The sequence below is a fragment of the Argopecten irradians genome, chromosome 14, assembly GCF_041381155.1.
Source record: "Argopecten irradians isolate NY chromosome 14, Ai_NY, whole genome shotgun sequence".
NCBI lineage: Eukaryota > Metazoa > Mollusca > Bivalvia > Pectinida > Pectinidae > Argopecten > Argopecten irradians.
The window spans coordinates 33,568,946-33,629,893 of NC_091147.1; the positions used below are offsets into that span (position 1 = coordinate 33,568,946).

Below are 60,948 nucleotides of genomic sequence, written 5' to 3' on the forward strand. Positions count from 1 at the left end.
ACTAATAAAATCTTAATTATGCAATGCCAATATGACATTAATCAATGTTTCCGGATTTTCATTTATAACGACATGCCTTCTAAGTAATTACAATAAAGCTAAATGCAAGCCTCCATCACCTGTCTGCGCGCTAGTACATGCAGCACGTGGCTATCCCAGCGTGCATCAGCTGCGTTCGTCTGTCGTGACGTCAATCTCATGCTATGCTACCGGGATTGCCTCGGTTTTGCTTTGAAAGACAAACTAGAAACGTTTGTGGGCAATAAATAATTACAAAAGAAGTACAAATCTGCAGCATTTATCATTACCGCAATCTAATTTCATCTGGTTATTAGAAGATTAGCACAGCTTACGAGAGACCACAAAGGTTTCAGCAATTGCGCAAACCCTGCCTCTAATTACCCGCCTTTTTCCTTCGCTATTAAGCGGCCATCAGATCATTTGAGGGTAGCTGGGCACCACAAAGCCTTCACCATTAGTATGTAACACCATGGGTCTTTGAGTGGAATGGATCAATGGCCCACATGTTGTAATCACAGGTGGCGCGCCAGTCGTCCATCACATACTTAGATCTGCACTTGATAAATGTTTGAACCAAACGCCAACACCAAAAGCATCTGAGAAGCGTGTAGATGATGGAGATATTTTGTATGTTAAGCGTTTGTAACTTATAAAAGAATACCATTTTTTTACTTCTAGTATCCTCGTGTGACCTCAAAGAAATAGTAACATGATTAAGACTTCAAATTTGTCGATGTTGCATAAAAAGAGTATTCATGTGTTTTTTTACACACCAGCGAGTGTGTAGTTGACTTAAAGATAAGTAAGGGAAACTCGTAGTCTTTGCGAGTTCATATCAATTTCAATATTCTAAATTAAAAACTATAACGAAGTGGGCCAAATAATGTGTTTTATATTGATGGATAATGGATAGCGAAAAAAAAATACTGAAAATAAAATCTGGTTGTGAATACAAAGATAAACAAATTCCATTCATTCTTTATCAATGATGGAAATTGGCACTGTTACATTTCAGCACAAACTGCGTTTTGAATAACTTTATCATCCTCGATAGTCCAGGGATTACTATACCGTCAGTTATAGTAACCTCTGGAGTATCGAGGATGGAATGATGACACATTAATATGTTTCAGCGCATTACTAAAACGCTATGTTAAAAATGGGTACATTTACAGCACTAATATGAAATGAAAAAAAAATATTGTTATTTTACATGAAAGTCTGCAGTCTTAATTGTAAATGTAGAAGAGTACCGGTTTACAATCTCCTTAACAGTAAACTAAACAAAGAATAGCATGTCACGATTAGTTAATTCATGAATTTACCATATCTGTAGGTAGGGCGACGGCCCTGCAGGTAGGGATTGGAATTTTACCTGCTGCCCCTATTGCATGATCGTAAAAGGCGACTAAATTTCTGATCTTATCTTTTCCTTCTTCCTAAAATACTAACCTTCCTAACGTCACCCTTGACACCACCTGACCTTTTGCCTTTGGTTGAGCGCTCGCCGCTGTGAGGAATGCTCTGGGTTCTGTCCTCTGGCTGAGACGCACCAAAGTCTATAAAAGTGGTAGTTTCTGCTCCTGCTTAGCGCTCAGCATAATGGGAGTGGGATGTTGTGACCGATGGGTGATTTGCTTGCTGACTTCGGTGGCATGCTATAGTGATACAGCACAGTGAAAAGAGCAACAGTTCAACTATACAAGAAAACACAACACGAATATACCGCAGTCTCCCAAAACACGCACCTCGCACACATACACGCAAAACACCGCAAACATGGGAGGCCGTCCATACATGACCCTGGCTGTCAATAGGACGTTAATTAATCAAACAAACAAACGAACAAAATCGCCCATTAGAATTGCACAAGTTGTCCCTATTGCATGATAGTAAAAGGCAACTAAATTTAGGATGTTACCTTTTCTCTACCTTACTGGCTTTCTTCTTTCTATCGTCTCCCTTGACATCGCCACACTTTGGGCCTTCTGTTGAGCGTTTCTCCTCTTTGAGATAAAAGTAGGCTCTGGGTACTGTCCCCTGGTCATGACACTTAAGTTTGTTAAATTGGCGTTTCTGCTTCTGCTTAGAGCTCAGCATACAGGTAGTATAATTTGACCGGGTGGGGTGTGCTGCTTGGTGTCTTCGGTGGCATGCTGCAGTGATATAGCACTATAAAAAGGACAGGAGTTCCACTATACAAGAAGATACAACACAAATATATCGCAGCCTCCCCAAACACGCACCTCATACAAAATACACGCAACACACAGCATACATGGAAGGCCATCCTTACAAGACCATAGCTGTTAATTAATCAAACAAACAAACAAAACGTGTTGCTTCAGTGATATAGCACTATAAAAACACATGGATCTGAGAATAAATTACAGATTATATAATCATAGACCCACCAGAGTGCCCTAAGACCATTTTGAGACGTTTTAGAGCTCTAGATAAAAAACGATAAAAGATCATACTCTACATGGTACTATATACGAGAAGGATGACAAGCTTTTAGACTCAAATATCTAACCCGCCTGCCTTTAGCGGCTATAAAAACACATTTTTAGTACATCGTCATAAAAACGGTTACTACCGTTGGAAAGAGAGATAATTTTCCTTTCGAAATCATCCTACACATCTATACAAAGTGCCGTCATTAAGACGATATAAGCCCCATTATGACAAACACCTTGAACGGCAGCTAATTAATATTCACGGTGGCCGATCCGGATAAAATATGCATGAGCTAGGCCTATGCTGCAATCTCATTGGCTGGCTATATAAAGGCTCTCTTCTCGGGACGCATCGTAGTTTATCTGTGGCGTCAGCTACGCAGCAGAGACACATCGAAAAAGGGAAGATTGCGGCATGTGCCTAATTACTATTACATACATAGAGTACTGAGGAAATCTTGCATTTGTTTGGTGCTTTAACCTCATCTTAGTCCATCGATTTTTAGGTCATCTGACCCGAAGGGTCAGGATGACCTATAGTCATCATGTTTCGTCCGTCGTCGTGCGCCGTCCGCCGTGCGCCGTCCGCCGTGCGCCGTGCGCCGTCCGCCGTGCGTTAACTTTTCACATTTTGAACTTCTTCTCAAGTTTGACCAGTGGGATTGAGCTGAAACTTACCTGAAATGATCCTGAGATGGTCCCGACAAAGTGTTGTTATTTTTCGGGTCGATCCGAAATCCAAGATGGCCGCCACAGCCGCCATCTTGAAAACACATTTTGAACTTCTTCTCAAGTTCTACCGGTGCGATTTGGCTGAAACTTGCATGAAATGATCCTGACATGGTCCCGACAAAGTGTTGTTATTTTTCGGGTCGATCCGAAATCCAAGATGGCCGCCACAGGCGCCATCTTGAAAACACATTTTGAACTTCTTCTCAAGTTCTACCGGTGCGATTTGGCTGAAACTTGCATGAAATGATCCTGACATGGTCCCGACAAAGTGTTGTTATTTTTCGGGTCGATCCGAAATCCAAGATGGCCGCCACAGCCGCCATCTTGAAAACACATTTTAAACTTCTTCTCAAGTTCTACCGGTGCGATTTGGCTGAAACTTGCATGAAATGATCCTGACATGGTCCCGACAAAGTGTTGTTATTTTTCGGGTCGATCCGAAATCCAAGATGGCCGCCACAGGCGCCATCTTGAAAACACATTTTGAACTTCTTCTCAAGTTCTACCGGTGCGATTTGGCTGAAACTTGCATGAAATGATCCTGACATGGTCCCGACAAAGTGTTGTTATTTTTCGGGTCGATCCGAAATCCAAGATGGCCGCCACAGGCGCCATCTTGAAAACACATTTTAAACTTCTTCTCAAGTTCTACCGGTGCGATTTGGCTGAAACTTGCATGAAATGATCCTGACATGGTCCCGACAAAGTGTTGTTATTATTCGGGTCGATCCGAAATCCAAGATGGCCGCCACAGGCGCCATCTTGAAAAACACATTTTGAACTTTCTCAAGTTCTACTGGTACGATTTGGCTGAAACTTGCATGAAATGATCCTGACATGGTCCCGACAAAGTGTTGTTATTTTTCGGGTCGATCCGAAATCCAAGATGGCCGCCACAGCCGCCATCTTGAAAACACATTTTGAACTTCTTCTCAAGTTCTACCGGTGCGATTTGGCTGAAACTTGCATGAAATGATCCTGACATGGTCCCGACAAAGTGTTGTTATTTTTCGGGTCGATCCGAAATCCAAGATGGCCGCCACAGCCGCCATCTTGAAAACACATTTTGAAATTATTCTCAAGTTCAACTCGTGCGATTTGGCTGAAACTTGCATGAAATGATCCTGACATGGTCCCGACAAAGTGTTGTTATTTTTCGGGTCAATCCGAAATCCAAGATGACCGGCACATCTGCCATATTGAAAACACATTTTGAACTTCTTCTCAAGTTTTACTGGTTCGATTTGGCTGAAACTTGCATGAAATGATCCTGACATGGTCCCGACAAAGTGTTGTTATTTTTCGGGTCGATCCGAAATCCAAGATGGCCGCCACAGCCGCCATCTTGAAAACACATTTTGAACTTCTTCTCAAGTTCTGCCTATGTGATTTGGCTGAAACTTGCCTGAGATGATCCTGACATGGATCGACAAAGTATTGTTACATCTCTGGTTGATCCCAAATTGAAGAAGGCTACTATGACACTATATCTAATTAATTTCCTACATGTTAAGGCCCTTGGGCCTCTTGTTTGAAATAAAATTTGTTGAAGGAAATGGAAAATGATCCTGACATGGTCCTGACAAAGTGACACCATATGAAATTAATTTTACTATTGCCAAGGTAGTCAGATGACCGTTAAGGCCCTTTGGGCCTCGATTTTTTTCTTATATTGTTGTGTTTTTTAAGAAACTTAAGGATGCTCCACTGCTGACAAACGGTATTTTTTCTCTATCAAAAACAGGAGCAGACGATTTAGTATTTTTCTTCAGTTGCAAAAGTTACTTACTTTACACCATTACTACCATTGAAAAGTTTGAGTTTCTAATTCTACTTCAAGATAAAAATATTAAGAATAATTAATTGCATCCCAAAACAAGAGATCCCAGAGGGATCTTGGCGCCCACCAAAGAATGGTCTATGTCTGACAATGGAAAGAGGGATCTTTCCCTACTTTACAAACTTTTCCAAACATAAAGCATATGAAATTTAAGACAGATCCCTTCATCACTTTCTGAGAAATATCTGGCCATCTTGTTGACCGATCAGTCCTAAAAGTACTATGCACAACTAAATCCCAAGGGGAACCTACGCATGGAATATTAGAGATATCCGGGTCTTCAGCAATCTGATTAAAATACAGATCCTTATTAACACTGCGTTGGATAAGAGGATCTGACAACATCCAATTAAGGGTCATGTTCAGGTGACCTTTGTAAATGGCCAATCAAATTGCTGCTGCCTAAATCTTGAATGTGATTTTAAGGGGACGAAATTAATTGAACAAGAGATCCAAGAGGGATCTTGGCGCCCACCATAGAATGATCTGTCTGACAATGGAAAGAAGGATCTTTTCCCTGCTTTTCAAACTTTTTCAAATATACAACATATGACATTTAAAACAGATCGCTTTATTGCTTTCTGAGAATCAGCGGTGAAATCCAAGATGGCGACAAGGTCCTAGGGGAATCTACATATGAAATTTGAGAAAGATCCCTTCAGTACTTTCTGAGAAATAGTGGTAACAATCTTTAACTATCAAAATCCAATATGGCCGTCAGTCGGCCATATTGTTCACAGATCGGTCTCAAAATGCAATATGCACAACAAGGGTCCTAGGGGAACATACATATGAAATTTGAGAAACATCCCTTCAGTACTTTCTGAGATATAGTGGTAACAAACTTTAACTATCAAAATCCAAGATGGCCGCTGTTTGGCCATCTTACAACTAAGGTCCTAGGGGAATATACATAAGAAATTTGAGAAAGATCCTTTCAGTCCTTTCTGAGAAATAGTGTTAACAATCTTTTACTGTCAAAATCTCTTGTTCACCAATTGGTCCCAAAATTCAATATGCACAACTAGGGGCCTAGGGGAACTTACATATGAAATTTGAAAAAGATCCCTTCAGTACTATCTGAGAAATAGTTGTAACAAGAATTGTTTAAGGACGGATCATGGACGAAAGGCGATTTAAATAGCCCACCATCTGATGATGTTGGGCTAAAAATTCCCTGGCAGTATGTCCTATATCGAATGAAGTATTGAATGGGCATGCACCAAAACCAAAATTAATTATTTTATATTATTGTTTGTGTTAGTTAGACATAAATACACACAATTAAATACCAATTATTGTTAAAATTATGAGTATTGTTAATGCTTTGTCAGCATTGGAGCATCTTTTTGTTTCAGAAAGATAATGAGCAAATACAAACACACTTATGTTAACTTTTTTACTCTTTATTGACTGATTCATTTTACATAGATCACTCCATAATGTTTACAAATACTTACATTTATATACAGTGTGTACAATTTCATCCATACCCAGTATATAAGATTGTAACTATCAAATGACCTCTTTCTCAAGGTCATCATTTGACAAGGTCACATGGCACTGGAAGGTCGCTACTATTTATGATGACCTCCTCAAATAATATACAAGTTACATTTCGAGACTTTTGTGACATTTTAATCTATATTGACATGTATATAATGTGTATGTTCAGCTCAAATCCCGCAGAAACAAATATTTAATCCATTCAAATGAATAGTGCATGATCCAAAAATTCCAGACTTTCAGAATATTTCAACATTCTTTTCTTTCTTATAAGAAAAACAACTCACATCAAGGAATAAAACTAAGGCCATAATAATAAAGTAATCATGATAAAAACAACCTTAACATTAGGTTCTTATATCAACAATAATAATGTTAACTTCTTGCTCTGATCTATCAGAGTTACTTCCCTTTGTTTGAAACAAGGGGAAGTAACTCTGATAAAATTATCAGATCAACAACACCTACTGATTTTATAACTAATCAAGGTTGTATAGAGATAGTTTATAGTACGGCACTTTTGAGCTACTGGTTTCCAAATTCAAACATCCTGAAATTTCAAAATATACATCAAACACAGAAATGATTATTGAAATAAGAAAGAAATGATAAAACATGGATTGTCTTTTAAAGTATGTATAACATACAGGGTTCCAACATAACATAAAGACGCTCATAACTTTATTAATTAATAAAACTGGATAATATAACACATAAAAATCAAACTGGCCAAATCAGAGTTATTCAGTACATATGTAGTGCAAGTATTGCAGTTCAATGAACTATATGTGTTTTTTGTACGTATCATTTCCATCCCTAAAATCAATAGTTTAATTTCTTTATCCCATCGAGTTATCTTCTATTATAAACAGGTTTTATGAGAAATTTGCCATTTTCTCAAATTTTTTTTTGAGAAACTTTGACAAAAATCTACAGTGAAAAATATTTATAACCGACATGATTAGAAATTGATGGTTAAAATGTTAATATGTTCAGATAAGATTTTTATTATATGTGTATAACAAACTACATGTATGCTTATAACAAAGTGATTTTGCTGGCCCCAGAGGTTCGTTATATCCCATGTTTTACTGTAACTTACCATTACCAGTTCGTAAGGGCAGACAACTCTACAGGTTTCAGATGATTTTGAAATAAGCTTTTCTTAATAGGACAATGTTTGAGGTAGATTTTCACTTACATTTTTAAGGAAAATTTAGTATTTTGTGTGAAATTGATATTGCCTGGGAAAGTCTCTTTAAAACCAAAAATACATAACGAAATGAAATTTGTCATTTGCAAATAATATTGCATGAATATATTTTCTTATTTCTTAGTATTTTACAATACATATCTTGTAACCTTTTATAAGTTTACTTCTTGATTTAAATTGAAAGGATGTAATGGAAAGTATTACATCATGGAAATTGGCTTTAAAGATAAACCTCAATTTTATTTCAGTAATTTCATTTATTTAATATGTGATATTGTCTTCCTACAGTAGAAACTCTCACATCCCAGTAAGCGTTTTGTTACAGGGCAGTAAGAAATTACTGTACATACTTTGTAAATAAGTAGTTTTCATGATGAAACTAATTTATTTATTATTATCATGCAAGCACTTATTTGAAAATTTCTAATATTTTCTTTTAAAGATCTTAACGATATCTTGAAAAATTCAAGACTGAAATGTTTGGAACAACCAACCCTATTGTTCAGTTAACATAAAAGCAATCAGTTTTAGATTAATAATAATTACGCTTTTACCGACAATATTTTGTAATCTCTTTGTTACTTATTTGGAGAGAAATTAAATATTTCCACAGTTTTTAAATCAAAACAGTTATAAGCCGTAATTGTTCCCTTTTATTCGCTGGTATCAAATTTCGCAGAAATTTTGATAACAATCAAAGCAGAATTCAACACCGTAAGAAAACCAACTGCACAGTATACACTTTAAATACCAAGAGAAGTAAGGTGTTTAGTGGATTTGAAAACAGGTAAGACACAGAATGTTAGTATTGTTCTATTGACATTTCCTAGAGTCTGAATATGACATACACCATCCCATAACCTTCATGCTTAATATCCTTAGTTCACTTATGCCACTTTATTTTTTAATTCAATCAACGAATTCATATAAATATGACATTAGACAACATTTACATTATTGAAATGGCAAAGGGAATTATAATGAAAGGCAAAAAATGGCTGTGGTAATTTAATGAGATGCTGAAATGACATCAGGAATATTTAGTACGAAAAGCTGAAATGGACCTAGGAACTACAATAACAGAGCTAAAATCACATTGGGAACTACTGTGAAAAGCTTCAATGACCTTGAAAATTACAACAAAAAAAGTACAATGAAAGTACTATGAGATATTAATGAAATACATTGTAACTATGAGGATTGGAGTGAAAAGCTGAAATAATGGAAAATAACAGTGAAAATCTCAAATGACCTTGAAAAACTACTTACAGAAATACAGTGAAAAGCTGAAATGACCATGAAAATTACAATGAAAAGCTGAAATTTACAATGAAAAGATTAAAAAAACTAATGAAAAGCTGACAAATACAAAGAAAAGCTGAAATAACTGAGAGTTTTCAATGAAAAGTTGAAATGATCTTGAATTTACAATGAAAATTTAAAATGACCTTGAATTTACAATGAAAAGTTGAAATTATTCGAAGTTCAGTGAAAAGCTTATGAATGATAATACACAGAATGAGACACTCAGTACCAGTAAACCTTGCAATACATGATATAATACACAGTTTTTATACTGATACATATATACACCAGACACGTCATAGGAGAAGCAATCTGTTATAGGTGAATCAACCCGAGTAAAATACAAATCCGTATGCACACTCCGAATCTTAGAGGATCTGACAACATCCCAATAGGGGTCATATTCTGGTGACATTTATATTCTGTACTTCATTACAATTGCATTTTTTACGCCTGGCCACATCAACCTATTGGTAAATTGACATTTCACCACAGCATATACATATACATGTAGCTTGTTTGTTTGTTTGAGTTTTACGGCTCATTGACAACTAAGGTCATTTAGGGCCAATGCATGTAGCATATGGGTGAAATGACTAAAAACAACGAAAATGATTCTGACAGCTCGGCAAACTATTTTGTCTCGATCAAGAAACTTGGACATAGCGGTTAATTCAATAGGTCATTTTCAATGGACATCAGAACGTGATCCCATATAAGTTGTTGTCAGATCCACTAGAAAATGGAGAGATTATAAAGATCTGTATTATATCAGATTGTCAGGGAATATCTACAAGTAAACTGGGGTTTATATATATATACACTATATACAATGGTCTGTACATATCTAAACAATTTACGAAATAGACCAGCTAAGATGTATATTTACAATATGAATGAAAAATATATACAGTATTTACATTATATACATTTATATAATTCCACGATTTTTTTTCACTTTTAAAAAGCAATATTTGATATCTACTATTTACAATACAAACATATTAAACAATAATTGTATCACATAAACTGAATTGTCGTCCAGTCGATTTTGCCCATATAGAATTTTTTTTTGCGTATGCAACAAATCAAATGTCATACATATGGACAAAGTGCATGACATCGAATTGAAATTTGGTGAGACAAAATGTTTCGCGTTTTTCAATCCCATTTTTTAATACTCTAAAATATAAATTTTAGGGCAAAACTGGGATAAAATCACCCCAAACATTTTATATAGATTTGTTATGTCTAGCTGAAAAATCTTAAGTTAATAATTGTGTGCAATTTCTTAGCAAATCACATAATGTTTTTATATACGAAACTTATCTAAAGTTTTCATTTTCATCTTATAATCACCACAGCTGAAAACACAATCAGGTGAAGACAAATACAAATTAAGAAATGCTTCATTAAAAGTTTAATATGATATAAATATTGATAATGAAAACAAGTGCTGAATTAATATTCAAGAAAAAATTTTACAGGCACATATTCTGTGTTCTACTCCGATCTTCAAAATTATCAAAATATCTATGATTATTCCAACAGATTTACACAAACTTTGTATTAATTACACTTCCGTAAAAGAATTATAATTTTCCTTTTTTTTAATGAAATGAGAGTTTCCAATACTGAATGAAGTTTATGTCTGAGCATTTAATGTTTTTCATTCTCTTCAATCTTTTATATATTTTTACTGAAGTAATTAATTCTAGTATTAAATGTTTTCATTTCATTAAAGCAATGTGAACTTTTTACAGTTTGGAATACCGGGTCATTAATATATTTTACCATGATAATACATTTTCTTCTAAGTTTCACACATTTTGATACCATATTTTTATGTTGAAATTGAATTTCACAATTTTAACGTTCTGTGAAAAATCAATTTTAATATGAATATTAAAAAATATAAGTTAGAACAAACATATCAATGGATGATTTGGCAAAATAATTGTGAAAGAGAAAAGTTGACAAAAGCTGCAACAAGACAGATTTAAAATATACAATAGATGTCCAATATTAAAGAGCTTCAAGCTATCCACACTATATGAAACATTAACAAGTGCCTGTGTTCAATTTTGATAGCAAAATTTATGATATCAATTTCAAGGGAGAGAACTCCCAACAGAAAATTCACATAAAGCATTCCCAATCTGTAATGAACCACCGTTGCTCCGCAAAAAGCTAATAAAAAAATTCTACTTCTAGATATATACAGTACAACATAAAGATCATCTTTTCAATTACAATGAGCGTGTGCAGTCATATGCCACGCTTAGAACTTTGCCATCGTAAAACAAGGGACAGGTAACGAAAAACAAAGGACATTATCTAGTTATTTATTGCACATAGGTTATATATCTACATATATACACATTATCCCCACCTACCAATTCTTACATAGTATAGTCTTCCTGAGAAATCACTGCAGCACTTTAAAACACAGGTCAAATACCACGGTGAATGATTTCATTCTATAAGAACAAAAGTCTCAGAAGCCCTGTCGAAACCCTGTTATTAAATCAAGATTCTGTAATTAAGATTTATTTTCATGAATTTTGTGATTCAGGTAATTCCCAAAAGTTATCTCAACAAAGTAATATCTTCCTCAATTCCTGCACAATTAAATTTAATAGTATTTCCATTCTATTTTAAATCAATTAAATTTTTATTTCCACGAAAAGGTTTGAAACGAAAATCGCGAAGTTTAGTAACCATGACAAAAAGTTGGTTTACAATATATTTAGCATTAATCTCAATATTGTTTGGGTTGATGAAGTCATAGCCAAAATACGAAAGAACATTATTTTTCATGGACACTTGGGCCGTTTTCGTTTATTCGGAACAACCAGTTCGACCGTTGGTTAAAGTCATTATTTCAAGAATAAATCCTGACGGACCTGCATTTTTTTATACAGGCTTGTAAGGGCTTTGCCAAAGCTCGTCTGAAAACAATATAAAATCACCAGGTCTGACTTTAATTAATAAACAAACAACTAGGTCCAACCAGTCAAACCGCATAATCGAAAAAGGCCTAGGTATCAATGAACTAAATTCTGATTTAATTTCAATAAATTTGGGTGTTACTAATAACTCAATAAATTTGCCATTGATTTTCTTTTGTTTACATATTTATATTGTAAAACAAATCAGATGTGATGAATTGACACTTTAGCCAATAGTTTTACTTTAGTTTTGCCAATGACTGTGCCGCTTTTGAAGTTTCCTTCAGTTAAGAGTCCATGGAAGTTATCATTTCAAAATGCATTATCATTTTTGCAAGACATATTTTACATTTCCTTATCATCTTCATTGAACTGTGTAACACCCGTCACCAAATAAGCTTTTTCATTGGCTTTAAACACAAAGGCCAAAACATACAACAATATTATATTCCATTATATTCACCTCAGACATTTCGAAATGCACTCTTCAAGCTTTACAGTTATGGTGAAAGCGTTAAATATGAGTTCTGTTGTGTTTTAGAACCAAATATTTTCATATAGAAACAAACATGTAATTAACATAACAATCAGCACCACAAAATCAATAACAATAATATATACAAGACTGCCTCCTAATAAAACTTTGTGGAAGCATAACATAGTTGTCTCCCCTTGCACTTCTGCATGCACAGTTGTCTCCCTTCGTATCTTTAGTGTTTGTTATCACAGACATAAAACATTATAGACTATATGCTCAACAATCTTCCAACACGATACTGCTACTATATATCAGTATTTTGTTCGCTAACAATGATAAATTTGTTCTAATGATCGTTAACGAAAATTTGTCCTAATAACTGATGTACCTTTCCTATATTATACACATGTAGTGACCGCACATATAGCAGGAGGCCCAAAGTAGTCCTAAAAAGTTTCCGAAGCAAACAAGGGTCATAAAGGTGTATGTTGTTGTCGTATGGGCTGGAAGCCACGACTACTGCCTGGACTTCCTGATAATGATAGATTATGGTCCGACAAATCTGCTGACTCAGCAATATCGGATGTTTCAGAGTCCGTTGTCTGCATTTCGTGTGAGTCGTGCAGTGGCATGAAGCCGTACATATGTGTTGGTGGCAGTCTGTTTTGTGTCGGTACCTCATTCATCCCGCCACATCGTGGCACAGTCTGGTCAGGGCTTCCTTCTTCCAGACTGCTCGATGATATACTACTGTAAAACAAGAAATCATATGAACACCAATCTGATTTGTAGTAATTAAAATATCCCCTGTAGGATTAGCATTTATCTTATCCCTTTAAAAACTTTTTAAAGTATAACTAAAAACTTCTGTATGAACTAAATACTGCTTCAAAAAACTATTTTAAAAGAAGTGATCAGATAAGTCGGGAGAGGAAAAAAACCATGGGTAACCCTAAATGTCTTCCTATATGGCAAAGGAAAGTCGAAAAGACTTCTGAAAAATATTCAAATCCACAAATTTACTTCATTTTTCAGTAAGTGGTTGTCTCATTTATGAAACACCTAGAGTGAACCCTGCTCCACTTTACGTAAACTACTGCTGAATTTAGATTATAAAAATTTTCCTTGACAAACCTGTGGGCCAGAGGGTGGTGAAGAATTCTGTCGGGGGTACTCGGACCAGAGTGAAACCTCTTTGGTGGACTCAGGTAATTTTCTGGGTCAGTATCCACTGCAAAGATAAAGTGAAAATGTCAGATTTTGTTTTAAAGAAACAGTAGCATTTAAAGGTCCATTTACCTTTCCAAAACGGCTTTTAATTTTTAAAATGGGAATGTAAAACGAGATCGATAATTTTGTAGAGTCACAAAAGTTATTAACTCATCTTTAATACTACACTCGTCATCATCTTTAGAAAAATTTGATTAAAATAATAAAATGTTAATTTTCATAACGCGGGTTGTCTTATGTTTCCCGCCATCGTTCTAAATACCGCGCAGTAGTTGAATATTACTGCGCCAGATGACAAAACAGCGAAATAACTCCCCACTGTTATCATATATTTCGGAGAAAATATTCCATATGTTTGGTGTTGTTACCTCATCTTAGGCTATGGATAGGCATATTTTTTTTGTTATTAATGTATTTAGAAACCTTTAAATTTTGCTTCGGAAAGGTAGTGGGCCTTTAAACTGACTCATTTTTTGTTATGAAAATTTTTTTTACGAAAACAAAAAAAGAAAGCAAAATTATTCTCAGAAAAAGACAAAAATTTGAAAAACATTAGTGAAGCAAGACCTGAATCCAGGATCATGAAATATTATTAGACTGAAATTTTTGTTTAGCCCTTAAAAACTTTTGTGAGATAATAAATTTTGCGATTTTGAATGGATTTCGAATTTAGTGAAATTAAAACCCCTCTTTGGTGGACTCAGGTAATTTTCTGGGTCAGTATCCACTGCAAAGATAAAGTGAAAATGTCAGATTTTGTTTTAAAGAAACAGAAGCATTTAAACTGACTAATTTTTTGTTATGAAAAAAAATCTACGAAAACAAAAAAAGAAAGCAAAATTATTCTCAGAAAAAGACAAAAATTTGAAAAACATTAGTGAAGCAAAACCTGAATCCAGGATCATGAAATATTCTTAGACTGAAATTTTTGTTTAGCCCTTAAAAACTTTTTGCAATGTATGCTATAGTTGGCTAAGTGTAGACTAGACTGCATTGAATAAAGAATATATCATAATCTTAGGGCCTGGTCCCGATTTCGCGAAACAGACTTAGGTCAAAAACTGACTGAATTCAAATTTTTTCACATAAATTACATACAGAGAAAAACTAAAAATTTTGACTTAAGTCTGCACTTTTGTTTTGAGAAATCGGAGCCAGAATATATGTTAACCAAAGACAGAGTACAAAATCACAAATTATATCAAGACTTGATGATCTTGGTTAATAATTTTTTTAATATTTTGATCAATTTTTTCAATACACCTAAAATTTTGTAAAGCTGTTAAATTTAGTGGGTGTAAAATTTCGCGATTTACAGTTTGGACCTTGCAAGGGTTTATATTCACGAATTATCTTGCAGCTTTTAAAAGTGTTATTCATACAACAGGCTATCAAAATAATATATGTAAAACCATAATTTTGAATGGATCTTCGAATTTAGTGAAATTAAAACCCCAGCAAATATTAGCAATAATTCAGTAACATGACATCACTTACATTTTCTTTTCCCGACAGGACTAGGGCGATTCACAACAATTGGACTCATGCTCCTAAAAACAAAGGAAAGAATTTCTTTAATGAGACATACCTTCTTTTGGACATCAAGAAAGTTTTTAAATAGTTTCAAAAGGATTTAACCTCAAACAAACTTTAAAATGTTATTAAACATTTAACATTAAACCATCTAAAATAGTTAACATTAAACCATCTAAAATAGTATTTATAGCTGTAATCTTATATTTTTAAAGAAATAAAATAATTTACATATTGAATGAATTACATGTATAATTATGGTGATATTTTTTTCAGCATCACGATAAATACCAAAATGATGTGGCTTAAGTACAATTACGGTCAATTAGTTCCACATTCCAATGATTGTGACGTACAAAATACATCAGAATATGACATCACTATCACTGGAATGTGTGATTAATCAATGGTAACCCTCGCCTCACTTTATTTATATCTCAAATTATCAAACAAATGTATCAACTTGCCTCATAAACGTCTTGCGAGTTGGACTTGGACTAGGACTTGGTGTAAAGGAAATATTCTTAACAGGAATCTGCATTGATGGTGAGAAACATTGCTGAAAAAATCAAAAGGTACCTTTACTATACAACAATATCATAAATATTAGAATTTTCTTATTCTTGGTAAATGCCATGAAAATTAATTCAAATTTATTATTTTCATATTACAACAGTAGACAATGGGGAGTAATTAAAACCACCAAGTATTTTAAGTATTTTTTTGGTTGATCATAAAGAAAAATATATTCCTTACCCTACATTTACAAGCCTGTAAAATTTTGATTGCAAATATCTTCTTTCACAAACAAACACAAAAAAAATGCCAACATATTTGTTTTCTGTAATTTTCTGGGTTTTTTTTTTTTAACTTTTAATAAATTTTTGATAAATTTACCTGTTGAATCATTGTTTTTAAAGTTCCTGAGTTGGAAAAATACCAAATAATGAATATTAAGATTTTTTTTCTCTGCAAATTAAAGAGGTTTGTGTTTGTCTCTGAATACACCAAAAATTTCACACAGCATTGAAGAGTATTTAAACTTAAACAATACAGTCAATATCTTCATAAATATATAAAGCCTTCTTACTTTTCCAACCCTTGTAGGAGAGGGTGCCCCCGGCAGTAGTACACTGGGTGATGTGAAGATGTGAAGGGACTCGCTGAAGGATCGCGGACGCTTTAACTGTTCCATCGGTTCTTGGTCATCCTATTTTGCAAAGAGGACTTTATCATATAGTTATATAATTTACTGATTACTGTACATGTTCAAACATTCGTTTCAGCACTACTTGAGAAAATGTATTATAAACCATTACAATTACCCGCTCATCCTTTTGTCACGTTACCATATATATATTGTTCTCAATATACTGAATGACATTGGAAATTGATAAAAAAAAATTACAACTTTAAATATATCTCAGTAATGCACATTTCAATCTCAGATTCAGAGTCATTTTAGTGCAATAATTTGATAAGTAGTATTTAGTTAATTTAGTACTTTGCAACAGCACCGTCCATATAGTCTTAAAAGTATATATGACAATCGCCAGAAAGATCATAAAGCATATTTATTGTGATTATTAAAGGAAGAAAATTGAATTTTATGGAAGACCAATAATCATGCAATAATTATATACAAACCAAATGCAAAAGGTCTATCAAAAGATTTTCATACAAATACTTTGAATGATCTTACCAAAGTGAGTTCGTCCCATGAAGTTGATAATTTGATAGCAGAGCTAACTTCCCTTTGAAAAACATAACAGTACAAAAATTAATAAATTCAAAATCAAAACTGCATTTTTTTTAATATCCGTGTCTCAGATTACCAAAATATTTTCATATCAAAGTACAGAAATCAGAAGTTTGGCATAAAAGTTCTCTTAAGAATTTTTTTTTTAATTTTTAGCTAAATTAATACTCTGAATTGTGATTATAAATGGACTCTTCAACCATCGAAAAGCTACTTGCAATATTGTATACTGTAGCTGGTTATTATTGCTGATTAAATATTTCGTCCAATACAGAAATATCAGTTTTTTGTAAATCAAAATTTCATATATGGTTATAAGTTCATTTATCTATCACTTGTTATATGATATTTTCATAACCACGTGATGTTGTGAAAATTACCGACTTTTTCATATCTTATAACAAATCATTCCACTGCACAGTGTGTTAATAGTAATCTTAATTACTTCTCATGTTGTCTCTCCTTTTCCCCTATGTGACTCTCTTCCAGTTTAAGTCGATTCACACGATCAGGTATCTTCACTGGAGCCTAAAACAGGAAAATAAACTGATTCACTACTTTTGATGATTCAATATTGTACCAAACAGAAAATCTTTATTATCAGTCTCATCCGAGGGCAACTAAAATTGTCTTTCCCAAATAGAAATTGTAGCACTTGCAGGTACATGTACATGAAACTGCCATATGTCAATTTCAACTTCAATATGCCTCAGATGTAGGCTAATATCTTCTTCTTTGATGGAAATACTTTTATGGGTATGTATTATCCTCGACTATACATGTAGTGTGAGTGCAAATGATAACTAATGAATTCTCAGGTTTCTACATTTGCAGCTCCTTCTGGACGATAGTGATTTAATTTTAATTTATAGTGTTACCAGTGATTTTTCAGGGTATTTTTGAAAAAAAGTTTTTGTAACAAATTGGGAATTTTTAATCGCAAAAAGAGCAGTTTTAGGAAAAAGTTACCCATTACTGAACAATAAAGATTAGATATTGTAAAACAGTAATCTGATTCATTTTATTAAAAGGTGACGGCCATAACAACAGTGTCAGAGTAGTTTGTTTTAGAATTATTTGGTTTGGTTGTTTAGTTTTACGTCCTATTAACAGCCAGGGTCATGTAAGGACGTGCCAGGTTTGTTGGTGGAGGAAAGCCGGAGTACCCGGAGAAAAACCACCGGCCAGCGGTCAGTACCTGGCAACTGCCCCACATAGGATTCGAACCCGCATCCCAGAGGTGGAGGGCTTGTGGTAATATGTCGGGACATCTTAACCACTCGGCCACCGCGGCCCCATTTTTTAGAATTAACAACGTTAACGAGGGGAGAGATTTTCAGGTTTTGTTTGTTTTTTAGAAATTTGATTTCGGAATTTTTCATCGTAATTGGGGAAAAAATTGGGGGGTTTGGCATTGAGAATGGGGTCGTTTACCAACCCCAGTTATAGAAGGAGAAAAATCACTGGTTACTATTTGAGTATATATGATAGTATATGTATTCTAATACTACAAAATCACTATATCAATAAGGGGCTGCAAATCAAATTTAAAAACATTCACACCTCAGAGATTTCATAGTCACATTCGATTTCACACTATAGCTATAGTCAAGCAAGGGTTAACATTTCATTACATTACCTTTCAGGAGAGGTGATACAACTGCAATTTCAGGGGGTACTTTTCTATATACTTTATATATATATCTGTATGCTGTCTAATGTAATTTTGCCTAAATCAGGCAGTACCACAGCAAGGTTTAACCAACAAAAAATACCAGGCACTGCCTGATATTGAAATGCCTGGTCAAGTATCCTTTTACTTGTTTTGATATAATATTTTAGAGATATACACAGGCCAAGAAATTTCTTCATCCCTAAAACTCTCCACCTGATTTTGTAATGAATTCTTACAGAGACAGCACTGAGGCTGTTAAGGCACATGGAGCTGTAGCTGAATCTCCGTATACGTGTTGCATCTTCTGACCTGAAGGAGGGTGGACTGAAAAACAAAAGCAAATTATATGATATTATAGGAGTGGAGGAATAAGAACAATCAAATGAAGGCAAACTGAAAGTTAAAATTAAACATTCGAATTTGAAGACAAAATCCGAAAACCTTCAAAGCAAACTAATACCCTCTGATGAATGATAAAAAAAAAGTTTTGTACATGTGCTTATAAGGCAGAATAACTTTTGGCTATTCTTCGATATATAATAGTTTCTCAATTGAATGTCAATATACATATATGACTAAAAGACATCTAGGCTAAATGAAAGAATGTCAGACACATCAGCCACTTGACTTTTCTTTACAGATTCATATTGCACTTGATAAAACAACACCAGATTCTCTGATACACTTGATAAGTTAACTTTTTAATTGTTATTTAATTGTCACATGTCGATTATATACCTAAACTCTTGCTGAACGTGAGGCTCTAACGACGATACCAGTGCGTTGATCATTGGAGCGCTGTTGGAACGTTTCAACGTTCCTGGACCACCAGCCTGGCTAGCTGGGGGATCATGGTCAACTTCCATACTGCTCTCCCTCAAGAAAGACATTGTAGTCCGAAATACAATCCACAGCGACAAATTAACAGATAATTCAATAAAAGTGTATAATTGGGTGACTGAAAGGCGACACTCTGTTTGCTATTGTATGATAACAGTGATAATACTGATCGTTTCAATCGCTTATCCAAAAATCAAAATGAAGGTGTAGAAAAACAGAGGTTTGAAAAATAAATTTTCACCGATTCTCAGCCTAGATCTCTAGGTGCAAACCAACAGACACAATGGTAGGTCTGTTGGAATCCGTGCTTGGTTGAATATTCGATCCATGACACGCATACTCGTCGCATTTTGCTGCAGAATAGACCATTTTCATACCCATCATAAAGCAAAATCTTTCACTTTTTTTCCTGAAGCAGGCTGTCGTGCCGAAGGATATATGTGTTCTCTCAGCTGATTGGACGGCCGATCAGAGATCTCAGCGCTCAAAAAAAGAGATTCCTGTGATACATGACTTATTTTTAATCAACATACAGTATTTCTATCTACAGTGAAGAGGATTTCAAACATACGACATATACTTCAAGTACTGCAAACTTAACATTGTGCGGTTAAAACATAAAATTGAATAAATGTCAAAATAGATCTCGATTATGATACTGACCAATCGAACACGAGCTTACAAAACTGTGAAGACTACACCATAAAGCTATGTCGTAAAACTAGGCCTGTGACATTTGAGAAATAAAAAACTTCAACTTAAACTAAAATTTAATATGAACATATCCAATAGAATGTATGTTTTCTCTAATCCTTGAAAAAATACAATATCTTAAATATTTCTAAGATAATATATTGTCGCAATTATAATATACGAGTTGCCCCCCTTTACACGATGACCCTAGGATTTCCAAAACTCGCCAAAATGTTTTAATAATAAATGTCGCTATTTTCTAAAGTCACTCGTAGTATGAAAAAATTATTGCAAACAAAATTAATTTCATAACCCAATGAAGCTAAAAATAACAAAGATTTAAATCTATCTAAATCTCTGAAAATAGTGACATCATGATCAGTACATACTATTTAAATTAAATCTCTGATGCACTAAAGTTAATTTAAGGATGTATTCTTCTGAGGTTTCAGTCCCGTTGAAGTCTCGTTTCAACATAGATCAAAGAAGTTATGAGATTTTCAAATATAATTTATCAGTATCTGTAGCAAGTTGCCAGATGCAAATTTTGTCAAAAAATTACATTTCTATTTTTAGCAGATTTTTTTATACAGGGATTTTAAGAAATGGCCCATTTAGCGGCCATTTTGAAATTGTGTCTTTTTTCGCTTCAAGTAGAGCCACAGTTTTTCCATTTTTTACTGAAATTGTTTTTACTAAAATCATCACTGCGCCAGCATTTTTAGCTGTATTTAGCTAATTTTTGCTGGAAATCGTTACTAGGTTCCTAGTAATTAAAATATTGAGCATTAAATATGTGAAACGATATACTTTTGTGACTTTATTTTTACATTTAATGGTAATTTGGGCACTTTCATTTTTTACTCTAAAATACTGAAAAATAACAAAAATTCAAATGGGGCAAAAAAGTAAGCACACGGACCCCCAATTTTTCTTCCTGATTTAGAAAGAACTACCGTTTCCCTATTGATATGCAAAATAATAACAAAAGTTTAATACCAGAACTTTTTCTATAAAGGGTTAAATTTGGCAAAAATGGCTGAAAATGGTGCATTTTGTAGCTCAAAATTAAGGGGTAGGGGTAGCATATGTTGTTATTCTGAGAAAAAATATTAGTCTAATTGATCAAAACTGGTATATTTTTAAAGAAGACTACTAGAAAATGAATTCTACAAACATTCATTCATATCAAACACCTCATTAGGAAATTATGGCTTTAATCGCTATCTCATATGGTCAAAACGGCAAAATTCCCATAAAATCCAACATTTTGTCAACTAGGTGTCTTCGAGTGACAAAAGCTCAAAAACGAGCACACGGACATATGTTTTTTCTTCCATTTTCTTTTATGGTACGAACTCCTTTTTCCAAAAATCTATATGAGAAAAAAAGTTTAATACAAGAAAATTTTGACTTCTCAGAGGTGTACACCCTTAAGACTAGACTACTTGATAAATTAGATACTTTAAGCTATGATTCCATTGATCAAAATTTTTTCTTCAAAGACTGAGTTATGAAGAAAAAGAACCAGCCAATCAGAAAGTCAGATTTAAAGGATTAAATAGTAAATCAGAGAAAAAAGAATTATGCGTAAATTCTTACATATTATTGTTCCATTGACTCCAGTGCTTCTTGCTCTAAAAAATCTTCCATAATTTCTCTGTGTTTATTCTCCAACTACCTCTTCTTTTTCACTAGTATGACACAGTCTTCACCTAGATGTGGATAGATCTAGATGAGGTGGTCATAATACTCGTAGATGTATGTATGTCTAAAATATTTAGACGCGAAATTCGCACGAGTTAGTTATTAACTAGAAAATGAAACGAAAACAGCAAAAATGAAACAGATTTGGAGACAAATATAAATCTACATACATGTACAGTGTAGGCAAGTAAACTTGTGAATATGCCAATCCAAAAAGTAAAATAGTCAATAGAGCATTGGTTTTATTTTTACTGAAAATAGATTTACATTTATATGAAAATAAATTTACATTTATTATATTGTATTGATACCATGATGATTTTGTCTTTATAATGAGTCTTGTTTCATATGCCATCCATGGACTCCAATACCAAAGTAAGAGTAGATTCATGCTATTGAAAAATTACACTGGAGTACAGAAAACCACCAGGGGTTCGGGTCACATGTCTAGAATATTTTACCTACCCTAGATAGTTAAAAAGAAAAGACGTTGATTTGATAGACAAGGAAGGTCTTTTCTTTCACTCCGACAACACACTAAAATTTTGTTGTTTGGGGGTTCGGAGGTCTTAGAATGGCTGAGATGAGTGTTACAATGTATTTTGATGATTTAAAAGCGTTCTTAACACGGTAATTTTTCGATATAAAATTAAAGTTACCTGCATTTAGAAATGATAATTGTGAATGTCGTCATACCATTATGCATCCCTGCTCGATCTGAACATACCGGATTCACACCATCGGCACAATGTTGCGTAACTCAATTGCAAGCCGCCCCTCCCTCACCCCCGCTTCATACGCCCCTGGATTAGGACCAAAACAACACTAGATACTTAGTTCTGTCATATGTTTGATATATATGTATGATACATGTACCTCTAATTAACGTGTAAATATTAATGTACACAAATAAATTAATAATTTGGTTTGCAAAGTTTATTTTACACGCGCAAAAGAATCCAATCTACTACAACGAGTACTTTCAAGAGTTGTCTCCCTTGACTCTCAATACAACACACGTGTAACTCATTATAGTTACCAGCAGGTTATGCTTACTGCTCCTCTGCTGTTTACTACATGTGTAATGTACGTGCTGTTGATGAATTAACGTTCTTTGTAAGTTTACAGCAACATTCAAAATTTTGCCAAAATAACTGATAATATTTTAGATTTTTTGCAAATTACTGAAATGAAAATTTGGATAAAACGCCTATAAAATCATATTCGACAGATCAATGAGTATTGTGTGCTTGTTTTCCTGAATTAATTGCTGATACGTAGAATAGGTAAATTTCACATGAACGAGTGTGAAATTATAGGATGTATTGCAATGTATATAACCCAGATTGCTTCGTGTGAAGGATGGAGGTACGCGACCATTGGACTCTCTCACAGTTTCTAAGTTTAGTTCATTTGTTGACTTATCCTGCCAATGGTGTCTTGGACCTCTTTTTGTTAAGTAGATACAACCAAGTCGACCAAATTATTAATCCATCTACATCCGTCCTTCTACTTTTTTTTCAATTTGCCCCTACCACCTGACCGCTAGAATTCTGTCACTACCACAATTGTTTATGTTTTATAGAAGACAGACAAGGCCACGACCATCGAACGGACAACACGGCACTATTTCAGAATATTCAGGATGTGCCTACCGTTCACGCCAAAAGTACTTGTGAAATAAAATTCCGCCACAAGAAGTCATTACGGATCCTTGTTTATTTACGATATCAACATTTTTGTATAACAAGCGAAATCTTCATTGTTATATATACAACAGGCTTTGTGTCCACAACATATTCATTTCATTGCTAAGAAAATGTGAAACACAGAACTTCATTTTTCCGTTACCCCGACCATAACAGGGATATCCGCTATTTTACCGAAGTGTTTTTTTTTCTATCTCGCCCTACTGTGTAAAGACAAGCTACATGAGATCTTTGTATGTCTCAACAAATTGTATGACGTCCATTTTAGAAAGACACAAAAATGCAAAAATGCGAACAGGATAAGAGAAAAGAACCATTCACACTCTTTGGAATCCCAACATTTGGAATGAGCACTCATACAGGTAGAAACCAAAGCACGCAAAAGAGTAAAACAAAACCACACACACCTATGGCCTTATACGTTTTTATTTGACTATTGTTGGTGATGTCAACGAATATTTGAATTTTACGTTTGAATTAAGTTGATGTGCGACTATTGAGAAGTTGATTTTGAGAGACAAAGTGTTGTTTCTTTATATGAAATTTGTTTAAAACGTACATTGAACTGTGTCTTGAATGACACGAATGCACTAAGACAAGATATTTCACCCGGATGTCAGTATCCGAAACCACCTTATTTATTAATACGTAATAGTACAAGTACGTGCGCACTCATCACTTGTTTGTTTGTTTGATTAATTATCGTCCTATTAACAGCCAGTGTTATGTAAGGACGGCCACCCATACATAAGGAATGTAGCGTGTATGTTGTGCGAGGTGAGTGTTTTGGGAGACTGGGGTATGTTCGTGTTGTGTCTTCTTGTATAGTGGAACTGTTGCCCTTTTTATAGTGCTATATCACTGATGCTTGCTTCCGAAGACATCAAGCAACACACCCCAACCGGTCACATTATACCAACAACGGGCGAACCACTCGTCCTACTCCCTGTATGCTGAGCGCTAAGCAGGAGCAGAAACTACCACTTTTATAGACTTTGGTGTCTCTTGACCAGGGGACAGAACCCAGAGTCTACCTCACAGGGACGAGCGCTCAACAGAAGGCCAAAGGCGAGGCGGTTTCAAGGGAGACGTTAGGAAGAAGATAGCCAGATAGGAAGAAGAGGAAATTAGTTGCCTTTTACGATCATGCAATAGGGGAAGAAGGTACAATTCAAACGCCCTACCTGCAGGGCCGATGATTCGAATTCTTTATACGATCATGCATTGTAACTAAGAGTGTAAACTAACATATATAGCCGCTATTTCAACTTCGCTAGCCAATGGTATTATGTATGATGTTCAGTCTGATAACTTACCTACAACCCTTGACAAATGTCGTGTCAAAATTGTAGTTTTGATATATGTCAACAAAACTGAACTGAAGTGATCGTAGTGACCTACATTTATAAATTGAAGCGTAGCGTTACTGTCAACAACAGCTCCTAGCGGAGTCAAACACGTATTTACCATTTAGTCAATTATTAAATGTTTTAGACCAGCTGCAATTAATGTAAATGAAGTACGTTGATACGTTGATCTTCAAATAGATTAAGAAAGTAAATACGTGCGTGGTTTCTGTTTCTAAATAGCAGGAAGAGGGGTCAAATGCGGTGATCCAGCAGGTGGCGCAGTGCGGGAACGTTACTTGTGACGTGAAATCTGCCAAGGTTCGGAAGTTGCCGTTTTTTATGCGGGTCAACATTTTCGCAATTTTAACAAAGAAGGAGAATATCAAACTTTACCGGTATTCAAATTTCGCGTTTCTGAGTTTCAGAGAAATACATTAGCCAATCACTTCTCAAAATTTTGCGGACTATCTTATCGCGATCAAATAGCAATGTCCCAACAAATGGCGAAAATATCGTCCCTGTTAAAATAATCGGCTATAAGGTAAAACTAAACCAAATATCATATGTTTGTTAATGTATCTCTATTGTTCTTCCCCAAATGTTAAAATAAGATAAAGGTTGGCTGGGTGGGAAGACCCCACTTAAAGAGAGTGGGACGATTGGTTTTTTTCTTTGCCAGTATAATGTGACTGGGTGGGAAGTGCTTGTTTAATGTCTTCAACGGCACTCTGAAGTGAGATATCAAAAGGGTTTGCATTCAACTACTACAAGGATATATAACACGAAAATAACGCAGTCTCTAAAACATACAGACATTCTGACACTGTAACACATTGCCTTCCTTAAAATTTAATGCCTCTGAATGTTAATTGGACGTTGATCTTATAAATAAAAACAAACTGCAGTATATCCTTTCCTTTTTGGTTTACTTCATAGCTATAAAATAGCAATATTAATGGACAAGAGAGCAACTCACCTAAAATGACATGTTTTTAAATGAAGATATGAAAAGGGGTAAATGTTTTTGTTTTATTTTGTTGTTTTTATGTTTTCATGTTTTCTTTTGTTGTTGTTTTTAAAATATTTTTAAATCATATATTTTTCTATATATATGGTAAACTAAACAGTAACAGAAAGATGTAAGTCAAAATGAAGTGACAAATATAAAAAAAAAAATAACAATTTTTATATATGGCAAAGTATACAGTAACAAAAAGGCGTAAGTCCCAATGAAGTGACAAATACATTGTGTAAGAAAAATAACAAAAAACGACGAGATTTATATATACACTTCATACTAACACATAATGTACCAGTATACCACTGGTTGGACATTTGAACCAATATTTTTCTGAGTAGACTGAGTAGTCTGTCCCTAATTTACAGGAAAGGAAGTAAAATAGGCGGATGTGATAGTATGGATTGCCTTATATGTGTAGTACATCAGGTATAAACTCCATTCACATAGCGGAGACATAGTCATACACTGGACAGAGTCGCTAACTGGTAAGTAGAGTCATTCATGAATTACTGTTATACAGTTAAACATATAAAATATATTATTGTCCTTATTTGATAGATTCAAATTTTATAATTAGGCCAAAGAAATGTCTGTAAAGAGTTACATTGGGTTAAAAAAAGATAGGGTCGGTCGGTCGGGAGTATTTTTTAAAGTGTCTATCAATCTAAAATAATGGACGGAACCGGAGTCTGAGATCGAAATCCCGACTTTTAATTTTTTTCGTAGAAAAGTGGAAACAAATAGGGTCGGGGTAAAAAAATTAGGGTCGGTCGGGTAACCTTAAACCGGCATAATTTTTTGGGCTTATCTCATTTACAGTTTTCATACTAAATTATTCTTAGATGTTTAAAAAACATATTGTTTTGGTACCCACGGTGGTACATTTAGGATATAGACAATATTATATTTCTGTTTGATTTTTATACCTGTTATGACATTTCCGAGCCATTTTCTTTACTGTATAAGGTTATCTGCTAATCCATTCCAGCCAATTACCCGTTCATACCGTCATGAAAACTAACCATCTAACTTTCTTAATTCATTTACCCCTGTTATTTCATAATGAACTGTTCCATCAGTTCAGTTAGAACATCAGGCTTCCCCCTTTACTTCTTTAATGCTTTCCTACAGAGCATATTATATACTTACAGTTGAGGAATGTTGATGAAACTAGGACCTGTAGGTACAAGATACTTACCGGATCCACTACATGTACAAGTATATTCAATAAGTATTAAAATCTATTTTATCAGATATATGACAGGCAAACATGGAGTGTCAGAAACAATGCAATCACAAGTAAGTATCAATAAAAGAATTGTCATGAAAAATGCTTAAATTATTTTGATCACTACCGTCAAAACCGATCAGAATGAATTTGTGTCCTCTTTTCTTCCATGTTCATCTGTTGTTAGCTTGTCTGACGTAGCGTTGATAATCAGATATATTTGATCAGCTTTCGTCAAAAATCACTTTTGTTCAGTCCAAAGCAAATCCAGACCTCTATGAAAAAAGGCTTTCTAGTCCTTACTCACCCTCAATATTCCAGGGGTTTAACATATTACTGTCGTCATATCCATCCCTGAATTATGCCATAGCAAAAATGAAGGCTCCGTGTGCGACAACAGATGAAACAGGTAGTCTGGTCCTTAGATGTACATCAAGTTAGGTGTTGCTCTGTGCAAATGTTCAAAGACGTCCCCGTAGGTCCGTGGTTGTTACCGAAATGTCTTCAATTTTCGCTATGACATAGTCCAAGCGTTGATATAACGACAGTGATAATTTTTTGTTGTCCTTAGTATCACTGACGAGACACAAAAGGGTAAGGCAGTTACACGCTGAAGTTAAATTGTCAGAAGTGTTTTATACAGTTTGTATCTTTTGTCCTATGACCACCCACAGTTATATGCCAAATATTTGATAAATATTTATTAAATGATTTCGTAAAGAGGCAGAATTCATTCATTTAGTCCTTGTATTTGGTGAATTTACAACTCGATGTTCTATCCACAAATCCACTTGTGTCAACATAGAATCGATATTTCATCTCTGATTGTACATTTGTACTTTTTGAATAAAAAGAAAATACTCTGCATTGCTTGAAGATATAGTCAATGGCAATAACGTATTAATGTTTAATACAAATTGATCTTTTTTCAGATGCAGAAAACGGAGTTCTAGATCTCAACAAATACAGACACATAAGGTGTGTACATTTCGACAGACGTTAATGCTACTTTTCAAATCTGTTTCTTTATCAAAAAGAGGGTTGATAGTATAGAACGAACATCAATTCTTATGGATAATTTGATTTCATATCTGATTTTTTTATTAGTATTTAACATGTCTAAGGTTAATGATGATCTGATTCGTGTTTTGAAGTTAATTTTCAAATCACTGATTGAGTGTCTTTTTTTTGAGTTAGTAGTTTTGGCGTCGACATGGTATCATGTGGTTTTCTTTTGTATTTGACAAATACGTAGCAACTAATCCATGTTTTTTTTTTTTTTTTTTTTTTTTTTTTTATTTACTTGGTTTAGCCAAAGTTACGAAATTTCAATTGTGTCAACATGAAAGTGAAACGTGCCTCCGGACTCCACAACGGCTGGACCGACTTTGGTAAGTATTAAAGATGCTCCACCGCTGACAAATGGTTTTTTTTCTCTATCAAAAACAATAGCAGACGGATTAGTATTTTTCTTCAGTTGAACACTTTTTCCAGCTTCATTTCAAAAAGATAATTTGAGCTTCGAAAAAATTTTTAATATAATTGCGCATACACAAAAACAAATAATGAAAATTATTTAATTGCACGAATTACGTGCTACAAAAGGCATTCGGTTTTGTGGACAATGGTAGCTGTAACAGGTCGGATGAAATTGTATATTTATACTTAAGAATGACGTGACACAAGGGAAATGCACATGATAATGAAGATAATTTAGATGGGCATTTATGAGTAAATATAAAATATATAACAATCTATATAATATATAGATATACTATCACAGATATTGTTATTGAAGAGCTACAAAACACTTAAGACTTCCCCGGTGTCACTCTCTCAGTTATCAATAAACAGGAAAACAACGTCATTTTCCACTAATACACTTAACCTACATACATAATAGCTTCCTCCTATACTGTAAATGTAGTAAACAATTAAAGGAGAAAGCAGACTTCCATTATCGAAAGTTTACTTTTTAATATTAATTTATTTCACGACTTTTTCTTTTCGAATAACTTGTGAATACATATTTTGAACATTCATCTTAAATGCGAAATTACTTATATATCAAAAATAGGCCATTGCAGCGTTAGTTAATACAGGAGGAAATAAGGTTACACTATTGAATGTCATTTAAGTGTTTTAATAATTCATTTCACGACTACCTCTCTTCAAATAATGTGTCAATACCTATTTTTGAACGTCCATCTAAATGTATGTTGACTAAAATTTTGTTGTTTTGGGGTTTTCGGAGGTCTTAGAATGGCTGAGATGAGTGTTTTACAATGTATTTTGATGATTTAAAAGCGTTCTTAACACGGTAATTTTTCGATATAAAATTAAAGTTACCTGCATTTAGAAATGATAATTGTGAATGTCGTCATACCATTATGCATCCCTGCTCGATCTGAACATACCGGATTCACACCATCGGCACAATGTTTTGCGTAACTCAATTGCAAGCCGCCCCTCCCTCACCCCCGCTTCATACGCCCCTGGATTAGGAACCAAAACAACACTAGATACTTAGTTCTGTCATATGTTTTGATATATATGTATGATACATGTACCTCTAATTAACGTGTAAATATTAATGTACACAAATAAATTAATAATTTTGGTTTGCAAAGTTTATTTTACACGCGCAAAAGAATCCAATCTACTACAACGAGTACTTTCAAGAGTTTGTCTCCCTTGACTCTCAATACAACACACGTGTAACTCATTATAGTTACCAGCAGGTTATGCTTACTGCTCCTCTGCTGTTTACTACATGTGTAATGTACGTGCTGTTTGATGAATTAACGTTCTTTGTAAGTTTACAGCAACATTCAAAATTTTGCCAAAATAACTGATAATATTTTAGATTTTTTGCAAATTACTGAAATGAAAATTTGGATAAAACGCCTATAAAATCATATTCGACAGATCAATGAGTATTGTGTGCTTGTTTTTCCTGAATTAATTGCTGATACGTAGAATAGGTAAATTTCACATGAACGAGTGTGAAATTATAGATGTAATTGCAATGTAACTAAACCCCCAGAATTGCTTCGTGTGAAGGAAGGAGGGAACGCTACCAGTTGGACTCTCCTCACAGGTTTCCCTAAGTTTAGTTAATATTGTTTACTTATCCTGCCTTTGTTGTCTTGGGACCTCTTTTTGTTAGAGTAAAAACAACCAATTACGACCAAAATTATTTAATCCAACTACATCCGTCCCCCTTCTACCTTTTTGTCAATTTTCCCCTACGCTCCTGACCTCTAGAAATTTCTGTCAACTACCACTAAATTGTTTAATGATTTATAGAACGTAGAGATACAAGGCCACGTACCATCCGATCGGACACCACGGCAACACTTAAACAGGAATAAATCAGGATGTTCCTAACCCGTTCACGGCCAAAAGTACTTGTGAAATAAAATTCCGCCTCAAGAAAGTCATTTACGGATTCCTTGGTTTATTTACGATATCAACATTTTTGTATAACAAGCGAAATCTTCATTGTTATATATACAACAGGCTTTGTGTCCACAACATATTCATTTCATTGCTAAGAAAATGTGAAACACAGAACTTCATTTTTCCGTTACCCCGACCATAACAGGGATATCCGCTATTTTACCGAAGTGTTTTTTTTTTCTATCTCGCCCTACTGTGTAAAGACAAGCTACATGAGATCTTTGTATGTCTCAACAAATTGTATGACGTCCATTTTAGAAAGACACAAAAATGCAAAAATGCGAACAGGATAAGAGAAAAGAACCATTCACACTCTTTGGAATCCCAACATTTGGAATGAGCACTCATACAGGTAGAAACCAAAGCACGCAAAAGAGTAAAACAAAACCACACACACCTATGGCCTTATACGTTTTTATTTGACTATTGTTGGTGATGTCAACGAATATTTGAATTTTACGTTTGAATTAAGTTGATGTGCGACTATTGAGAAGTTGATTTTGAGAGACAAAGTGTTGTTTCTTTATATGAAATTTGTTTAAAACGTACATTGAACTGTGTCTTGAATGACACGAATGCACTAAGACAAGATATTTCACCCGGATGTCAGTATCCGAAACCACCTTATTTATTAATACGTAATAGTACAAGTACGTGCGCACTCATCACTTGTTTGTTTGTTTGATTAATTATCGTCCTATTAACAGCCAGTGTTATGTAAGGACGGCCACCCATACATAAGGAATGTAGCGTGTATGTTGTGCGAGGTGAGTGTTTTGGGAGACTGGGGTATGTTCGTGTTGTGTCTTCTTGTATAGTGGAACTGTTGCCCTTTTTATAGTGCTATATCACTGATGCTTGCTTCCGAAGACATCAAGCAACACACACCCCAACCGGTCACATTATACCAACAACGGGCGAACCACTCGTCCTACTCCCTGTATGCTGAGCGCTAAGCAGGAGCAGAAACTACCACTTTTATAGACTTTGGTGTCTCTTGACCAGGGGACAGAACCCAGAGTCTACCTCACAGGGACGAGCGCTCAACAGAAGGCCAAAGGCGAGGCGGTTTCAAGGGAGACGTTAGGAAGAAGATAGCCAGATAGGAAGAAGAGGAAATTAGTTGCCTTTTACGATCATGCAATAGGGAAGAAGGTACAATTCAAACGCCCTACCTGCAGGGCCGATGATTCGAATTCTTTATACGATCATGCATTGTAACTAAGAGTGTAAACTAACATATACAGCCGCTATTTCAACTTCGCTAGCCAATGGTATTATGTATGATGTTCAGTCTGATAACTTACCTACAACCCTTGACAAATGTCGTGTCAAAATTGTAGTTTTGATATATGTCAACAAAACTGAACTGAAGTGATCGTAGTGACCTACATTTATAAATTGAAGCGTAGCGTTACTGTCAACAACAGCTCCTAGCGGAGTCAAACACGTATTTACCATTTAGTCAATTATTAAATGTTTTAGACCAGCTGCAATTAATGTAAATGAAGTACGTTGATACGTTGATCTTCAAATAGATTAAGAAAGTAAATACGTGCGTGGTTTCTGTTTCTAAATAGCAGGAAGAGGGGTCAAATGCGGTGATCCAGCAGGTGGCGCAGTGCGGGAACGTTACTTGTGACGTGAAATCTGCCAAGGTTCGGAAGTTGCCGTTTTTTATGCGGGTCAACATTTTCGCAATTTTAACAAAGAAGGAGAATATCAAACTTTACCGGTATTCAAATTTCGCGTTCTGGTTTCAGAGAAATACATTAGCCAATCACTTCTCAAAATTTTGCGGACTAACTTATCGCGATCAAATAGCAATGTCCCAACAAATGGCGAAAATATCGTCCCTGTTAAAATAATCGGCTATAAGGTAAAACTAAACCAAATATCATATGTTTGTTAATGTATCTCTATTGTTCTTCCCCAAATGTTAAAATAAGATAAAGGTTGGCTGGGTGGGAAGACCCCACTTAAAGAGAGTGGGACGATTGGTTTTTTTCTTTGCCAGTATAATGTGACTGGGTGGGAAGTGCTTGTTTAATGTCTTCAACGGCACTCTGAAGTGAGATATCAAAAGGGTTTGCATTCAACTACTACAAGGATATATAACACGAAAATAACGCAGTCTCTAAAACATACAGACATTCTGACACTGTAACACATTGCCTTCCTTAAAATTTAATGCCTCTGAATGTTAATTGGACGTTGATCTTATAAATCAAAGCAAACTGCAGTATATCCTTTCCTTTTTGGTTTACTTCATAGCTATAAAATAGCAATAATAATGGACAAGAGAGCAACTCACCTAAAATGACATGTTTTTAAATGAAGATATGAAAAGGGGTAAATGTTTTTGTTTTATTTTGTTGTTTTTATGTTTTCATGTTTTCTTTTGTTGTTGTTTTTAAAATATTTTTAAATCATATATTTTTCTATATATATGGTAAACTAAACAGTAACAGAAAGATGTAAGTCAAAATGAAGTGACAAATATAAAAAAAAAATAACAATTTTTATATATGGCAAAGTATACAGTAACAAAAAGGCGTAAGTCCCAATGAAGTGACAAATACATTGTGTAAGAAAAATAACAAAAAACGACGAGATTTATATACACACTTCATACTAACACATAATGTACCAGTATACCACTGGTTGGACATTTGAACCAATATTTTTCTGAGTAGACTGAGTAGTCTGTCCCTAATTTACAGGAAAGGAAGTAAAATAGGCGGATGTGATAGTATGGATTGCCTTATATGTGTAGTACATCAGGTATAAACTCCATTCACATAGCGGAGACATAGTCATACACTGGACAGAGTCGCTAACTGGTAAGTAGAGTCATTCATGAATTACTGTTATACAGTTAAACATATAAAATATATTATTGTCCTTATTTGATAGATTCAAATTTTATAATTAGGCCAAAGAAATGTCTGTAAAGAGTTACATTGGGTTAAAAAAAGATAGGGTCGGTCGGTCGGGAGTATTTTTTAAAGTGTCTATCAATCTAAAATAATGGACGGAACCGGAGTCTGAGATCGAAATCCCGACTTTTAATTTTTTTCGTAGAAAAGTGGAAACAAATAGGGTCGGGGTAAAAAAATTAGGGTCGGTCGGGTAACCTTAAACCGGCATAATTTTTTGGGCTTATCTCATTTACAGTTTTCATACTAAATTATTCTTAGATGTTTAAAAAACATATTGTTTTGGTACCCACGGTGGTACATTTAGGATATATGGACAATATTATATTTCTGTTTGATTTTTATACCTGTTATGACATTTCCGAGCCATTTTTCTTTACTGTATAAGGTTATCTGCTAATCCATTCCAGCCAATTACCCGTTCATACCGTCATGAAAACTAACCATCTAACTTTCTTAATTTATATACCCCTGTTATTTCATAATGAACTGTTCCATCAGTTCAGTTAGAAGAGTTCACATGTGTTTTCAGGGGTGAATGAGTCCAGTGTTCGATCTCAGAGAAGTATGCTACAGTTACCGAAATTCATTCTACTGCGAAGCTCTTAGTTATTTATACATGAAGGATACTGATATACATAAGGGGGTCACCAAAATATGGATTTATGATCACCCGAGCCCTGTCGAAGGTTTTAGCCATATTTTATGGTTTTCATGATAGCATACCACTTCCTATCGATAATTTACTAATTTTCATTTTGTGATTGCATTTTTACTTCTGGTTTGCATGCAGACACGCACTGTTTTGAAAATGTTTTTGTTTTTTAAGTTAGCGCATTACTTTTAAGGGTTTTATTTCAGACATGGGAATATTTTCTCTGAACAAACTGGAACAATGTAAATTAGATTGATTTCAACGAGATTAGTCCAGAAATACACACTTACCTGAAGGTAAAGAGATATTTGCATGCAATTTACTGGACACAGGTCCCATCTAACATTCGTTAACTTAAAGTAATATCTTAACTTTAGTATCTCCATAGAAAAAGCATTTAAAAAATCATTAACATCAGGCTTCCCCCTTTACTTCTTTAATGCTTTCCTACAGAGCATATTATATACTTACAGTTGAGGAATGTTGATGAAACTAGGACCTGTAGGTACAAGATACTTACCGGATCCACTACATGTACAAGTATATTCAATAAGTATTAAAATCTATTTTATCAGATATATGACAGGCAAACATGGAGTGTCAGAAACAATGCAATCACAAGTAAGTATCAATAAAAGAATTGTCATGAAAAATGCTTAAATTATTTTGATCACTACCGTCAAAAACGATCAGAATGAATTTGTGTCATCTTTTCTTCCATTTTCATCTGTTGTTAGCTTGCACGTCGTTTTCTGACGTAGCGTTGATAATCAGATGTATTTGATCAGCTTCACTTTTGTTCAGTCCAAAGCAAATCCAGACCTCTATGAAAAAAGGCTTTCTAGTCCTTACTCACCCTCAATATTCCAGGGGTTTAACATATTACTGTCGTCATATCCATCCCTGACTTATGTCATAGCAAAAATGAAGGCTCCGTGTGCGACAACAGATGAAACAGGTAGTCTGGTCCTTAGATGTACATCAAGTTAGGTGTTGCTCTGTGCAAGTGTTCAAAGACGTCCCCGTAGGTCCGTGGTTGTTACCGAAATGTCTTCAATTTTCGCTATGACATAGTCCAAGCGTTGATATAACGACAGTGATAATTTTTTGTTGTCCTTAGTATCACTGACGAGACACAAAAGGGTAAGGCAGTTACACGTTGAAGTTAAATTGTCCGAAGTGTTTTATACAATTTGTATCTTTTGTCCTATGACCACCCACAGTTATATGCCAAATATTTGATAAATATTTATTAAATGATTTCGTAAAGAGGCAGAATTCATTCATTTAGTCCTTGTATTTGGTGAATTTACAACTCGATGTTTTATCCACAAATCCACTTGTGTCAACACAGAATCGATATTTTATCTCTGATTGTACATTTGTACTTTTTGAATAAAAAGAAAATACTCTGCATTGCTTGAAGATATAGTCAATGGCAATAACGTATTAATGTTTAATACAAATTGATCTTTTTTCAGATGCAGAAAACGGAGTTCTAGATCTCAACAAATACAGACACATAAGGTGTGTACATTTCGACAGACGTTAATGCTACTTTTCAAATCTGTTTCTTTATCAAAAAGAGGGTTGATAGTATAGAACGAACATCAATTCTTATGGATAATTTGATTTCATATCTGATTTTTTTATTAGTATTTAACATGTCTAAGGTTAATGATGATCTGATTCGTGTTTTGAAGTTAATTTTCAAATCACTGATTGAGTGTCTTTTTTTTGAGTTAGTAGTTTTGGCGTCGACAAATGTTTCATGTGATTTTCTTTCGTATTTGACAAATACGTAGCAACTAATCCATGTTTTTTTGCTAATCCATGTTTTTTTGTTTGATTTACTTGGTTTAGCCAAAGTTACGAAATTTCAATTGTGTCAACATGAAAGTGAAACGTGCCTCCGGACTCCATAACGGCTGGACCGACTTTGGTAAGTATTAAAGATGCTCCACCGCTGACAAATGTTTTTTTTTCTCTATCAAAAACAATAGCAGACGGATTAGTATTTTTCTTCAGTTACACTTTTACCACCATTAAAAAGTTTGAGCTTCTAATTTTCAATATAAGAATAATGAAAATTATTAATTGCACCGAAAAAAATCCTTGGTACTATGTACTATGTGGAATGAAGTACCGATTGCGCATACACAAAAACAAAATAAATCATTTTTATATTATTTTGTGTGTTAATTAGACATATATACACGATTAAACACGAATTGTTGTTCAAATGATGAGCATCGTTTATGCTCTGTTGTCGATGGAGCATCTTTAAATAATAATAGATACAGTTATCAATATCACTATTGATAGCATAGTCGTAGTGCTACAAAAGGCATTCGGGGTTTTGTGGACAATGGTAGCTGTAACAGGTCGATGAAATTGTATATTTATACTTAAGAATGACGTGACACAAGGGAAATGCACATGATAATGAAGATAATTTAGATGGGCATTTATGAGTAAATATTAAACATATAACAATCTATATAACATATAGATATACTATCACAGATATTGTTATTGAAGAGCTACAAAACACTTAAGACTTCCCCGGTGTCACTCTCTCAGTTATCAATAAACAGGAAAACAACGTCATTTTCCACTAATACACTTAACCTACATACATAATAGCTTCCTCTATACTGTAAATGTTGTAAACAATTAAAGGAGAAAGCAGACTTACATTATCAAAAGTTTACTTTTTAATATTAATTTATTTCACGACTTTTTCTTTTCAAATAACTTGTGAATACATATATTTGAACATTCATCTTAAATGCGAAATTATTTATATATTAGAATTAGGCCATTGCAACGTTAGTTAATACAGGAGGAAATAAGGTTACACTATTGAATGTCATTTAAGTGTTTTAATAATTCATTTCACGACTACCTCTCTTCAAATAATGTGTCAATACCTATTTTTGAACGTCCTTCTAAATGTATGTTTTAATGCGAATTTATAGATTACACCGATGTTAAAGAAATGTACATAATCGCTGGACATCAACTGCGCAAAATGATCCCCTGAATATCAAATATTTGTGCTCTTCATTTCTTTATATCTTTAATGTATCTGTATTCCGTTGTAGTTGACACCCCTGATCCATATGTGGTGATGCATTGTCAACAAACAGTAGAAAAATGTTACAAAACAGAGGTGAAATATAATACCAGAACTCCGGAATTTAATGAGACGACAACTTTCACCATCATCGATAAAGATCCTGTCATGGGTAAGTTAGTTATTATTTTATGTACACTTTATGTCAATTAAGCTATGTTATTTTTCATGGGGAATCTCTAAGATTTTACTCATCATCGACTGAACAATAAACTGCTTAAGTACATTTTGTTTCCAAAAGAAAAATATACAATTTGTTTCATTAAATATTGGAACAAATCTTGTTCTTATTCCTGCCACTGTTGATTTCCATCTTCCCCTTTTCCTGCCACTGTTGATTTCCTTCTTCCCCTTTTCCTGCCACTGTTGATTTCCATCTTCCCCTTTTCCTGCCACTGTTGATTTCCATCTTCCCCTTTTCCTGCCACTGTTGATTTCCATCTTCCCCTTTTCCTGCCACTGTTGATTTCCATCATCTTCCCCTTTTCCTGCCACTGTTGATTTCCATCTTCCCCTTTTCCTGCCACTGTTGATTTCCATCTTCCCCTTTTCCTGCCACTGTTGATTTCCATCTTCCCCTTTTCCTGCCACTGTTGATTTCCATCTTCCCCTTTTCCTGCCACTGTTAATTTCCATCTTCCCCTTTTCCTGCCACTGTTGATTTCCTTCTTCCCCTTTTCCTGCCACTGTTGATTTCCATCTTCTTCCCCTTTTCCTGCCACTGTTGATTTCCATCTTCCCCTTTTCCTGCCACTGTTGATTTCCTTCTTCCCCTTTTCCTGCCACTGTTGATTTCCATCTTCCCCTTTTCCTGCCACTGTTGATTTTTCCTTTTCCCCTTTTCCTGCCACTGTTGATTTCCTTCTTCCCCTTTTCCTGCCACTGTTGATTTCCATCTTCCCCTTTTCCTGCCACTGTTGATTTCCATCTTCCCCTTTTCCTGCCACTGTTAATTTCCTTCTTCCCCTTTTCCTGCCACTGTTGATTTCCTTCTTCCCTTTTTCCTGCCACTGTTAATTTTCCTTCTTTCCCCTTTTCCTGCCACTGTTAATTTCCTTCTTTCCCCTTTTCCTGCCACTGTTAATTTCCTTCTTCCCCTTTTCCTGCCACTTTTGATTTCCTTCTTCCCTTTTCCTGCCACTGTTGATTTCCTTCTTCCCCTTTTCCTGCCACTGTTAATTTCCTGCCACTGTTGTTTTCCTTCTTCCCCTTTTCCTGCCACTGTTAATTTCCATCTTCCCCTTTTCCTGCCACTGTTGATTTCCTTCTTCCCCTTTTCCTGCCACTGTTGATTTCCTTCTTCCCCTTTTTTCCCGCCACTGTTAATTTCCTTCTTCCCCTTTTCCTGCCACTGTTGATTTCCTTCTTCCCCCTTTTCCTGCCACTGTTGATTTCCTATCTTCCCCTTTTCCTGCCACTGTTGATTTCCTTCTTCCCCCTTTGCCTGCCACTGTTGATTTCTATCTTCCCCTTTTCCTGCCACTGTTGATTTCCATCTTCCCCTTTTCCTGCCACTGTTAATTTCCTTCTTCCCCTTTTCCTGCCACTGTTAATTTCCTTCTTCCCCTTTTCCTGCCACTGTTGATTTCCATCTTCCCCTTTTCCTGCCACTGTTAATTTCCTTCTTCCCCTTTTCCTGCCACTGTTGATTTCCATCTGCCCCTTTTCCTGCCACTGTTGATTTCCATCTTCCCCTTTTCCTGCCACTGTTGATTTCCATCTTCCCCTTTTCCTGCCACTGTTGATTTCCATCTTCCCCTTTTCCTGCCACTGTTAATTTCCTTCTTCCCCTTTTCCTGCCACTGTTAATTTCCTTCTTCCCCTTTTCCTGCCACTGTTGATTTCCATCTTCCCCTTTTCCTGCCACTGTTGATTTCCATCTTCCCCTTTTCCTGCCACTGTTGATTTCCATCTTCCCCTTTTCCTGCCCACTGTTGATTTCATCTTCCCCTTTTCCTGCCACTGTTGATTTCCATCTTCCCCTTTTCCTGCCACTGTTAATTTCCATCTTCCCCTTTTCCTGCCACTGTTGATTTCCTTCTTCCCCTTTTCCTGCCACTGTTGATTTCCATCTTCCCCTTTTCCTGCCACTGTTGATTTCCTTCTTCCCCTTTTCCTGCCACTGTTGATTTCCATCTTCCCCTTTTCCTGCCACTGTTGATTTCCTTCTTCCCCTTTTCCTGCCACTGTTGATTTCCATCTTCCCCTTTTCCTGCCACTGTTGATTTCCATCTTCCCCTTTTCCTGCCACTGTTGATTTCCATCTTCCCCTTTTCCTGCCACTGTTGATTTCCATCTTCCCCTTTTCCTGCCACTGTTGATTTCCATCTTCCCCTTTTCCTGCCACTGTTGATTTCCTTCTTCCCCTTTTCCTGCCACTGTTGATTTCCTTCTTCCCCTTTTCCTGCCACTGTTAATTTCCTTCTTCCCCTTTTCCTGCCACTGTTGATTTCCATCTTCCCCTTTTCCTGCCACTGTTGATTTCCATCTTCCCCTTTTCCTGCCACTGTTGATTTCCTTCTTCCCCTTTTCCTGCTACTGTTGATTTCCTTCTTCCCCTTTTCCTGCCACTGTTGATTTCCATCTTCCCCTTTTCCTGCCACTGTTGATTTCCATCTTCCCCTTTTCCTGCCACTGTTGATTTCCTTCTTCCCCTTTTCCTGCCACTGTTGATTTCCTTCTTCCCCTTTTCCTGCCACTGTTAATTTCCTTCTTCCCCTTTTCCTTCCTACTCTCCATCCTGCTTCTGCCCCTTTCTGTCTTCCTGTTGTCCTCTCCCGTCATGATTTTCCAGCTCCTCCGCTCCCCTCCCCTGTCCTCCTCCGCTCCCCCTCCCCCGTCCTCCTCCGCTCCCCTCCCTGTCCTCTTCTCTTCTTCTTCTTCTTCTTCTTCTTCTTCCTCCCCCGTCCTCCTCTTCTTCTTCTTCTTCTTATTCATCAACATCATCTTCTTTTAATGATTTTAATGACTTTATTACAGATATAAAACTGATGGAGAAGAATGAGATGTTTCCTGACGGTATCCACGGGCAGTTTACCGGCAATCTCGAGAGTATACCAAGAGTTATTGAATTCAATAAGGTATAACGCATGTTGTACGATTGCAGATAGTATTGCGCACTTGCTTGATATTAATGCATATCTTGTATGGTCCATGATTAGCTTGATGTAAATTGTAACCATTTTCTGATATGATATTGTTATAATTATTTTGATATCCTTGGGTATTTTGTTTGATTTATTTCAAAACCCCATTTATATTGTTCAAATTACTGAATGCTTTTGTGGTCAACTCTTTTTTTGTTCTTTTCAGAATGTCGATCTTTCTCTAAGCATATGCTCAAAAATGTAAGTAGATTTTTACAAATGAAACTCATTACAAATTCATCTTTAGACATGGCACATCCTTCATGTATCCTGACTGTTAATAGGACATTGAACCTATCAAACTAAACTAAATCAGACCATATTGATATGTAACATTCCTTATATACTACCGTGTAGAATAATGCTAGATATTTTAAATGCAGTATATAACTATTGTCTTATTTGTTTCAGGAAAAAATCGGACATTCGTGTTGGACAGGAACTTTGTGAAGAAGAGAATGATTTCCAAAGGAAGAGGCGTCCAATCATATGCAAGGGTTTGGCGAAACTACTCGGGATACCTCTTCCTACGTCGGAGTCCGATCGAGTAGGTACCTAGGTGGTGGGAGGGTTGTATGCCATACCAATAAGTACAGCCAATGATAAAGTAATTAAGGATGCCAGAAATATTTAGTTAACTAGCATTGTCGTCACCTAAAATCGATAATATAAGTACGAACATGTCTTAAATGTGAAAATAGACCCAGCTCTACCAGGCGAAGAGTCTTATAACTTATATCGAAACAATGAATTCAAAGAATGCGGATTAAATATAAGGTTGTACTGAATACGGCGTTTCGGAAGCGTGAGCGTTCTTTGCTTCAACAGCGATACGCGCCTTACAAACGAAGGGAAATACCGATCTAGTCGAAATTTCAAATGAGAACCGGATTTCACATCCTCGATACTTTATGGGCTTCTATCGTTATTATCAACCTGGACTTTCACATTAGAAACCTGAAGGCTCTGTGTGTGTGAGACAGGATAGTTTGGTCACTAATCAGCATATCATGACGTTAAAATGAACGCCTGCAAGTAGGTTATATCCATAGATGTCTATGTAGATCTATGATTGGTCAGAGGCTTCTGTTACAACAGGTATATGTCTTCAGTTTTACTATGTCATATTCCAGGGATGAATGTTGCGATAGCGACTCCTGGAGTATCTAAGATGCCGATAGCGACAATGAAAAACATTAAAATTAAAATGAGTAATTCGAAATGTAACTATGATATGACAATAAAACATTCCCAGTTTTCATCGTCTCAGATATTGCAGATAATACGCATGCTTATAACATGCATTTAAGATACACTCTGAGTCATATTTCAGATGTTGATATGATTTTGATATCCAGGTACCTACTATAGCCGTATTGGGGTCCGGGGGAGGATTCCGCGCCATGATGGGGATGAGCGGGGTATACAAGGCTCTGGTGGACACAGGATTACTGGACTGTGTGACGTACACTGTCGGACTGTCAGGGTCCTGCTGGTAGGTCCAATCAAGATTTACATATTAATTTAAAAGAGACTAATCAATAAACTAATAGGGAAAAAAGATGGCGCCATTTTGACTGGTATCATACTAGTAATTTGTTCTATTATGATACTTACACAACGTGTATGGGACGTTTCTTTTTACATCCTTAGTTCTTATTCTATAAGTTACTAGTACATGTATTTAAGCATTGATGTCACAATTTTTTAACTTCATCGGGGTATGAAATAAATTTTTTCCGCAAACTGAGCGGACTCTCACAAAAGTTTGCAAACAAAATTTATTTCATAACCCGATAAGGTTAAAAAATAGTTACACCAATGCTTATAATTAATTTTTCAGACTACTTGATAACATAAAACACATTTAAACGTACGATTCCGTTGACTTTCCAATTGATTATTTTTTCTGAATCAATACGCAACATCGACTTTTCTATTGTGACGTCATGATAACGTCGGATTTTAGCGCCATCCTCTGACTTTTTGCTTCATAGTGTATGAAGAAAAGTATCTGGCAATCAGAAACTTCGATAAACTATGAAAACAAATAAAAATTAATTATAAACATACACCTGTAAACGAATGGTAGCAAAAGAAGTTAAGACGATTCAGGATAACATGTACATTGTATTGCAAAACACATGATAAACGTTTCAAATTTTTTCGTTCAATAAAGAACACGTTGTGTAAAAACTCATCCACCCTTGAAGACACATTTAGATCCCCTAAATCAAGGACTAGAATAGTCCATTTCCAAATTTTAGGGGTGAATGAATTGATAAGAATAGCTGATGGTAAGACATTAAACAATAATGCATAGTTTTGCATGACATGTTTGTAAAGGTACCTGTCAACGCTGTGTTCACATCCCGATTGGCCAGACGTACACCCGTCGGTAGTAGATGACAACTTGCGCAGATGCGTTGGCAAGTCTCTGTGGGAAACTATGACCAGTTTGAAAACATTTTGTAAAAGTGTCAACGAAAATAAGAACACCAACCGACCCTGGACATTTACAGATTTATTTGGACATTGGGTTGGAGAGACGCTTATTCCAAACGTAAGTATAAGGCTGCCGTCTGTATTTAAAAAGAGATGCTAGAAGTTTGTTAACCGTACATTTGCTTTTGGAAGGTAAGAAGTGGCGAGAGTAGTATTGGGGTCATCCTCGATACTCAAGGGTTTACCATCACTGATATATATCTTCCCCTGGACTATGCCATAGCAACACTGAAGGCAACAGGTAATAGGTATTTTGATGTAATTAAAAGAACTATATAACGGTACACTGTGGTTGTCTGCTGGCTTTGACGTTGGACGTCGCTCTCTCTGTAATCTTCAAAAGAAATGCTGGCCTGTAATAGGTCAGTTGTTTTTTCTCCTGAGCTGCATTCAGTTTTCTTATGAGATAGTCCTGGGGTTGATATAACATAAGTGATAGTAACCCCTGGAGAATCGAGGATGGAATGGGGTGCGTTCGTACCACGTACGCAGCACGTACGTGCTCAGTGCGCTGTCCATAGTGACAACGGAAGAAAATACATATACGGAAGCATATGCACTCGCCTCTTCCGTGTGTCGTTACTTCCGAGGTCTAAACACAGGCCAAACGCCGTTGAAATATCTACATACACTGCAAAAACGCTGGTGTTCTCCAATGCTCAATTTGCAGCCGTCTGCGTTGTTGCACTTAGACTGCACCTACTTCGGTCGGTTATGACTGTATATGAACGGATTTAGACACATGTTGTTACTGCTAAACGTATGCAACTGTGTATTACATCATGTATAAAAACACTTAATTATGTAGTGGGTATCTTCGCAAAGTTTAGCTTTTTTATTGTGAAAATGACTCCTCATAAACTAGCTAGTCTAATACCAAAATATCAACATTTTGATATTTTTTGTCTTATAAAACCTTCATAAAGCTACAATGGAGTCGTCGACCTCCTTAAAGGGATATTCTTTCTTTTTGTTGTTGGAATTCATAATACCCTAAATGATTGAATAGCTATATTCGTGATCAACGTTTTTACCGCGAATTAAAAAAAAAATGAAAAGAGAGCTATTACTGTTAGGAAGTAACAGAGAGCGAACAATACTCACTGAAAATGAGAAATCCGCGAAATTCCCATACCCCGAAAATAAAACAAATATACTGTATGTGTTAGGTGTTCACAATGGGAATAATATGTACCACATGGTACACGATAACATTGGTGCGGAACTATTCTATCTATTGGTGATTGGAAAACGTTAATAGATGATATCCCGCGCTAACGTCATTTCAGCAAGGAATATATATAGAGAGTTACGGTCTATCATCACTAGAGATACTAGTCCCGCACAAACGTTATCGCGAATCTCGTGGTAAATGTTTCAGCGAATAAATGCTAGGTGGAGTGACCAGAAAGACAAGGTTAGTGATGGCCGGTGTCCACTACCTCTACTGTCCTGTGTCAACGCCAAGGTTGACACACCAGTCAAACAGTTCCACGGTAGGTTACATTAATGCACTTATACAGTTAAATGATAACCTTCTATAAATGATAATCTGCTCTATAAATAATACCTCTGTATAAAGGACAGCTCTATAAAAACTTTTCCTCTATATAAATGACAGCCCTATGTAAAGGGCAGATCTATACAGGACACATCTATATAAAGACCTACTCTATATAAAGGATAGCTCTATATACAGGACACATCTATATAAAGACCTACTCTATATAAAGGACAGCTCTATATATAGGACACATCTATATAACGTAACCTCTATATTATGGATAAGTCTATATAAACGTCACCTCTATATAAAGGACAGCTCTATATATAGGACACATCTATATAACGTAACCTCTATATTATGGATAAGTCTATATAAACGTCACCTCTATATAAAGGACAGCTCTATATATAGGACACATCTATATAAAGACCTACTCTATATAAAGGACAGCTCTATATACAGGACACATCTATATAAACGTCACCTCTATATAAAGGACAGCTCTATATATAGGACACATCTATATAACGTAACCTCTATATTATGGATAAGTCTATATAAACGTCACCTCTATATAAAGGACAGCTCTATATATATCTTATAGGACACACATCTATATACTCTATAGTACCTAATCTATATAAACTACTCTATATAAAGGACAGCTCTATATATAGGACACATCTATATATATAAAGTACACTCTATAAAGGAGTTTAACACATCTATATAACGACTCTATTATGGATAAGTCTATATAAACAGTCACCTCTATATAAATGGATAGTCATTACGTCACCTCTATTAGGACCCTATATATAGATAACTCTATATCATATACAGGATAACATAGACATCTATAAATATATAATGGATAAGTCTATATAAACGTCACCTCTATTAAAGGACAGCTTTATGGACACATCTATATAAGGTAACTCTATATTATGGATAAGTCTATTACGTACTCTATATATAGGACAGACACATCTATATAAGTACTCTTTTATTATATAAACGTACCTCTAGCTCTATATATAGGACACATCTATATAAACACTACTATATATAAAGGACAGCTCTATATAGGACACATCTATATAAAAATATATAACGTCACTCTATATAAAGGACAGCTCTATATATAGGACACATCTATATAACGACTCTATTTTGGATAAGTCATATAACGTCACCTCTATATAAAGGACAGCTCTATATAGACACATCTATATAACGTACCTCTATATTATGGAAAGTCTATATAAACGTCACCTCTATATAAAGGACAGCTCTATATATAGGACACATCTATATAACGTAACCTCTATATTATGGATAAGTCTATATAAACGTCACCTCTATTAAAGGACAGCTCTCTATCTATATAAAGACTCTACAACTGACAGCTCTATATAAACACTCTACTCTATATAAGGATAGGACACACTAAAGTCTCCATATATATAGAAGCACATCTATATATAAAGGACCTCTAAAGCTCTATATATAAAGGACAGCTCTATATAACGTAACCTCTATATTATGGATAAGTCTATATAAACGTCACCTCTATATAAAGGACAGCTCTATATATAGGACACATCTAATATATAGGAACGACCTACTCTATATAAAGGATAGCTCTATATATAGGACACATCAAAAACCTCCTATATATAAAGGACATCTCTATATAAAGGACACCATCTATATAACGTAACTCTATATTATGGATATAGTCTATATAAAAACGCCTACTCTATATAAACGAATATCTCTATATACAGGACACATCTATATAAACGTTTCCTCCATAATAAGGACAACCCTATATAAAGGACATCTCTATATATATAGGACACATCTATATAAAGTCACCTCTATATTATGGATAAGTCTATATAAACGTCACCTCTATAAAATCGACAGTCCTATAAAAATAAAAGCACTATTCAGGACACATCTATATAAACGCCAACTCTTTATAAAGGACACCTGTAAATAAAAGGGACTTGTCTCAGGACACGCTCATCATTCCTATGTGGTGCAATTTACTATAGAATTGACTTCTGTATTAAATATTGTTCTTTTTTATACTTTTTGTTTTTGATATTCTACCAGGGTTGTATAACACCATACGGACCTATGCAAAGGTCCATAATTTTTATATGACATGTAAATATGAAATTTATTTTCAAATGTTTGCTTCATGCTAAATAATATAGAAATAAATGGCGAATGGAAACACCGAGTCGATATATGCTGAATATCGTCCAACACGTGACAATGTATAAGCCAATGAGAATAGTGAGTGATTGATAATGCTCTCGTTCCATTTTCAGAGTGGATGGAAATATCACCATTTGAAGTCCACATGCCAAAATATGCAACGTCTTTGAAGACTGAACATTTTCACAGCAAGTTCTATAAGGGTTTGATGACCGACAAGATTGAAGAACCACCACTTCACTACCTGATGGGTGAGTGGGGTCATCATAAAATTATGTACAAATGTTATAAAATTACTTAAAAATGCTCCACCGTCTATTAGTGTAACGTAAAAAGAGCACTATATTTCTCTTTTAGTTCATCAATATGTAAATTGCTTACATGCTATATATACAGTGTGTGTTTATCATTCCGATTTTAGGGATATGTGGCAGTGCATACACAGCTCTACATAAAAGTTTCTCAGAAATGGCTGCCAAGTCAGAAAGACTGTCCAGATCAAGTAAGTTAAATGTTACTGTTGATTCCAAAGATTTTTCGCGGGACACCGTTCGAACTATTGAAAAATGGTTGAATGAGATCTACCTTTAAATCCCAATCGTTTAAATTTCAAATCGCTGACATTTGATTTTCACGTCTTAGGGTCAAATCGCGAAAACTCTGGTCCGCGAAAATAACCGACTATACAGTAATATAAAGACTACTGACGACTCATGTGCTTCTCTGAAGGATAGGTAAACCATTTTTCTTTCGCGGTTACTAAATTTTGCGATTTCTATTTCAAAACAAGTTCGCGAAGATTTAAATTTGCGGATTTGAAAATTGAATGGAAACTCACATCAAAATAAATGCTGTAAAAATTCAAAAGTTAATAATTTCACGAAAGTAAATAACGAATGAAAGTTCACAGTATTCCACCCGACGTGTTTCTAAAAGAGATGAGTATGTTTTCTCTTGTATCACATTTGATGGATATTTTATCATAAATTGAAGACTAAATGGGTCATAATTTTTCAGGCAGAGGCAGTGACGGAGATGCCAACACCAGTGACGAAACTGATGGAACACTCAGTTCTGTGATCGAGTGTGTCAAAAGTATCCTTGACAGGTAGGAAAGACACATTCACGAGATAGAACCCCAGATTGTTCTGTCATTGAACTTATTTAATTGGTTCATATTTACCGTTACGATGCCGTTGAGATGTATTTAACTTCTTTCCCAATTTTGTTTTCAAATGGTAATTTTGTTTTCAACGAGTATTTTAACCGATTTTCTGATTTTTTACTTATTGTAGATTATTTTAGCATTTTCATCCCCCAAACTACCATCGCAAATTACACAGGTTGTTTTACAGTACATTTAATGTAAACGTGTTGACCTCGCGTAGTCAACTGTCAAATTGTTCGCGCTGTGATAGTGTCGCGCTGTGCATCTAAAGATTTGCACTTGTTGCTATGCTCGTGCATAGATATATTCGCAGATTTCCATTGTAAGCGAAAAAAATCCACGCCGCGAATAATTCCACTAAATTAACTGAATGTTATTTTCATTTTAAAGGTGTGATATGAACTACTTTGACAATAGAACTGGCCGATCAGCAAAGGTCTACAACTTCATGCATCAGCTAACACTTGAGGAAGTGGATGAAGAGGAGGGAGATGTAAACGAAAAAGACGAGAAAGAAAAACAGGAAGAAATCATGGAAACCAGTTCTGTTTTACATGATAGTAAGTTCACTTTACGAAACATTTTTCAATGATAATGTGCCACATTTGCATGTGATGACGACCAAGACAACAACTTAAATATTTTTTGTATATATATATATATATTGTTGAGAAAACATAACTATAAAACAGTTTTTTCCTCCCCAGCGCTTTCTCGGCTCATGCCGGTCTTCAGGGGTTTGAATTTCCTCCCTAGCGCTTTCTCGGCTCATGCCGGTCTTCAGGGGTTTGAATTCACCCTTGAAGACCGGCATGAGCCGAGAAAGCGCTAGGGAGGAAAAAACTGTTTTATAGTTATGTTTTCTTTTTATGTATATGGAAACCATCACATGGACACGGTTCTGTTTTTTACTTATATATATATATATATATATATTGTTGATAAAGTAAACAATCTCTATAAATATTGATATTTTTGCTGATAAAAAATAAGGAAAAAATACTGGTATTTAACATTATTATTGAAAATATGTATCTAAAATCGTTCTTATGATCCTGATGCTAACTTGTTTCCTCAAACACCTATAAAGCCAACGTCAGTAAATGTTTGCATAGTTCATATGCTCTTTTGACGTGTTACCTATCATTATAATATGTATTATTCATGTTGTTTTAGACGTGTTCACCAATGTACACGAACCGATGACAACAGACAATGAATACATGTGTTTGATAGACGCTGGTTTGGCCTTCAATTCGCCCTACCCCATCGTTCTCCGACCTAAACGACAGGTGGATCTGATCCTCTCATTTGAGTTTAGCGATCGTGGCAAAGATGACAACCAGCCATTCGAGGTTTGTAGATTAGGTTTTGTCTTGCTTAAACTACCTTAATATTCCATTATGGTTTCTTCACATACAAAAATTAAACTTGGCAAATATAACAGTATTGCGAAGTGTTCTTTATTTGGTTTCTGTCCATTATAGATATTACACCGTTAATCAATTAAAGAAAATTGTGTCAAATTGTTTTAGAAAGAATCAAATTCCTTTCTCATGCAATTAAATTTTGCGAATTTTGCGACGGAAATTTAAACTTTGTTTATCTCATACCGCCGAAATTCTTTCAAATAGGTACAAATCCTGTCAGAAAGCAACTGTAGTTTTAGAAATTCGGCACCTGCGCCAATTCGATTGATTAAGACGAACATATTTAGAAAATTATTGGCATGTTAAAAGTTAGATTTGCATGTTTTATATTGATTGCAGGATAAAATAAAATAAGAGTTATATAAACTATGGCTTGACACATTTTGCCTTTCTCAAGCCTCACTGATTTAAGACCTTGACCATTATCATATTTTATGACATGTAGAGAACCTGTACATAAATAAATGTAATGATTATATTCATGTTATCAACAGCAACTGTTACTGGCAAAACAATGGGCTGACGCACATAAGGTGCCGTTTCCTCCAATCAACACTGAGCACTACAAAGGAAAGTCTGTACAGGAAGTGTATGTATTCCAGGACGAGGACGACCTCAGTTGTCCCATCATCCTCCATTTCGTCCTTGTCAACAACGACTTCCGTCACAAGTTCGAAACAGGTTAATAGTAATTTAAACTTAAGGACGGTAAATCAAACAAACTTGACACACTGCACGGTTGCATTAGCTGCTCGCATCTTAAACTATATTCACTTCAAGAATGTGTTACATGCATGTTCCGGTGTTTCTCGTGGCTTTCACTTGATTTGACCTACATCAGTATATTTGACTTCCATTTGACCTCATTTGACCTGTAAATATTTGTAAAACGGACGTTGCCGATAACTCTTACTCTTCCGGAATGCATGGTTTCATTTCTTGTGCTTTATGGAGAAGTTGTTTTGGATTTCTTAGTCATAGTCACCTTATTTAACTGTGAGTAATTTCTTGTACTTTATGGAGAAGTTGTTTTGGATTTCTAATGTGTAGTCACCTTATTTAACTGTGAGTAATTGACTTTGAGTAGTTAGCTATGGTTCCTCTTGTATGTCTCAATATAATTCTCTGTCTTCTATAAATGTCATATGTAATCGGTGAATCGCTTTTTTAAACAAGATACATTGTGTATGATATTGATGATGAAGTTAATGCCGTTATTTCTCTTTGACATATATGTCACATCAAGTCATTGACAAGGACCAGTTACAGAGTATTTAAAAGGTTAGACAAAACACAACTGATCGACAAAAACGATAACGATAAAATGATAAAATGACATCCTATTCCATGTATACTAACTAACCCAAATTATATGGAATTCTGAATTTTGTTCTTTAACTAATTGCTTAATATAAAGAAGTAATTACAGGTTTTGCAGCAAATGAGTCTACTTTAACCGCCTTTTGGTCAACCGGAAATGGAAATAAAAAAAAATAAATAAAAAAAAAATTATGTCACTGAAATAACTTTGCATAGAGTTAGTTTTGATCACTCCGACTTTAGGTGAAATCACAGACCCTGAGTTGATAATAATTTCCCGGCTGATTTTATTACTAAATTGTATGCCCCTAGTGTGAAACGTAGGGGTCAGACGGGTCAGACATATCTAGAGACAAACTTTAATCAAGCAACATGATAATATTAGGTGTTGATTTCATTGCCAGTTACCTTGGTTACAATACTGATTAAACTATTGTCTTTTGTAGATGGGAAACAGACAGAAGAAGACCGTGAGTTTGCTGACTTTGTTATTTTTGATGACGGCGAATATGACAGTATAAATTTTGAGTTTGACGAAAAACAATTTCTGCGAATTTCAAAACTGATGGAGTTCAATGTTCACAACAACATGGATATCGTGAAAGACACTATCTTAAAGATGCTAGAGAGACACGAAAGTAGTAGTTGTCTCCCTTGAAACACTTGTCTCGGTTTTCTGCAGATGATCGTGGTTGTGCAATACAGTTGTAGTTATATTTTACACAAACGTCTACATGAATATACTACTGTAGTGGGAGTCTTTGTGTGTACGTGGTCACCAGAAGGTCTTATGCTCGCAGAATTTTGATGCAATTCAAAAGAGATAGCTTTCTGGAAATGATTGAATTGACTGGTATCCATTAATTTGAGAAATGAGAAATAGACTCTCAAATATCTAAAAAAAAATGCTGTTGTTATATTTACATAAAGTTCCAAGAGAAATTCATCACTCTACGGTCAGCACTTTACAACGGTTTAGGACTAATATAGATACAGTATAGTGATAATCTTAAAGAACACATCAAATGACTTAAAATGAATGAATAAAATAAATAAAGTTTACATTAAATGTGTGATTTATACATAATGTTATATAAGATTTTCACAATATTTTATTTTGCTCGTTTTTATGATTATGCTTATACATATATTGGGTCATATTTTTTCTCTTGGAACATATATATTTTATTGAATCATTTAAACAACATTTAATCAAGATGTATAACGTCAGAATGTCATGCAACAGACACAATCGACAGTCATTTCATTACGTTGATTTTAAATTATGATATCATAATAAGTGGTATCATTTAGATTAAGTCCTCAAATAAATTTTCACATTTGAGATTTCACATTTACAAATTGTCGCTACTTCACCATTAGTTTTTACTTAAATCAATGAAACTTATGTCGTAAGTGGAATACTTTATGTGCGATTACAGTAAAACCTGTCTGAATAGACACTAATACCATTCTCCTGTGATTCAAAATTACTTTTTTTTCAACACAATTTGATCTATGTATATCGAGCACATGGATTTGATGAGCATTGTTCTTGACCTTTTTGGCAGTCTTTACAGACAGGTTTCACTGTGTTCAATTCCACGGTTATGTTACGCAAAACTAAATTATGCATAAACAAGAAAAATAAATGATTTTCAAATAATGTTTTTATTCATCTTTACTCATAAATTACCAAGAAGGTATTCATTTTGGCTCTCTCGATTCGAAATTTGCAAGAATCTGACAGGTTAGAGTTAATATGGATCATCATCCTTGCCGCAGAAACAATGGAAATTAATTGTAATTCAACATGCTACACCGCTGACAAACGGTATTTTTCTCTACCAAAAACAGAAGTAGGCAAATTAGTATTTCTCTTCAGTTACAAAAGTTAGCTACTTTACTCTATTACAATTATTGAAAAGTTTGAGTTTCTATCTTTACTTCATATAAAAAATAACAAAATTGATTAAATTAAAAATTGCGTTCCGAACGAATCCATGGCACTACATCATATAAAGAATGATGGTGCATGCACCAAAACAAAATGAATTATTTTATGTTACTTTTGTGTTAATAAGCCATATATTTACACGATTAAATACTAATTATTGTTCAAATGACTTGTATCGTTTATGCACCGTCGTTGGTTAAGCATCTTTAAGTGATCGTATAATGGATTAATTCCAACTTCAAACATGCTTGATTTAGATTACTGTTGAAATGAGATAGCAGCTAAAACAAGATTTCCGTGAAACTAAGATTACCATTATAGCAGAAGTAATTCTAGATTAAGATTACCATTTAAACACGATTCCTTTCGAAAGTAATTTTACAAAAATTACTCATAAATAGAGTCCAATATTTACAACGTAAGCACATCAAAATCATCCAAAGCTGGACTAAGCAAAATACATATTTAAACTATAGACACGTAGTATTGTCGCTATCGTTATATTTTAGAATCAAGATACCATAAAATCATAAATAGACTTAAGAAAACCGCTTATACTTTGTTCCGTATGATATTGTTTCAAAGCATAATGACAAACCTATTTCTGAGACTACATTAGACATGAAAATGTTAAAAAATATTAAGATCGGTGCTGAATACTGCCAATTTATGAAACTATACAAAAATGAGAAAATCGTTTTCTAATTATACCATTGATTCGCGAGAGCACATTTTGAACTTTTTTAATCTAAGACAAAAAAATCTCATTTTGACTTTGCAGGGTTGAAAAACAAAATATTTGATATCTACAGAAATTAAGGCTTCAGTATTTTAGATCATAAGACGACAAGCTACTATTTTAATGGGTGAGAAAAATCCTGTATTTGAGCTACACAGAACATCAGACTATAGTATGTGTTACAAGCAGCAGGAAGTTTTCACTCGTAGGTTTATGTTATTAACATGTATTCCACACTCATCAGGTTTAAACAATTCCTGATATACCGACACAGACATCACTTCAATAAGTCATTGACGGATTGGAAAACATCCAAGGAATATCCTTTCCACGAAAAAGTATGTTGTATACACAAATATGGTCACGCCAGGTCAATATTCTAATTATTATACAAAACTACTAAAACATCTATCTTTATATGTTAATGAAAATATTGTGTTTCTGTGTGAAGCATGTCACAAAAACAATTTTATTTTATATACAATATACAGTTTATTTGGTGTAGATATCGTGAATTTGTAAATAGTTGATTGAAGATGAAGTAGGCACAGTAATCGCTGTAGAATGATTAATTTAAAACACATTATCACAGATAACTTGGTTCATGTAGATGGGTTTGACGTTCACAAGGATATAGACCTACAAAACAAAAAGTGAATAGTGAATACATATATAATCAATCACAAATTTCCTTTTAAACCAAATCATTAAACATAAGCACTTTTGGGATGAAAAATAAATACAGAACGCAAATATGTAAATCAGATAGCATGTAATCACCACTTTATGCATAAAGTTGGCCAAAACTGAGACGGTGTCAACAGATTAGTGAATAGAAAGGATAATATCCCAAATTTAGACAGGGCCCAACAGGGCCCAGTTTCACGAGCATTCCTTAACTTAAAGGAAGTCCTTAACTTAAAATTCTTCACAGGAAAGCATTACATAAGATAAGGAAAAATCTTATGTTAAGGAACCTTTCTGTAAATCTGTATTTCTTTTAAATATAAATTTAAGGAGTAATCATGAAACTGGGCCCAGGTGTTATTCTAGAGATTCATCCTCAAGAGTAGCAAGCCCAAACAATTATAATAGGTATATAGCATTGATATCGGGAAGAAACATCATGATTTTGAACGCAAAGTGCAACATATATACCGTACTGAGTCTCTGAAAAAATGACGACATTACATTCAGTACATGGTATCCAATGTCTAAATACAAGAACAGATACATGAACCTCTAAATTAGCATATCAATATAAAATCAACATACCTCCGCTGTTTAACCGTCGGTTTTCTGTTCCTCCTCCTCCTTTACTGGGTCTATACTAGCCATAGGGTTATCTCCAACTATATCTAAAGAATCAGTCGGACGCTTCTTCTTCCTTCTTGGAGTTATATCGTCAAACAGGAACTGAATATGATGACAAAATGGTACATATCAACAAGTTTGAACATCAAACTCAAGTATGACTCGAATTTAAAATCTATGAAACGATGATGAAACAAGCACTGTGCATTTCTGCAGGTTTGGTTTGCTTTTGGTTGAACGTCTTATTGACAGCAAGGTTTAATTCAGGGCGTGTTAGGTTTATTGGTGGAGAAGGTCGGAATAGCCAAAAATGCCCACCGACAACGATCAGCCTGACCCACGTGGGGCTTTACTTTGTGATGCGATGGAGGGTTTGTGGTAATATGCCATGACTTCTTAACCACTCGACAACCGCAGACTGAAACCTAAATCTACTAAAAATGGACTAAAGGACGATAAATAACACTCACAGCTTTATCAGACTTGTCCCGTTTATCTCGCTCACGTCTCCGTCTCTTAGCGTCACAAATCAGACAGAGGTTCCCGTTAGTTTGTTTTTCTGATCTCCTACATTCCACACAGTAAGTCCCTAAAAAGATGAAAGTAATAGTTCTAAATCATAAACACTGTGCATAACCCATAAACAATGGTTATTCGTCTAAAACGGTAACCCATTTCTATATGATAAGGTATTTGCTCTAATCTAGATCAAAGTTCATTTTTTATAGGGCTTTGTCTGCTGAAGAAAACTTTCTGATGGTCTTTGATGTGACCTATTTGGACATTAGTACTGTTTACCAACACATTAGAAAGAAGAACAGCACGTTAGAAAAAGTTTAGAATATTTCAATGCAACTATCTAGTATTTGGTCAAATCTTATAATAAAGGATGTTTGTACGTTCAATATCTTTGCAGTGAATTTAAATATCGAAAATCGCCTCCTAAAATCGAGTCGGTAGCCATGTAACGAGGTAAATCAAAAAACAATACATGCGTCTTCCATTACAATATAAAAATAAACATTGCAAACAATACTCTATGTGAGTGTACATGAAGCCTGCTGGCTATCTCGATATAGCTAGATAAAAGAACATTTTGAGACAAGACATTATCCCAGACCTGTATGTTGGATGGAGAGTCGTTCCTGATACCGCTTCTTCTTTTCCTTTCTCTCCTCCTTCGTTCGTTGTCTGTTGATTTCCAACCATCCCTCCGGCTCGCTAAGAATTTTGACATTCTTCATCTTCTCCCGGTTCTCCTCTACGTACACTCGGTACACTTCGTCATAGTTCCTCTGTTATATATACAAAACATATTTATAATTTTCGTTAAAGTTGACAAGTTAAAAGCATTCAAGAATGTACATTTTTCGTTTTGGGCCCTTAGTTATATTACCTGTGAGTTGAATTTAAAAGGATTCTTATCAAGTGACTAGAACGAAGAGAAACAACAACACTTGAACGAACGATTATTAAGAAAGTATTATATTTGCAGGGCTATCGCCATTTCAATCTGCGAAAAAAATCACCACTGATAGTTATGACTGAGGAATTGGGGTTAGGGCACGACGAAACAAAACTAGAACAAATTAAAAGAATATCAGAAGATAGATTGGAATGCGTGAAAGACAGCTAAAATCATAGTTTTGTTGTTTTATGCTGTGTGAAATTTTGATATTTTGAAACCTACACGCTAGCAAGGTAGAAGACGCACATGCAAATATGATTTGAGTTTTCGATTATTCAGGTGATAGACAGGTGGACCAAACCAAGAGAAATAAATTGCAATTATTTTCAATACATTTATTGAAATTAAAAGTATTTTATTGCTCAGTCCGTGAAACAATCATTATTTTTCTTTTCCATTTTTAGCACTTAAATCCTACCAGCACTCGGCCGCAAAACAGAAAAAGGCACATCAAACTATCATGGCTTACCTAAATCAAATTTGACAGCAGTTTTCAATCAATTTCAAATTTCGAATTTCAACATTTGATTAATTAATGTACATTACTAAGTGCGACACAAGTCGAATGAATTAAACAGTGGCAGTGACATGAAATCTCAAATTATTATAATCGTTGACCGAGTGCAGAATACAGTTCTCTGATTTGCTGCTGATTTTTTTTTCTTTTCCCATACCTCAATTTTGATTTAGAGATAACACTATATACAGGAAATTGTGTTATAAATTATATTTACATTTTGCCGCTGCGACTCCCTTTATTCCAATGATAATCGTGATATGCATTATGAGCCAATAAATGCAGCCTATACTTGGTGTAGTAATATCTACGCAAATGGATGTGAGTCTTGTTTACTGACACCATGTTAGTCCGTGCGGGAAAATTGACATTGTTGTTGAATGAACCAGTATGGTTATGAAACTTATAAAAATATCTTTTAAATGTCTTGATAAATGAAAGTAAATTGAAAAGCTATTGGAAAACATTTAAATTTTGTTATCTTTTCAATTTTTTATAGGGATTATTTTTATCATATTGAACTCGGCTGTTGAGGTTAAATGTCTGAAGCGGGAAATTCAAATGTTCACTTGCATCTAAATTATGTTTTTCTTTGACCTAGAAAGTAAAATGTAAATATAACAATTAAAGGATTGTTAGACTTGGTGTAGTAATATCTACATAACGGGCGCTGTTCTATTTATCTGCCACCCAGATTGCATTTATATCTCCTGTAAATGCAATCTAACAATCCTTTAATTGTTAAATAAACATTGTCTCGGAAGTTTGATATTAATGTACATTCTAAAATGTGACACTATTCAAATACATTAAAGAGTGGCAGCAACCAGATAATTCATCGTTGATTGAGTGCAGAATACAACTTGGCGGCTAATTTTTTCTTCATAACTCAATTATAATTACATATATGCAATTGATAATGCTACGTATTTACTTTATGGAAACATGAAGCATTAAAGAAATGTAACTATTTAAAAAAGTAATCAATAAGTTTTTGTGTCATTATGTAATTCATTGAGATAAAGAAATATTTTCAATATTCCTACCTCTATGAAATGAAATAACATAACGTCTTACACACAAAAGCAATTCCTGAGTGGCACCTTTAAAATGCCAGAATGAGACACTAGAGAAATTATACACAATACAGCTATTCTGTTGTTCTGGAACTCGTCCGATGACGTCACAGTAGGTTAGAAGATTAGATGAACCGTTCAGTTTGTTGTCCAATACATCATACAATATAATGCACTATCTCAAAATGAACAGCACATTTAAATGCTAAACAGAAACGATATAGAGATATTGATCATACAGCTGTTGTATGCTGGGCAATAATACATGTTATACACAATTAACACAGTTGTTTTGTAATAGAATTGTGATAATTATTAATTTTTGATAATTATGAGAACTACATATCTAAGCTTGAAAACGTTTATCTTCTAATCTATCCTACAACTGCAAGTTTTATCAAATCAGTATGGTAGCTTTTGGTTATCCGTCCAGAAGGAAGATGAAAGACTATTCAGCATTATTGAAACTTTTTTTTTATATCTTTTATGATAGTGTTAGTGTTGGTGTGTCTACAATTCATACAACTGTACCATGCAGCTTTTTTCTCATTGTTTTAACGATATCATCGGCAAAGTAAGCGCTAAATTGGCCAAGTATGTGGAAAGATATCTGAAGAAAATTTACTTGTGTAGATTAAATTTCTAGAAAGAATATTTCATGACAACAAATATGATTTGATGTAACATGTTATTTGATTAATACGGGTTCAGATTTTATAAGTTCAACGTCCTATGGAAAACCATGGTCATGTAAGGACGTACAAGGTTGGTTTAAGAAGAAAGTCGGAGTACCTTGAGAAAAACAACCGACCAGCGGTCAGTAGCTTTGATTAATGCAACTGATCAGTGAGGCAGACTGTATCTAGACTTGGCAGACTTACCATCAGAGGGTTAGTTTTCCACTGACTACTCCTGCACTTCATACAGTACTCGTTGTCGGACCCACTGTAGCCGCCACACCGGATACAAAGCTGGGCTGTAAGGGGAGAAACAAACATGAAAGTCAAATGGTTATGTAACTGAAAGTCTTATCAACAACTACGTACAAATTCTCGCATAATTTCGCGAGAGTTCGAACGCATTTGTATTTGCGAATATATTGAAAATAATAATGGGGCGAAATATTGAATACGTGAAATTAAAGTTTATTTTAGGATCGCATCCTTTATATGCGATAAGATTTTATGTATGGCGAAGGCGTAATTGTTTTGGGAGGCTGTGGTATGGTGCTGTAAAGGTATGTATATTTGTGGAAGCCTGACAGTCATCCGCTTTAAAGTGTTATCTCGCTGAACCGTACCGTTCACATTTTACTGATATACACTGTATAATTGTGGTATGTCTCATGGAACTCTTGTCCATTTTCAAGATAAGGTCAAAAATATGCTCTTTAGGGTTACAATGACAAAAAAATAGGGTCGGTAGGTCGGGATTAAAAACATTTTTTAGTGTCTTTCACTCTAAAGTAATGCCTGGAACCAGAGTCTGAGATCGAAATCTCGACTTTTAATTGATTTTCGTAGAAAAGTGGAGAAAAAATAGGGTCGGCGGTAAAAAAAAACCAGCGTCGGTCTTGTAACCCTAAACAGACATATTTTTTGGCATAACACTATAACTTGGGCAAGCGTTCCTATCTATTACAGGGAAACATCACATGGCAGTACAGCAGCTTACTAAATCATACACACTTCCTACACCGCAAATTACATACATGGCTTAAAAGGATCCGTAACGCTAAACAGAAATATTCTTTAAGATTGTAGCGTTCATCGACAATGTTTATCGGCATATTCCAATTATATGTTTAAAAAACTATTAATACCATCCATGAACGAATTGATTATGCTGATGTGTTTATATGTGATATGTACTCTAAATCAGCTTTAATCTCTGAATTTCTGAATTGCAATTGATTTTCCAGATAATATAACTATTATGTTTTTACTTTGCAACAATGCTTTTTGAGGTTTCGATCACCCAGGGACAGTCTTTTGACAACAGATGAACGCTTTTGAATGGGTGTGTTCGACACTTTCTGTTTCACAATGTTAATTGTATTTTAGATTCGCCCTTCTCGTCAGTATTTAATGATGAATCTACATAATTCAGCACATAGAGTAAGGTTGTTTACACCGTTCATATTGATTATACTCTATAAATCACACACTAAGAGATAATGATTTCCTTTCTTAAAAGAACCAACATGATCTTTTGAGAAGACAGCGAAAAATCAATTCCAATTTACTTGGGATCTGTAAGTTAATATAAACACAAAGAAATAATTTATTTTAATTATCTTCTCACATTTGTTTGCTGAATGGTAACCATTCCGTTTATCAATACCTTTCACAGATCTATATGAACTTAGAAACATAGGAGACGTTGGACGTTGGCAAGGCAATATAATCCGTCTGTTGTTCAATATATATATATATAAATCATTGACTAAAACACATCATTAAGTTTTCCTTACCTAGGATGCCTTGTCTGCGTATGAGACGAGGATTCACAGCCTGTAGTCTGGGCGTGAAGGACGGCGAGGAATAGGGAGACAGTGTTACCTTTTCCTTTGTCATAGCGGCCATTGCATCTGTCCTGCACTCATAACATGGCTGCCAAAATCTAGAACCAATTAAGTGTCTACAGTCTAAGGACTTGGCACGAAGAAGACGTTGGGGATTTAGACAGCCATTTTGCCAAAATGATGTCTGGTGTATGGTCGTGACTAATACCAGTGACGGATTTGTTTAAGGGGCAGGGAGTTATCCATTACCTAGTAACGGTGTGTAAGTGTTATCAAGATGGACGGCGGTGCCATTGTAGCAGATACAGATGAGACAATGGTCAACTATTGAGTGACTCGAGGTTTCGCGACAATGAACGATATAGATAACGGTGTTTCTGTAGGTACGGCTTTTGACACCCGACATTCTTGAACCCGATACCATCATCTGCGCTTCGTCAGTTCTTGTTTTTAGGTAGCGTATTCTGTGATTGGTGTGGAATTAATTGCGACAAACAAACAAGGTTTAGTCCCATGATGTCCCCTGCCGGCAGGTCAGACACTTAAAACGAACGCGCCCATCCGTGTATGGGAATCGAGCTAAAACGAAGAGACAATCAAA

The 60,948-nt window shown here is 34.9% G+C and overlaps 3 protein-coding genes across 8 annotated transcripts; 1 reads left to right on the forward strand and 2 right to left on the reverse strand.

The window, feature by feature from the left end:
• Positions 1-6,437: 6,437 nt before the first annotated feature.
• On the reverse strand, positions 6,438-20,143 carry LOC138308328 (P2R1A-PPP2R2A-interacting phosphatase regulator 1-like). Of its 2 annotated transcripts, none has more exons than XM_069249321.1 (9): positions 19,441-20,143; positions 18,939-19,026; positions 17,473-17,555; positions 16,971-17,022; positions 16,359-16,478; positions 15,736-15,827; positions 15,233-15,285; positions 13,640-13,736; positions 6,438-13,252 (listed from the first exon to the last, which is right to left on the reverse strand). In XM_069249321.1, the coding sequence occupies exons 1-9, from the start codon at positions 19,590-19,592 to the stop codon at positions 12,979-12,981; spliced, it is 1,011 nt and encodes a 336-aa protein (XP_069105422.1). In that variant the 5' UTR covers positions 19,593-20,143; the 3' UTR covers positions 6,438-12,978. The 2 variants fall into 2 exon arrangements, with proteins under 2 accessions (XP_069105422.1, XP_069105421.1); XM_069249320.1 differs by having other exon boundaries at positions 6,438-13,255; positions 19,441-20,133.
• Positions 20,144-24,389: 4,246 nt separating this feature from the next.
• LOC138308255 (cytosolic phospholipase A2-like) lies at positions 24,390-52,418 on the forward strand. 5 transcript variants are annotated; one of them, XM_069249246.1, is made up of 20 exons: positions 24,390-24,815; positions 25,241-25,318; positions 26,387-26,506; positions 27,275-27,320; positions 28,182-28,227; positions 28,562-28,640; positions 37,413-37,556; positions 40,424-40,524; positions 40,757-40,791; positions 41,002-41,137; positions 41,949-42,085; positions 42,937-43,153; positions 44,477-44,591; positions 46,948-47,085; positions 47,256-47,336; positions 47,852-47,942; positions 48,393-48,562; positions 49,179-49,357; positions 49,927-50,113; positions 51,199-52,418. In XM_069249246.1, the coding sequence occupies exons 4-20, from the start codon at positions 27,292-27,294 to the stop codon at positions 51,408-51,410; spliced, it is 2,097 nt and encodes a 698-aa protein (XP_069105347.1). In that variant the 5' UTR covers positions 24,390-24,815; positions 25,241-25,318; positions 26,387-26,506; positions 27,275-27,291; the 3' UTR covers positions 51,411-52,418. The 5 variants fall into 5 exon arrangements, with proteins under 5 accessions (XP_069105347.1, XP_069105348.1, XP_069105349.1 ...); XM_069249247.1 differs by lacking the exon at positions 25,241-25,318; XM_069249248.1 differs by lacking the exons at positions 24,390-24,815; positions 25,241-25,318 and having other exon boundaries at positions 26,365-26,506.
• Positions 52,405-60,668, reverse strand: LOC138308257 (uncharacterized). The gene is made up of 6 exons (XM_069249251.1): positions 60,297-60,668; positions 58,705-58,799; positions 55,883-56,057; positions 55,233-55,351; positions 54,724-54,864; positions 52,405-54,087 (listed from the first exon to the last, which is right to left on the reverse strand). The coding sequence occupies exons 1-5, from the start codon at positions 60,406-60,408 to the stop codon at positions 54,733-54,735; spliced, it is 633 nt and encodes a 210-aa protein (XP_069105352.1). The 5' UTR covers positions 60,409-60,668; the 3' UTR covers positions 52,405-54,087; positions 54,724-54,732.
• Between the last annotated feature and the right edge of the window lie 280 nt (positions 60,669-60,948).

What these genes read in the sequence shown, in the direction of transcription:
- LOC138308328 (XM_069249320.1), bottom strand. Translation starts at nt 19,592, where the DNA reads ATGTCTTTCTTGAGGGAGAGCAGTATGGAAGTTGACCATGATCCCCCA. An exon ending in CACGTTCAGCAAGAGTTTAG is followed by an intron (nt 19,027 to 19,440) that starts GTATATAATCGA and finishes TTTGTTTTTCAG; the next exon opens with TCCACCCTCCTTCAGGTCAG. An exon ending in CTCCTACAAGGGTTGGAAAA is followed by an intron (nt 15,828 to 16,358) that starts GTAAGAAGGCTT and finishes TGATTTTTTCAG; the next exon opens with CAATGTTTCTCACCATCAAT.
- LOC138308255 (XM_069249246.1), top strand. Translation starts at nt 27,292, where the DNA reads ATGGAGTGTCAGAAACAATGCAATCACAA. An exon ending in ACCACTTCACTACCTGATGG is followed by an intron (nt 47,086 to 47,255) that starts GTGAGTGGGGTC and finishes TTCCGATTTTAG; the next exon opens with GGATATGTGGCAGTGCATAC. An exon ending in ATGACAACCAGCCATTCGAG is followed by an intron (nt 49,358 to 49,926) that starts GTTTGTAGATTA and finishes TGTTATCAACAG; the next exon opens with CAACTGTTACTGGCAAAACA.
- LOC138308257 (XM_069249251.1), bottom strand. Translation starts at nt 60,408, where the DNA reads ATGGCCGCTATGACAAAGGAAAAGGTAACACTGTCTCCCTATTCCTCG. An exon ending in ACGCAGACAAGGCATCCTAG is followed by an intron (nt 58,800 to 60,296) that starts GTAAGGAAAACT and finishes CTCCCCTTACAG; the next exon opens with CCCAGCTTTGTATCCGGTGT. An exon ending in GGAAAACTAACCCTCTGATG is followed by an intron (nt 56,058 to 58,704) that starts GTAAGTCTGCCA and finishes TATATATAACAG; the next exon opens with AGGAACTATGACGAAGTGTA.